Source organism: Gossypium hirsutum, chromosome D01, assembly GCF_007990345.1.
Source record: "Gossypium hirsutum isolate 1008001.06 chromosome D01, Gossypium_hirsutum_v2.1, whole genome shotgun sequence".
NCBI lineage: Eukaryota > Viridiplantae > Streptophyta > Magnoliopsida > Malvales > Malvaceae > Gossypium > Gossypium hirsutum.
The window spans coordinates 62,913,355-62,983,335 of record NC_053437.1 but is presented as its reverse complement, the minus strand read 5'-3'; the positions used below and the strand labels follow the sequence as shown (position 1 = coordinate 62,983,335).

General features: G+C 30.9%; 10 protein-coding genes across 19 annotated transcripts; 4 read left to right on the top strand and 6 right to left on the bottom strand.

The window, feature by feature from the left end:
• Positions 1–57: 57 nt before the first annotated feature.
• Positions 58–3,563, bottom strand: LOC107905351 (protein PSK SIMULATOR 1). Of its 4 annotated transcripts, none has more exons than XR_001686505.2 (3): positions 3,269–3,557; positions 795–2,649; positions 58–659 (listed from the first exon to the last, which is right to left on the bottom strand). XR_001686505.2 is itself a non-coding variant. In XM_016831997.2 (2 exons), exon 2 carries the CDS (start codon positions 2,586–2,588, stop codon positions 882–884), a length of 1,707 nt encoding a protein of 568 aa, XP_016687486.1. In that variant the 5' UTR covers positions 2,589–2,649; positions 3,269–3,563; the 3' UTR covers positions 58–881. The 4 variants fall into 4 exon arrangements, 1 of the variants encoding a protein (XP_016687486.1); XR_001686506.2 differs by having other exon boundaries at positions 58–646; XR_001686507.2 differs by having other exon boundaries at positions 58–491.
• Positions 3,564–21,937: 18,374 nt separating this feature from the next.
• Positions 21,938–27,472, top strand: LOC107905352 (glucomannan 4-beta-mannosyltransferase 9). Its single transcript, XM_016831998.2, has 9 exons — positions 21,938–22,653; positions 22,758–22,856; positions 23,307–23,559; positions 25,754–25,864; positions 25,942–26,078; positions 26,160–26,273; positions 26,355–26,554; positions 26,636–26,830; positions 26,924–27,472. The coding sequence occupies exons 1-9, from the start codon at positions 22,336–22,338 to the stop codon at positions 27,084–27,086; spliced, it is 1,590 nt and encodes a 529-aa protein (XP_016687487.2). The 5' UTR covers positions 21,938–22,335; the 3' UTR covers positions 27,087–27,472.
• A 2,482-nt stretch (positions 27,473–29,954) lies between these two features.
• On the top strand, positions 29,955–32,552 carry LOC121214029 (pentatricopeptide repeat-containing protein At5g12100, mitochondrial). Its single transcript, XM_041087635.1, has one exon. The coding sequence runs from the start codon at positions 29,967–29,969 to the stop codon at positions 32,418–32,420; it is 2,454 nt and encodes an 817-aa protein (XP_040943569.1). The 5' UTR covers positions 29,955–29,966; the 3' UTR covers positions 32,421–32,552.
• A 60-nt stretch (positions 32,553–32,612) lies between these two features.
• On the bottom strand, positions 32,613–33,420 carry LOC121214030 (peroxiredoxin-2E, chloroplastic). Its single transcript, XM_041087636.1, has one exon. It carries the CDS (start codon positions 33,418–33,420, stop codon positions 32,737–32,739), a length of 684 nt encoding a protein of 227 aa, XP_040943570.1. The 3' UTR covers positions 32,613–32,736.
• A 4,498-nt stretch (positions 33,421–37,918) lies between these two features.
• Positions 37,919–41,760, top strand: LOC107905355 (enolase). Its single transcript, XM_016832001.2, has 16 exons — positions 37,919–38,373; positions 38,716–38,779; positions 38,862–38,926; positions 39,006–39,053; positions 39,297–39,383; positions 39,484–39,564; positions 39,634–39,735; positions 40,038–40,193; positions 40,299–40,361; positions 40,452–40,529; positions 40,632–40,826; positions 40,902–40,952; positions 41,051–41,139; positions 41,223–41,274; positions 41,362–41,418; positions 41,530–41,760. The coding sequence occupies exons 1-16, from the start codon at positions 38,305–38,307 to the stop codon at positions 41,608–41,610; spliced, it is 1,338 nt and encodes a 445-aa protein (XP_016687490.1). The 5' UTR covers positions 37,919–38,304; the 3' UTR covers positions 41,611–41,760.
• Positions 41,761–44,688: 2,928 nt separating this feature from the next.
• Positions 44,689–47,865, bottom strand: LOC107905356 (histone deacetylase HDT3). 6 transcript variants are annotated; one of them, XM_016832004.2, is made up of 8 exons: positions 47,627–47,865; positions 46,661–46,737; positions 46,348–46,573; positions 46,073–46,254; positions 45,572–45,679; positions 45,379–45,469; positions 45,092–45,254; positions 44,689–45,002 (listed from the first exon to the last, which is right to left on the bottom strand). In XM_016832004.2, the coding sequence occupies exons 1-8, from the start codon at positions 47,637–47,639 to the stop codon at positions 44,939–44,941; spliced, it is 924 nt and encodes a 307-aa protein (XP_016687493.1). In that variant the 5' UTR covers positions 47,640–47,865; the 3' UTR covers positions 44,689–44,938. The 6 variants fall into 6 exon arrangements, with proteins under 6 accessions (XP_016687493.1, XP_016687491.1, XP_040943567.1 ...); XM_016832002.2 differs by having other exon boundaries at positions 46,342–46,573; positions 47,627–47,834; XM_041087633.1 differs by having other exon boundaries at positions 45,092–45,239; positions 46,345–46,573; positions 47,627–47,810.
• Positions 47,866–48,670: 805 nt separating this feature from the next.
• On the top strand, positions 48,671–54,384 carry LOC107905357 (delta(14)-sterol reductase). Its single transcript, XM_016832006.2, is given in 14 exon segments — positions 48,671–48,796; positions 48,876–48,993; positions 49,086–49,141; positions 49,143–49,157; positions 49,670–49,726; positions 50,152–50,243; positions 50,782–50,829; positions 50,958–51,078; positions 51,172–51,218; positions 52,141–52,222; positions 53,190–53,266; positions 53,352–53,471; positions 53,893–53,967; positions 54,061–54,384. Coding segments are annotated over 14 exon segments (1,110 nt in total). The 5' UTR covers positions 48,671–48,748; the 3' UTR covers positions 54,215–54,384.
• A 448-nt stretch (positions 54,385–54,832) lies between these two features.
• Positions 54,833–57,322, bottom strand: LOC107905359 (ribosome production factor 2 homolog). Its single transcript, XM_016832007.2, has 7 exons — positions 57,082–57,322; positions 56,912–56,986; positions 56,617–56,820; positions 55,858–56,103; positions 55,538–55,780; positions 55,386–55,451; positions 54,833–55,306 (listed from the first exon to the last, which is right to left on the bottom strand). The coding sequence occupies exons 2-7, from the start codon at positions 56,978–56,980 to the stop codon at positions 55,190–55,192; spliced, it is 945 nt and encodes a 314-aa protein (XP_016687496.1). The 5' UTR covers positions 56,981–56,986; positions 57,082–57,322; the 3' UTR covers positions 54,833–55,189.
• A 1,065-nt stretch (positions 57,323–58,387) lies between these two features.
• Positions 58,388–59,321, bottom strand: LOC107905360 (putative phytosulfokines 6). Of its 2 annotated transcripts, none has more exons than XM_016832009.2 (3): positions 59,146–59,321; positions 58,959–59,023; positions 58,388–58,855 (listed from the first exon to the last, which is right to left on the bottom strand). In XM_016832009.2, the coding sequence occupies exons 1-3, from the start codon at positions 59,246–59,248 to the stop codon at positions 58,748–58,750; spliced, it is 276 nt and encodes a 91-aa protein (XP_016687498.1). In that variant the 5' UTR covers positions 59,249–59,321; the 3' UTR covers positions 58,388–58,747. The 2 variants fall into 2 exon arrangements, with proteins under 2 accessions (XP_016687498.1, XP_016687497.1); XM_016832008.2 differs by having other exon boundaries at positions 58,959–59,029; positions 59,146–59,320.
• A 3,782-nt stretch (positions 59,322–63,103) lies between these two features.
• On the bottom strand, positions 63,104–63,836 carry LOC107905361 (putative phytosulfokines 6). The gene is made up of 3 exons (XM_016832010.2): positions 63,643–63,836; positions 63,462–63,529; positions 63,104–63,378 (listed from the first exon to the last, which is right to left on the bottom strand). The coding sequence occupies exons 1-3, from the start codon at positions 63,746–63,748 to the stop codon at positions 63,271–63,273; spliced, it is 282 nt and encodes a 93-aa protein (XP_016687499.1). The 5' UTR covers positions 63,749–63,836; the 3' UTR covers positions 63,104–63,270.
• Positions 63,837–69,981: the final 6,145 nt, after the last annotated feature.

Below are 69,981 nucleotides of genomic sequence, written 5' to 3'. Positions count from 1 at the left end.
ACCAATGCACCATGTTCAAATCAATGCAACCGTTACAAACCAAAATTTTAACCGATATGAAAAAGGAAATTTGTTGCGTTGGTTTATTATTGGAACAGTACACACCGATCCGAACTGATACGGAACCGATTACATTGCCAAGATCGCAAAGGACAGAATTTTGAGTTGATGCTCCTTTGAAAGTTGAAAATGGATTTGTTTAGGCATCGGATTAACTCACACAAGGTGGTTCATCTTGGTCTAGCCACTAGGAGCTAGGGTGCAACATCACTCCAAAGGCTATAGACTCGAACTTTTGTGTCATGTACCGAGACTACAACTTCACGATCATGCAGCCTTTAAGTTCGGACCTTACATCACTCCCTTCATGAGCCAAGGACCGTTCCCAGGTCTCATAGGAGTGTTCCATGACACCGCCTCATACCTTTATAAGCTTGGGAGCAACATCACTCCACTTGATCGGGACCTTGCTCAAACCATCGGAAGCAAGACTGAAAAACCGTATGCAAGAGTAAAAGTTGTTTGAAGAACCAAAAACAGAACTAATTCTGATGGCTAGGGAAAACAAAGCCAACTTATCAACCCTACAACATCAATGTCACCGTAGCTCTTTTTGATTTCAAAACAACGACTAACAGCAGTGAAACTGCAAAAACATACTGAACATGTAGTGCTTACATAAACTATATTAACTGATAAAAGAATCTATCATCTTCAAATGAGTATATATATATTAACAAAGGCTTGCTCCGAAATAAGATACGATGAGTTTCACATAAAACTCGATATAGTACCTTAATGATGGGATTGACTTCTTCCTCGTTGTGGATGTTGGAACAAGTCTCGGGGTGGCATTCATAAATACTTCACGAAGTTGAGTGTCATCTCTTGTCATCCCTTTTGAGCAAATATTGGGCACAGCCATTGCCAGCAGATTCTGGCAAAGATTTTTCATTGTGTGCACCGCCAATCCTATAAACGTAATTAAGGCCAACAAGAAGCTCCGTGATAGCTGCCTCGGTTTTTGCTTGATCCGCAAAGTGTAGCGTCTGTACCAAAAGTATATTTGACCCAGAAATTATATGCTGCTCTTCAAGGTTATGCTCGGATTGCCACCTAATCGTATTGTGAGCAAGAGGAGCCAACCATTCCAAAATCCGCACTAGTGCCAAGCTCCACTCCGCTGCAAGGGAAGCATCGTATATTGATGAAGCTAAAGACTTTGCAAACGGCTTCAGTTTAACACGAAGAGCATTTCTCATAGTGGTAGGTAACATAGTGTATAGGTCGTCTCTTGCATCGACACTGATCAAGTGAGGCGATGAAACTAGTTTCTCTATCAAAATAATCAAGTTTGCATAACGGAGAGACAACGCAGCACCACCAAGTGTCGATATAGGAGCATTCAACAACCGTTTGGTATTGAAAATGGATAGTTTAGAGTATATATTATAGCTACGGGACAATGGCTCCATCTTCAAATTGTCGATATTTTTGGGGTAAGCACCGCTGAACCTTGTAGATGCAGTGCCAATTGGTTTGTAGCTATCTAAAACGGGAGAAATACTTCCTGCCAACATGCATCCTTTAAAAGGACCAAACGCAGCATGACCTGCTCGTTTTGTTCTCGAATGTGGCTGCTTGCCATGTAAAGCAGTGGAGTGATAATGAGAATGTAGATGCTTGATGTTGGTTCGATGCTTTCCAGTGATCGACATGGACTTCGAGAATGACCTGCCAAGAGGTCCAGACGAGAACCCACATAGATTATGATCGGAAGGGTATACTGAAGACGGTATTACAGTAGAAAAGGAATGACTGCGTGAAAGATAATCACTATTAACAGATTCGAAATCATCATTCCTGTCTACCGGGACCATTTGGTTGGTCCCGAACACATTTTTTATCCTCTCGAGTACCGTTAATAGTGATCTCAACAGAAACCGGACAATGTAATCATAAGTTCTAACCCATGGAGACATCTCGCGTAGATTTTTTACTTCTTGACGCTGCAATATAACCTTCTGTTGAAACTCGAGTAACTTCACCCGATCTAACTCGGGATTTCTCTGCATCCTCCTAAGAGTTTGCTCAAGTTCCGCCAACACTTCCAACTCTTGTGTCAACTGCATCGTAACCGCAACAAATCTCTCCATTTTCTTCATTTTTTTCTCCATCTTTTTCCATCGATATTCCCACCCGAACCACTCCAGATTGTTCAATAACGGATCGTTTATGAAGGCTTCAAAACGATGATATACAGGGTCAGTGCATTTCTTCCCAAGCCTAGCCACGTACGTCGCCAGATGTCCAAAATTCTCGATTACCTCGTTCAATGCAAGATCCATAACGTAACTTTCATCATCGGATACAAGCCTTTGAATTCCTATCGAGTTTGCAATCTCTTCTCTCAACCTAAAGATCTCCCTATCATCCAAAGAATGCCATAAATTCACCACCTTGGACATCAAACCGGCAACTTCAAAAGCCAAGATTCCAAGCACCACTTTGTCGGTACTCTCTGAAGCACTCTTCCTCGGATTCCACCACGAACCACCAAACCACGATTCAACGATCTCGCGTCCCATAATCCGAAAACTCTACACACTAAGCACTAATCAAACATTCTCAAAATGATCTTACAAGCCCCTGAATTGAACCATAAAATGCCACAAGATCAGACCAGCAAAATACAAAATCCGAAATTCGAAATTTCATCCGATTGTTACTTGTTAAGAACATTTCAAGCCACAAGAACATAAACAGAAAACAAATTAATGAGCTCCATCAAGCAATTATCCCATCAACAAATATTGAAAAAAATATAAAAATATTTAAATTTTTTCTATTTTTCTCCAATATCTCCTCATTTAGTCATTTATATACTCCAAAACAACCCAATCCAGCCAAGTTGACAGAAAAAGGTAACTAACACATTCACTAACAGATTCCAAAGAAACCCAGAAAGTACAAGACCATTTTAGAAAAAAAAAACCCAAAATTGTAAATTGTATCAGGTAAGGCAATTTCATGCACCAAGAACATAAATCTCCAAATTTATATACTACTAAACAACCCAATTCAAGCAATTTTGACACAACATGGAAAGTTTTCAAATTTAGATGCTTTATGGGAAGTAAATGAATTAACTAATCCATTCACTGAAAAGAAGAAACAAATCCCAAATACACAAAAAAAAACCCAGAATTTGAAAGTGCAGAGAGAGAACAATGCAACAATTAATTCAAAAATTTAAACTTGAACTTACAAAGGGTCACATCCTAGCGGAAGAAACAAAAAAGAAGACTTGGTTTTAGCTTCCAAAAGGGAAAAAAGGCCGCCACAAAAAACTAGGAGAAGAAAGGGGGTTATAAGGGGTGAAGAAGATAAGGAAAGAGACAAAAGGAAACACAGAAAAACTGGGAAATCGGTCAAAACGAGGTTAAAAATGGAAACCCAATGTTGGGTTTTAATCAAGGAAAAAAGAAGCTGTAAATAAATGGTGGTTGATGCTATGTTTAACGCTGTTGTTTGGAAGGTTGCTTTTGGGGTTTTGTTGAAATGCTTTCGTTAATCTCACATTTAGAGGATCATGGAATCTAATATAGATTGGTAGACATATGGTGTAATTTTGAATGTTATTACTATAATTTACATTGTTAAATTTAATAGTTAATTTCTTAAAATATTAAATTATATATATAAAAAAAAGAGCTTCAAAGATTCCTAGTTTGTTTGCCTTTTCTAGGCATAAATTATAAATTTTGAAACATTAAAGTATAAATTTATTATTATATTAACCATATATGATGACCTAATAGTTAAGAGTGTTCACTGTCTTAGGTGTGGCCTGAGTTTAAATTGCGCTAGTTGCGTTTATTGTTTTGACTTTGTTTTGTTATTGTAATTCACCAAAAATATATATCATGAATAAGTTATTAAGTAATGCTACTAATTTCGGGGAACAAGACAATTTATGTATATCGATTCTTGAGTTAACTGATTTAATATCCTTCCCCAACCCAATACCCAATCAAATTAAATTAAGTCAATTTACTAATTGAATCAAGTAAAAGCTTTAACATAGAAAACATTGAAAAAGAGGTGTTGTGTTTTTTTTTTCCCCAAATTTGACCAACTTTTATTTTATTGTGAGAGTCTTAAATTAGGGTAAAAAATAAATTGATTAATATAAGAGTAGTTAGGGTAGGGAAAAAAATAAAGTTGTTAAGATCTTAAATGGATTTTTTATTGTGATTTGTGAAAATAATCTCTTTAATTTTCAAATGCCTTTTTTTTTGTAACTAAAATTTTCAACTTTTCTAGGTGTTATTATTTTATTGAGACTTGAGAATTGCTTTATTTATTTAAATTTGACAAAAAAAACATAGAGATATTCAAAAAGAAAAAGGCAAAAAAATAAAGCCATTTAAATCTTTATAATTTTTTAATATTTTTTTAACTCATTTCCTTTAAGAATGGGCCAACTTATCTTTTTCTTTATTTCCCATCACATTATCTAAGGTTCCTTTCTAATTATTTAATGATATTTCAACAATATTTTACCTTGAATCTTGAATCCCAAGCCATGACCCATAAACCTCAAACCTAATCTCGATTCCTAAACCCTAAGTCTCAAACCTTGAGCTGGGGGTTTGAGTTTAGGGTTCATGTTCGATATTTGAGAATCGAGGTTCAAGGCTTGGGTTTGAAGTACAGAGTAAAAATGATCAAAATCATATGTTGATGATAGAGAAAAGAATTGTTAAAACGTCATTAAATAATTAAAAGGGAACCATGGATGATGTGGTGGGAAGGGTCTATAAAATAAATTTTCTTTTTTAGAGGGTTAAATTGTACTTTTTTTTCTAATACTTATATATATATGATATGCTATTTATTGATTCTTCTAATAATGTAATTTATTGATTGAGTAACATACTTGAGTTGAAATAAAGGCTAACATGTGAAGTCTATTGGGGTTGCTTTGACTTTGTTATTTTATTTTATATTATCACTTGTTTATTGATATCTAATCTAGTATTAGTATCATTAAAATCTAAAATATAATTCACCATCAATCATTAACCATATTTCTTATAGTTTTAAAAATAAATGTCAATCATTTTCTTTTCTTTTTTTAGAGATTTTATTAAGATTTTATTAAATTATTATTTTAAATGATAACATTCGAAAATTTTAATCCATCGTATTCGAATTCATTATTTAACAATAAAAATATTATTTTCTAAAATCTCGGCCCATAGTATGCCAAGCCAACCAAACCGGACCGATAACTCAACTCGTGAACATGCTAGTTGATAGTGATAAAGGGAGGTGTTGGCTTCATGATTTTATTGGAGTTAACGATGGTCGTACCATGGATTGACTAGTTTAGATGTTGTTTGAATCAGATTATTTGTCCAATTGAATTAAACCTAAACTTGAATAATGTAAAATTGATTTTGGCGTAACTCGCCTAGCCAGAGTTACTATTTAATAAAAAAATATTTATTTAATTTGATTATAAAATTTATTAATATTAATAAAAATGTATTTTATTTATAATATTAAATGGATAATGAATTTAAAAATAAGAAGAAGCAGGATGGGCGACCCATTTTCAATAAAATGTTTACGGGCTTCGGCCTAACTGGCTAAGATTTTGGGCTTAAAAATAGCTCACGTGCCCCTACGATGAAGAGGAAAAAATTTCAGTTTATGATTACCAATTAATTATTTTTTAATTTAAAGTTAAATAAAATAAAATATTTAAGAATTAAAATGTATTATTTTAGATAAATTTAAAATATTATTCCAAAAAAAAAATCATTTGAAAAGTTTTGAATTCTTAAATTTACTTACTATTAATACATTTATATAACTATAATTAAAATCGATTAGTATAATGCATAAATTTAATTACAATTAAAATTAAAACATTTATACATCAATTATCAAAGTTAATCTCTGATGTTTCCCTTTAAAATCCTAAAGTTCAAGTTAGAGGTGATCATGGGCCGGGTCAAACCTCAATTGAAATTTAGGTTAGTTTTATAGGTACAGGCTCAACTCAGCTTAAAAAATAGGCCTAAATTTTGTCAAATTCCTGCTTGTTTGTATTAATTTTTTATATTATTATTTTTATATAAAAATAAATTTTAAAAATATAATACATTAAATAAATTAAAAACATTAAAATAAATATTTTTCAACAAATTACAAATAAATTTAAAAAATATATACACTTAAATAACACTAAGTTAAGTGCAATTCAACAAGCAAATACCTCTAAAATAGTAGCAAAATTAACAATAAAATAAGAGTTATACAATATCCAAACAATAACAACAAAATAGTAGTAATATAATAGCGATGACAACGAAACAGTGACAAAACAACATTATATTTTTTTTTGCAAAAAAAGCTTACCCGAGGCTCGACCCGTTTAGAAAATGACCTCATTCTTTGCCTAAACCCTCCCACAATTCAGGTGACCCGACCTATGATCAAGTCTAGTTCAAGCCTCAATGTGGGAACAATTGTCTAGTTCAAACCCTTATGTAGAAACAATTGCTAAATTGAAGGCCTAGACTAAAAAAATAATTGTCAAATTTAGACCACAGATAATGATATAATACATCCAAATATGATTTATAAATAAAATTCAAATTTAAAATCTCAAAATTTCCGAGCAACTATCCTATGAAGAACAAAAATTCCTTTTTTTTTAACATATCATTATAGGTTCTAATTATATCTATTCTTTTTGACATAATACTTAGAACAACCCATAGCCCGTCCCCAACTCATAAATAAGAAGATAATGCAATTCAGCACACTCAAACCCACATTCTCTACCATTGACAATAATACACATTCCAATCGAATTAAAATTTAATCCGAAAAACTTAAATTCCTTAATAAACAGAAAAAACAAAATCAAGGGGTAAGGCTAGCGACATAGAATTGGCCAATTTCGAGGTTGTCGAATGAAAGCTTGTTACGAAATCAAATATTAGTTTCAAACATTTGCATCACATTTTCATGTTTTCATAAACCCAACTAATTTGATTGATTTGACAAAATCTATTATTTCCCAAAATTGGTGTAATATTAGTTCCACAATCCACAAACTAAACTCAAATCAATCGAAATTTCCCACCATCCGTTTGGTTACTAGGAAAATCATACGAAAAAAAAAATAAAGAACAACCATGAAAACACAATCTCACACTACAAGGTCCCATCGATGAATTTGATTAATATTCAAACTCAAATTTTATTAATCGAATTAATAAAACTTATAAAGATGTTAATCGAATCAAGGTTTATTATGAATGAATATTCGCAATAAAACTTAGTTTTCGTTGATTTAGAGTTTACAGTTAAATGTTGAACTGTTTTATAATATCACAAAATATTTGTAAGTTTACTTGTTAGTCACTTAGCTTTAAAAAGTTATAAAATGATTACTGAACTATTTGAAAGTTTTTATTTAAGCGGCTAAACTATTCGAAAGTTTTTATTTAAGTCATTGGGTTGTTAAGTTTTCTTTTCTTTAAAAAGTTTAGCTAGCAAGATCTAAGCGACGATTTGACAATCGGTATGATGGACCAGTACCCATCGATAGATAGAAAAACATACCTTAGATCTAAGTCAATCTGATGGTCAGTGTCGGAGCTCAGAGAAGGAATTTGTTTGAATTTTGGTTCGTAGATTCATGACGTTCGAAGCTGTTTAATTAAAAAAGTTGAATTGTAGAAGAGAAGTGGAAGAAGAGTTTTCGATTGGTGTAACCCTAGTGACTTAAATAAAAACTTTCGAATAATTTATCGACCGTTTTATAACTTTTTAAAAATCGAGTGACTTAAACATAAACTTACTAATAATTTAATGATCTTGACCAATTTTGTTTAATTGGCATAAATTAGTTAATTCCACTTAACCGAACCAAATTAACCCATAATCAAAATTCTTTTAAAATACTTTAAAATTTAATCAAATCGAATTAAAAATTTACCAATTTATTCGATTAAAACCGAAGAACCAACATCCCTATCCTAAACTACCATCAAACAATGCAGCATTTCATCTGAAACTAAGACACATGACTGACCAAAAACAAAAACCCTAGTTTGTTTCAATCGAAACTACTCAAAATCTAGCTTGACGTATCAATTAAGCCATTGTTAAGCAATTTGTCTGACCAAATTCTAAACTGTTATCAAACACCAGATTGGAGGAGAGATTTAGATTTAGACAGACAGACATACTACGTGAATTGCAAGGACTGGTTGTCTGTCATGTCGACCAAAACACGTGTTCCAATCGTCATTTGATGTTTTCATAGCATCTACAAAGTATAATGATACACTAAGTTACTTACAACATATTGTTACTTTTTATTGCAGTTTTCTTTCACCACCTAAACAACGATGTCTCAACTATGCCGTATTTGCATTTTCCTTCCTTTGTTTAAAACCTTTTTTTTTCTATTATTTTAAAGTCGAGTCGAGTTAAATCCTAAACGGTAGGAAAGTTTATATATATAGTTTCTTCATTCTCTATTTGTTTTAAGATAGTTCATTTTATATTAAATTTATGACATGATTATTGTGTGAGTAAAAAATTGAACGATACTTTGATTGAAAAGACGAAGATATTAAAATTTGATGTTATACACATGGCTTAAGTTTTAATCCCGTAATAATATTATTTTATTAAAAACAGAAAAAGACAAAATATAATCTTATAAAATATAATTTATTCTCTACGTAAAACGATATTTTAGTAATTTCATAACTATATTGATGCTCGGGATATAAATTTCAATATTTTTGGATTTGGGTTTATAAAGTCAACCTAATTAAGTCGTGTGGATTTGGGCTTCACTTAATGGCAGACGATGAAAATTTAAGGGTACGCAAGGTGTTAATTTCTTGAAATTGGTAAAATTATAATTTAGTCCTTTTAAAAATTAAAAAGTAATGTAATGATAAAATTTCATTTTAATTTTTTAAAAATTATAATTTAACTTTAATCTTTTCAAAAAAAATTCTGCCTTCACCTTATATTATTAGTCTATTTCGCTCTTCTTTATAAAAGTGAATGACTTTAGATTCTTGTTATCGATATTGACCCTACTTCGTTTAGTGCCAAATGAATTTAAGCAAATTGATAGTATAATGTACAAACGAAATTACGTTTACAATCAATGCATTAGTATAATTATGATTAGAATTAAACTATAATTGATATTAGAATATATTGAAACTATTTGGACAAGATCCACACGTGGTAAGACTTGAATCCATAATAAGATCTAGAATGAGAACACCACAAATACACAAATACGTATTAAAAGTGGTAAAATTGTAATTTAGCCTCTTTAAAAATTATAAAACTATAAATTAATACAATGGTAAAATTACATTCGAATTTCCCAAAAATTCATAATTTAATTTTGATCTCCCAAAAAAAAATTATAGCTTTACCCTGTATTGTTAGTCTGTTTCGCTCTTCTTTACGAAAGAGAGCAATTTTCGATTCCTATCAGTCTAGATGGATTTCTGCAAATTAACAGTGCAATGCATAAATGGAATTGCAATTGTAATCCATGCATTCGTATAATTACGACCAGATCAATATCCATACGTAGTAAAATTTAAATCCAAAATAAGATCTCTACACACGTACTAGAACTCAAACTTCGACACTTAAAATCTTAAAACGTCTCTTACCAACACACTAAAATGATTCGAATTCAAACCCATGCTAGTTTTTGCACGTTGAAGAAGCATGATTATATGTTAAAAAATGGACCCAACTTCCTTTTAACTCTTTATTTCTCACCCACACACTATTATCGTATGATTAGAGGAATGATTAGTTGTAAAAAGTAGCTTATGTAAAGTCACATAATTTAACTTTTTTTTATGGAGGTGAAACAGGGGACTAAAATGAAAATTTTTAATTTTGGCCTTTTGAATTTATAGTGTATGATAAAATTGCACTTTGATCACTTTAAAAGGATGAAATTTTAATTTAATTATTTAAAATTTTAAAAAATATAAACTATTAAAATGATGAAATTGTATTTTAACTCCCGTAATAATTTTTTTTTTTCATTTGAAAAACTTAAATGTTGTTATTGATAGCAGCTTTGCATGTAAATTATTTGCAGGGAAAATAAAAAATAAAATAAAAACACATCATATGATAATATGTCCATTTCCAAACATAGAGATCCTTAACTTAGGCAAGGCCAAAATTTTTCCTCACTATAATTTAATTTCAACATCCTAAAACAAAAAAGAAAATTTTAAATATTCACTATAATATCCAATAATATTTTTTATTTTTTTTTTGGGTAAACTACACTCGAAGTTATTAAATATTAGTAAGTTTACGTTTTGGTCACTCAACTTTAAAAAGTTACAGAATGGTTATTGAACTATTCGAAAGTTTTTATTTAAATTACTAGGTTGTTAAGTTTTTTTTTTTTAATTTCAGCTAACGAGCTCCAAGCGGTGATTCAATGAGTGATACAATCAGTGTTGATTTTAGTTCTCGGATTCATGACGTTTAATGTAGTTTCATGAAAAAAAATTGTACAAGAAAAGGGGAAGGAGAGCTTTCGATTGGTGCAAGTGGTGGAAATTAGGAACAGAGAAGGCCATACAGCAAAGACTTAACAATCCAATAATTTAAATGAAAACTTTCGAATAATTTAATAACCATAACATAAATTTACAAATAATTTAATGATTTTGAGTGTAATTTATTCCCAATTTTTTTAACTTTATACTTTCATATAATGTAGACAAAAAAAGAAAAAAAGAAAAAAGAGGTGTGGTGTCTGGCTCAACAAGGCATAATATTTTCCACAAAGCTTACTTACATGGAATTCAAACTTTTTAATTTTGGCCAATTTTAGGGACAAGGTAGATGGTGCATCATATCCATGTGCAATATGCAACTTGGAGCCCACCATTCAACTTTCCCTTGTAATTTTTATTTTTATATTTTTTTTCACACTTTATTTTATTTTAATGTTTTTAATATGTATTATAAACATGTGTTTATATTGAAAGAGAAAATACATTAAAAGTTATTATAGGTGCTAATATTTGGTTTTAGATTTATTAATTAACATTGACCACTAAAAATGTGGAGAATATGTGCCATCAAAAAGAGAGAGAACCCACTTTCAAAATTATGTACTCAAAGCAATGCAATTCACTCCTTTATTTTGCTTTGTTGAATTAAGTACAAATTAAAGAAAATAATTGAATTTAAATTCATGGAATCCTATTGAAAATCATGTTTAGTAAATTTAAAGTCGAAAGTTTTTGCGCTCTTTGCGCATTTGAAATTTAGTCTATTTGTTCTTCGGATTTCAAAATTCAGGTCCAATTGTTAAGATTATTTTTTAAATTCAATTTCGTTATAACGTCACTTTTTTAATTACATTGCTATCAAGTGAGTATTTTTTTAAAAAAATTCAAAAGAAAATAATAGCGTTAACAATTGGACTTAAAATTTATAATCTAGAAAGTAGACGGTCTAAATTCCTGAAAAATAAAAGTGCAATGATTGAGTCTTAACTCGACTAGTATGGGTATTATTGCTCATTATCCTCTTATTTATGGGTTGGGGAGGGGCTATGGGTAATTTTAGATGTCAAAAAGAGCAGATATGATCAGAACTTATAATGAAACTCTTAAAAAAATTAGCATAAACTAATCACTATTTTTATGATGTAATTGAAGCATTAAAGAAAGGTTATTGTCTAAATCACTTTTAGGAAATGCATAACTGTTTTCTAAATAACATAATGGATATTTGAAAGGCAAAATAATAATTATAATAGCAGTAATAATGTAAGCATGTAGTTACAATATTATATGGGTAATGATTCAAAATTCGAAACTATTAAAAGAAATGGGACATAAATAATTGTGCCATTGAATAGTATTTACTTCCTAACTTGAGAGTAGGTGATGATTAAGATAAGGTTAAACACAAAATGGACTAATTGGTTCTTAATTACCTTACTTAATTTCTACCATCAACTTAATTATGATACCGAATTGTGGGGTATAGCGGAAAATTACTAAAGAGAATGGGTTTTGGGGTTTCATGGATTTTTGAGAAATTACTCTATTTTCGATACATTGTGAGGCATCTTAGATAGTTTGACTCTTCTATGTGATCGTGGTATTGATAGTGTTTTAATTGAAATTGATAATCTTGAGGCAGTTAAAGCTATTTAGGAGAGGACAGTAAATGGATCTAATTCTGCCTTATAACTAAGGATAATTCTCCAGTTGTTGATATGTTTTGAACAATGGAACATTCGTCATGTCCCCAGAGAAGATAATAAGGATGCAGATAGACTGGATAAACTAACGCATCATCTTTTTGTTCATTTAATCGTGATTATATAAATATATTGATTATGATGTATTGATTGATTCTGATCAACAAGGTTAAAATTATATTAATGGGAGGAACTGAATTATTATTTGTATCTGATAAGATTGACATCTTGCAAGCTCCTTAGGCATATGGCCATGTGGGGGTTCCATGAGAGACCATGTGCCTTACCTTGAAATCATTGGATTTCTTCCCATATTTTTCTTTAATAATTAAAACAAATTGCCAATGACTAGTTTTTTTATAAAATCTAAAATTTTATTTATGTAATATTTTTAAAAAAATTATAAAATTTATTAAATTTCTTTCAACGTGATAGTGAGTGTGATAAATTACGGTAATAAATAATGGACAATCTTTTTCTTTGGAATTGTATTGATATAATATTAATTCAGGTATAAAGCTTAGGCTTTTATCGAGAGATGGCAACAGGGTCGTTGACTGCTTGGCTAAGGAAATTTTGGGAAACTTAAACCAATTGATCATCCTTGATGAACTTCCGATCTATGTGTGACGTCTATTGAAAACTGATATTTATCACGCAATGTCTGATGTAATTGACGAAAATTAGACTAGTTTTGTTTTAGTCTAATATTTTTCTTGTACCAAAAAAAAAAAGCTCTTAATGTTTATATATTTTATTAATTTATTTTAATTTTTTTGGAGATAAATTTAGCCATTAATCTTTTAAAAAATTCAAATTATTTTTTAATAAAAATATTGACTAAAATGTTAATTTTTCGACGATTTTGGCGTGACAGTCCATGTGTACTTTATGCTAACACAACACTATTTGTCTTATATGTAATGCCAATAAATAATTAAAAAATTAAAAAATATTAAAAAATCATAAATTCAAACAAAAAAGCACAAAGTACTTATAGATTGTCATGCGGGTTACCATGTTTATAAATTTAACGTTTTAGCTAATATTTATGTTTTAAAAAAAATAATTTGACTTTTTTAAAAAAGTTGATGATCAAATTCGACTTATTTTAAAAGAAAAGTCAAATTGACAAAATAATATAAACGTCGAGGGCTAAATTCGATATTATTCCATTATTAATACCAAATTGACTAAGAAATTACATAATAATTTTCTTTTGACAAATAAAAATTCATATTTATAATATTTAATTGCACCATGAATGTATCGTATCTAATAAAGGCACAAAAAATATATGCAAAGTGGTATATGATGATTAAATTATATGGCTTTTTGCTGTCCTTTGGAATCTTCAAAGTGTCACTTTTTCCTCCATATGGTAAACAAGCCAATCAAATTAACCTAATACTTAGTTTAAAGTAAGTTATAAGTTAAGACAAGGCAATTATTAACTACTTATACTTTTTTATATTAATTAAAAAATTCTCAAAATCAAAGTAAAGTTGTTTTTCAACATATTTAAAAATGTCGATTGAGTCTTAGCTCGATCAGTATTGGCATTGTTGTCAGTGTAGGAGGACGTGGGTTCGAATGCGATGAAGCGTATTATCCTCCTATTTAAGGGTTGGGGAGGGACTATGGGTAGTTCTAGGCATGAGCATTGTTGTCAATGCAAGAGGACGTGGGTTCAAGTGCGTTGAAGCACATTATCCTCCTATTTAAGAGTTGAAGAGGGACTATGAGTAGTTCTGGGCATGAGCTTTGTTGCCAATGCAGGAGGACATGGGTTCGAGTGCGTTGAAGCATATGATCCTCCTATTTAAGGACTATGAATAGTTCTAAACATTGTATCATAGAACAAATTTAATAATAACCTATAATAAAATTATTGTTAAAAAATATTCTAAAAAATAAAATCAAAGATAAATTTGACTTTGAATATGTGGGGCAAAGGGAATAAAACAAATTTAAAAAAAATTAACGATTTAAAATTTCACTTTATTGCTATCACAAATTTGAAAAAGGAAAGGGGGGCCTTTTGAAATTAACTTTTTATTTCTTCAATTATGGAAAATGTTTTTGGGGTCACTTTATAATTTTTTAAAAATTTAGATTTGCACATGCAAAATAGAAAAAGGGAAAAGACCCTGCCGACTGAAAATATAAATAGCCAGTGACTAATAGGGACGTATCCACACATATAAATATAACATCATGGATTTTCTTTAATAAAGAAATTAAGTGCCAATCTGTGGGGGTTTTCTTTTCTATATTTTTTTGGGGGGCTAATATAATAAATGAAATCTATAAATCAATGTCACCCTCACATTTTCAATCATCTTGTAAGGGCATGTAGCCCCAAATTCCAAGGAATAATCCTTACCCTTAAGTCCATATATGCCACCCAAAATTTGGCCTATTCCTTAATTTTTATATACAACCCTTGAATTCATTTAGTATCACGAGTTAATTAAAATTTAATTTAGTTGAATAATGATAAAAGTATCATTATTTTACAAAGCGAAATCATTTTATATAGAAATATATATATATAATAATTTACCATTCAATTAGAGCCTAGTTTGTTATTTATATCAAGGATAAACTATCAGAATAGTCACTTTTGTTTGCCTCTGATTACATTTTAGTCACGTACGTTATCGTTTTGTTACGAAATAGTCACTATGCGTTTAAGATTTGTTACATCCCAAACGACAGTCTGACATGGCAGTTAAAATAGGTTTAAAATGCCAATGTGGATGTCCAGTTAGGATGAGAAAAGTTTTTTTTTTAATGGAAATAGAATACAAAATTTGCCTTAAAACCCAATTATGTTGGACATCCCAAAATTTTGTATTCTATTTTTCGTAAAAAAAAAAAATTAACTTTTCACTACCACATCGGACTGTCATTTGGGAGGTAACATATCTTAACGAAAAAGTTAACATTTCGTAATAAAACGATAACGTAAGTGACTAAAACGTAACATTTCAAACATAAGTGACTAAAATATAACCTAAGGCAAACAAAAGTGACTATTTTGGTAGATTACCCTTATATCAATTTTCTATTGTAAATATATATTTTTTATATAATTTTGTTTTTCATCCACACTAAGAGTGTGTCATTATATAGTTTAGAAGATATATTATTACCGATTAAGCATTAACTCAGTTGATGACGCTATTGTTGTAATAACTGACCGCTGACTCATTCGTGTACATATATAAACTATTAATATTAATTTTAGTTTTACAAATTTACATAAAAAAATTCAAAATTTTAATTTACTTAAAATTAAAAATTAAAAATATGAATATATAGATGTGTAAGACTGATTTATTTTTACATTAAAGTTTATGATTTCATAATACATGCAGTCAGATTATAATGTTAAACTTTTAATGTTGTTATAATTAATAATGAACCACCATACAGTAATTATGGTAGTCGTTGGGCAGTCCATAAATTATCCAGCTGTATTATTTGTGTCTCACTCTCTTAGAGTGCATTCCTTTATTTAAAGGTTATACTTTTGGTTCAAATTTGTTTTTAGTCCTTGTGCTCTTCATACATTTGAAATTTAGTTTTCTATTTTTTAAATTTCAAACTTTAGGGTTGCTATTAATTTCTTTTATTAAATTCACTAGTGTGAAACTTAGAAATAAAAAAGGTAAAAGTACCATAGAAGCCCTTGTGTAAAGAGTTAGATTGCATTTTGCCCCATTTACTCAAAAAATGAGCAAATTAGTCCCATATATGTTAGATCAAAGAACAAGCTAGTCCTTTCTACTAAAAAATTATCCATTTCTACCGTTAAAAACTGGCTTGGCTAATGGAATAACCCTATAGTTACATGTGACGTGCCACATGTACCTAATACTGACATACATGGAGTAAGGTACCAATTTTTAATAGTTGAAATGGATGAAATTTTTAACAAAAGGATCAATTTACTCTTTGATCTAACATATAGGGACTAATCTGCTTTTTTTTAGTAGACAGGACAAACTGCAATCCAACTCCCTAGTATAAAGACCTCTTTGATACTTTTACAAAAAAATCACTTGTTAATTCAGCCTAACTTATTTCGTCAATAAAATGTTTCCATGTTTTAATATACTAGTTTCTAATATTATATTCGTTGCGCATAATTTTACACATATAAATTTTAATTAAAATTTAAACAATTATAATAATAGTTCATGATAAATATGAAAGACATTTAAATTAAATTAATAAATACAATTAATAATAGTGATTAAAAAATAATTGTTGAAATTGGACTTTCTTTTCCGAAACAAACCTGCAAAACATTTTTCACATGCACCAAATAAATAACAAATAGATAATAAAATTTGCTCCACGCAATATGAACTTATAGAAAAAATTTAAAAAATAATATCATAATATATATTATTTTATTATCTATTAAAAATAATCTTCGATCACTCTTCGGTGTCATTGTTGTTTGAATATGATTCAACATTGCTTTTCGAAGAACTATTACTTTAATTCTCCATTTTTTTATATAATTCTAACTTATTAATGATAAAAATATTCTTCTTCTTTTTATCGATACAGGTCTAACAATTAAATGTTATTTATAAACTAAGATGATTAGAATCTATTAAAATGATATCTCTATTTTATATTAATAAAATTAACTAATAATTGTAAATTAAATTATAATTAACACAATTTTTAACTAATAATTTTAAATTAAATTATAATTATTTTAAAAGTTAATTTAGTAATATGATAGAAAATAAATGATATTATCATTAGTTTAAAAGTTTTTTCAAACTCGTGCTGTTATATATACTAATTTCTAATGACACATGCATTGCATGTAATTTTACATGTTCAATTTTTTCGTTATTGTAATTTTCGTTATTGAAAAGTAAATTAAAATAAAAAAGGCAAAACAACATACGTTAATTATAATAACGAAAAATACTTTCATTGAATTAATAAACACATTTAATAATAGTGATTAAAAATAATTATTGAAAATCAATAAACCTTTTTTTTTAAATCTCTCACATTCGTTTACAACATGTATGGTAGATAATTAATTGATGAAGTCACACGTTACGTGGATCGAACCACCAACCAAAGCATAACTAACCTTTCAAGAAGACATGGTACCATTTAGCTAGACCCCTTAATAGTAGTAAGGTAAAAAATATTAATAAAAAAGTACTTGCTTCGCACAGAATAAACAACTTATAAAAAATTAATTAAAATGATTTTACATATCTATCCGATGCTCTCCAGTTCCTATCATTCAAATATTTCTTTTTGAGATACTGATGCTACTAATAAATACTATTTATTCGAATATTTTATCTAAATTGAGGCTAGATTAAAAGGCAAGGTTTGACTTGGCTTAATTAAATGGTCTAATTACATTTACAGTCCCTTTTAAAATATAAATTTTAATTTTTTTCTGTTTTAACCACTTAATTAAAATAAAAAAAATGGTTCCTTTTAAAAATTAATAATACAAATTTAACCATTTTAACATCAAATTTTTAGCTTTACCCCTTCAAATTTTAATTTTATCTTAAGCACCCAATGCCAAAACTCCCTTAACTAGTCTTTCAATAAACCAATAACATATAATGAAATTCTTATTAATAAATCACTTCCTATTCTCTTTTAGTACATTAAAAAAAAGTTTTCTTAAATTATTTTGCTGAAAAAAAATGGTGAAAAATAATGACAATAATAAAATTTAAAACCAAATCTAATATTTAAGCGAGTTTGCTAGAATTTTTTTTAATAATCTTATTATAACTTCTGATCATATCTAGTTATTTTTAACAAAATATTTAAAACTGCCCATAGTCCCTCCTCAACCCTTAAATAGGAGGATAATGCGCTTCAGTGCACTCAAACCCGTGTCCATCTACATTAACAACAATACTCATATCAATTAAGCTAAAACTGAATCGACCCAACTTACTAAAAAATTATACACAAACTCAAAATCACTTATTTGATTAGTTCCCATGTCATATTCTAAATACATATTAAAAACCCATCATTCTTTTTTCTCTTTTGTTGACTGAATGTAGAATATTCTTTTAAATTAACAAATTCAAGTTTTGATGTTATTTTTTTTATATTTTTTTTATAAAGAATGACTTCCCACCCCTTAATTAATTCTTACTTTTGACTTGACTCAACTATAAGTAGTTGCTAGTTCATGTCATGGAACCTTAAAATATTACATGTTGGGAACAAATTCATGAATGAGTATATGTTACAAATTAGCCATTAAGTGTTGGGTTCATACTTGATTAGTTATAGACATTCAAATAAAGCATATATGAATTGATATATATATATATATATGATTTTCAACTTTATTATATATAAGTCATTTTCAATTATTGTTGATCAAGGGATGTTTACCAAAACTCATGCTAGTGACCTTCACTCTTATTATTAAATTTTAATTATAAAAATATGCATAAATATTAAAATAAGAGAGAATATTCGATGCACCGTCAGTGTATAAATCTCATACATAATCGGTGAATAATAATATGACATCTTATCATTAAATAAAACAAAAAAAAATTAATCAAGGACTTATGAATAAATATTGATAACTTTATTAAATAACAATTAATTATAAATAAATGCTAAAACTCGAAATATTTTTTATTTAATTTAATGATGACGTGTCATGTTATTATTTATTAATAGCGTATGAGGCTTATACACCAATCATGCATTAAATATTATTTATTAAAATAAAATATTATAATTAATTTTTTTTTTGTAGCGAAACAAGATCATGGGCCAATCTTATTCGAACACTGTTAATCAATATAGAAAAAATCGGTTCAACTCATGAACATCTTTATTATCACCTTTTTTTTGAACATTAATCTTATTATAGGTTATTGTCATATATGCTCTTTTTGATATAATGCCTAAAACTACCTATAGCCCCTCAATAATGCCTTTCAGCACACTCGAACTCACATCTTCATATATTGACAACAATGCTCATATCAATCAAATTCAGACTCAATCAGCTAAACAAAACCTTTAATTCAAGTAAAGCTTGTTTTGCATTTAAAACATCTTCCTTCTAATAAGGTTAGTGTTACAACATTGTCTTAAGACATAATTGTACCTCCCAAAATAGTTTGTCTATGACACACTTATTTTGTGATTGAATTGAAACTCATTCCTCTCACTAATTGTTTTGTATAATTATTTCAAACTTCTTTCATGTTTTTAAGTGAATAATTTTTTCTATAAGAAGTATTCATGCTCTCAATCATCAACTCATTACTAGGATTAAACATATCCTAATCTAAATTTTTAGAAAAAGTATTTTCGTAAAATAAATCGAATTTTATACTGTTAGAGAATATCGTGCTGGTATTACGAATGTATTATCATTTTAGGATGTTGTTGAAAAATCAACACATCTTCAAAGTTAATTCAAGTGGTACCATCCTTACACCCATAACCTTTATATTCGTAAAAGGGATAAGATAATGTTCAGTCTCTAAGCTTGATAAAATTTTCCATCTTGATCTTTAATTTTTTTTTGTTCACATAAGTCCTAAAAAAAACATAATTTTTAAGCGATGAAGTGACAGAATATCAAAGTGCCATGCCATCACAATAATCAAAACTAGGAAAAGTTCCAAGAGTAGAGACTAAACTAAAAGAATTATAAAGTTTAGGGACTAAACGTCGCTTCATCCCTATATTTTGATTAATAATTATAAATTACAATTGAGTCAAAACTCTCAAATCAAACCCTTGATTGAACCTAGGCATATGCCATAAAATAATAATAATATAATAATAATAAAAGAACACTGAAAAGAGACAACCAAACACTGCAAAACACTAAGGGTGAGTCTGGATGGGCGGTGCGTTTACCCGCGATTAGTGTAAAAACAGGGGTGGCGGTGAGATTAGATACTGTAGCGATATTGTAACGTGAGACAAAAAGTAAACTAAACGCACCGCACCAAATCGCCCATCAAAACCCACCTTAAATATAGACATTACCTCAAGCAAAAAGTATAAAAGCATATAATAATTAGAATCTATTTATTAATTAATTCCACCCAATAAATAAATAAATAAATAAATAATTAATTAATTAAGTTTTTCTCCTCCACTAGTTAAGCTTCCAAGTTCCAACAATTGTACCTTCCCTTGTACACAAGCATGACACATACCTTCTGATTTTATTAAAAAAATAAGCAAAAATTTTATATTTATAATGTGAAGTCATTAATAAAAATAAAAAATAATTTACCTACCAAAAATAAAAATAAAAATAAAAATTATAGAGGCATTGCAAACGAGAAGCATCTAACTTGTCTGTCTGTCATGTTTGATTAAGACAAATCAAAGGGGCATTCCCATCAATATTGAAAAGTTTGGACCAAACCCACTCAAGTACTCCCCTATCTCTTACTTTAAAAGAAGTTTTTTAAATAATATTTGTAATATTTTCTCTCTAATGAAAATATTGTCAATTTAGTCATTTTTTTAAAGTTCAATTTTATTATTAAATTCTCAAAAAAGAGTTAAATTATTTTTCTTTAATAAAAGTGTCTATTACAATATTATTTTTTAAGTTTTAACTCAATTAATATAAAAATTATTGTCAGTATAGGAAAACGTGAATTTAAGTGTGCTGAAACGTATTATCCTACTATTTAAAAGTTAAAAAAGAGTTACGAATAATTTTAAATATTATATAAAAAACAGATATTATCAGAACTTATAATAAAATTATTAAAAAAAATTCAAATGTTGAAATTAGAAAACAGTACTTGATAGTAGATATGGCTTTTTCAAGCTCATAATTACAACTCATTAGGTGACAAAAATAGATAATGAATCATGAAGTATATAACTCAAATTCGTCGGTGAATGGTATCGTCGGGAAATGACATCATAAATCACTGACGGAAATTTTGTAGTCGGCGGATTAAAAAGTCTACCGTTTCTTTTAGGTCTAATGCCGCTCTTAGTCCTTGTATTATTTTCACATTTAAAATTCAATCCGTCAACTTTTAATCCTCGAAATTTAATCTCTTTACTCTTTTGTAGTTTAATAATTTAAATCCAATTAGTAAAACTATAAAAAAAACTTCTGTAAAATGAAAATAATTTAGTCACGTGGTTAATATGATACGCCTGAAAAGTCAAACAAGCAAATAAAAATATTGAATTTAGAGTTGTAAAGTTTCTAATTCTAAATACGAGATTTTAATTATGTTGATCAAACGAGTATTTTTCTTTTAACAATGTTAGATTTAGTTGAGGAAGAAAATTCCAAAAACTAAAAATAGATTCGAACCCAAGTATTTAAATGGTTTCTGGAATATAAATTCGAAAATCGTGATTACCCGAAACCAAACCCGAATTTAAAATATAATGCATTATAAGATTGAGACCTCTTTTACTCAATTATACCAGCCCCCACATTTGTAGTTGGAAAAAGTAAACCATAGTTGTAAATTCACAATAAAATAAAAACAAAACAAAATAAATTATAATAAAAAGAAAAAGGAAATAAAAATCAACAACCAGAGAAGACAGAGCTTATATAAGCCATTGTTCTCTCTCTCATTTTCTCAAAAGCTTTTTAATAGTTTTTTTTTTTGAGCACTCATTTTTCAACTTGTTCATTGTCCTCCCACTCTGCCTCTGTTTTTCTTCCAAATAACAGAGGGTCTAGTTGGAATAAGAAAATTATATGCTATGTACATTTCTGCAAATTAGTGTGGGTTTTTGAACCACTTAAGCTCTGCTTTCATTGCTTCTGGTTCAAGCAAAAAACCAACAAAGATTCCATCTCTTTTTCCAATGGATGTACTTTAAATCTAAACAGATCTAGTGGGTTGTTTTCAAAATCTGTTTTTGTTAGTTGTTCTTTGTTCTTTCCTTCTTTTTCCTGTTTTTGTTTCTTTTACAATTTAGTCCTCCCCTGTTTTTTTTTTCCCAAAATGGATCAGTTTCCTTCAACAACTATCTTCCCCGACACAACCGATGATTTGTCGATGCAAATGGCAGTGATTTGGGGCCAAATCAAAGCACCATTGATCGTGCCATTGTTGAAACTCGCCGTCGTGGTTTGTTTGATAATGTCTGTAATACTTTTTATTGAAAGAGTTTATATGGGGATAGTCATTGCTTTGGTCAAACTGTTTGGTCGGAAACCAGACAAAAGGTTTAAATGGGAAGCCATTAAAGATGATGTCGAGTTGGGGAACTCAGCTTATCCTATGGTTCTGGTTCAAATCCCAATGTATAATGAAAGAGAGGTCCTTTTCTTTCCTTTTTTTCATTACAACGCTCAATTTAGTGATTTACATATATGTGTATCTATGTGTGTATATATATATATTGAAATTCGGTAATAATTTAGGTTTATCAACTGTCCATTGGAGCTGCATGTGGCCTCTCATGGCCTTCTGATCGGATCGTTATTCAAGTCCTTGATGACTCAACTGACCCAACAATTAAGGTAAAGATATAAAAACGGGTTTAATTACGGTTTTAGTCCCTCTATTATGCTTGAAATTTGTAATTTAATCCATCTATTTTAAGGTATAGTTTGGTTTTTGACTCCTTTTAGATCAAAGATCAAACTTGTCATTTTTGTTTAAAATTTGATTCATTTTCACTATTAAAAGCTGGTCATTATATGTAAATTAGGTCAGTTTTTAATAGTAGAAATGGATGAAGCTTTTTTATCCAACATTGGATGACTAATTTACCTAATTTTTTTTAGTAAAGAGTGCAAAATGCAATATGAGTTCAATTACAAGGGCTTTCATGGTACTTTTACCGTTGGTGTCTGTAAATCTCAAATTTGAACATAATAGAGGGATTAGAACTACAATTAGACCTTGAAAACACAAAATTTTGTTGTATTGGTGCATTGATTTATGTTAATTGGTATGAAAACTTGAAGGATATGGTGGAATTAGAGTGTCAAAGATGGGCAAGCAAAGGGATCAACATCAAGTATGAAATAAGGGACAATAGGAATGGATACAAAGCAGGGGCTTTAAAAGAAGGCATGAAACACAGTTATGTGAAACACTGTGACTATGTTGTCATTTTCGATGCTGATTTCCAGCCCGAACCTGATTTCCTTTGGCGAACCATTCCTTTCCTCGTTCACAACCCTGAATTAGCTTTGGTTCAAGCTCGTTGGAAATTCGGTAAATTTCTTTCACAAGTGTCTTAACATTTTAATCTTTTGTAGTTTACTCCTTTTTAAAAATAAAAAAGGGGTAAACTATGGTAGATGTCACTCAATTATGATGTTTTTTTTTGTTATTCAACTATAAAAAGTTACAAAATGGTCTTTTAATTATTCAATTTTATTTTTTTGGTCACCAATTGTTAACATAAAAATAGAAATGCCAAAAAATTCAAAATAATTAGGTGACAAAAAAAAGATGAAATTGAATAGTTTAGTGATCATTTTATAGTTTTTCATAGCTAGGTGGCCAAAAAGGAAAAAAAAATCATAGTTTGAGTGACTATACCTAACTAAAAAATGAAAAAGCCATTAGGTTAATATATGCCAGAAGTCCCTGTAGTCTTCCCAAATTTTGAATTTTAATCCCTTTAGTTTTATTTATAGGAATTCAGTCTCTTTCCTATTTTTGTGAGTAATTATTATTATTCCAAAATGTCACACTAATAAATTTTATGAAAAAATTTAACGGTGTTAACAAATATACTTGATTTTTAAAATTTAAAAAGTAGAAGGATTAAATTTTAAATTTAGGAAGATTACATATACGAATGACATATTTTAACCAAAATATTATTATATTTCGAAGCATTGTCGGTGGGTCTATTAGAGTATATGAGGGAAGAAGGTTGGTCCCTAAGCACGTGGATCCATCAACAGTCCTGCCTTTGCTGGCGGAGCAAAGTTTTGGACACGTGCGTTGTTTATATCGGCCAGAAAATGAATTTATATTTAAAAAAAGCTGAAAAAGTAGGTTAAATGTCGGCCTTTCTTCCATGTTATTAATTTAATATTCGATAGTTACATTAAAATCATATATTTAAAATCGAGTTGAATTAAAAAGTGATTAAATCTATTTTATATTATGATTATCAATATCATATCCGTTAAGTCGCTTGATACATACTTTTTGTCATTATCGCTTGATATTTATTTAAAGACAAAAAGTACGATTGAAATTAACAATTTTGTTAATTTTGATCGTATTTTTTATTTTTTGTTTAAATTTTGTCTTGATTAAAATTTTACCGTGCTTCGATTGTTTTAGTGCATTTTGACCTGTCTTAGTTGATAAAATATTTTGATATTTTAAACTAATTTTTAATTTTTTTCTATAAATATATTAGAATATATCTAATTAAAATCTATTTGCATTATTAAATTAATATTAAACTATAATTATATGTAAAATCCCCCCATCCCATATAAAAAAGGGTAAATATTTTAAAAAAGTTTTGTAATTTTCAAAAATTAGAAATTTAGTCTTTCTATTTTTATTTTTAGGAATTTAATCTCTTTGCTTTTCAGATTTTAAAATTCAGGTCTAACTGTTAATACTATTCAATTTTTTTTGTTAAATTCAAGTTAATTACAAAAAAAATTTAATTACATGGCTATCAAGTGAGTAGTTTTTTAAAAATTATAATGTTAATGATTGTACCTGAATTTTAAAACCTAAAAAATAGAGGAACTAAATTCCTAGAAATACAATTACAGGGACTATAGGCACATTTTAACCTTTAAAAAAATTGATAAACAATACCCTGTTTGGAAGCAAGGAAAAAGCACCTAGAAATTATTTTTTTTGGGTGATTTTTCTAGTTATTACCAAATTGATCTATTTGTTAGGTAAATAATTTCATGGGATAATTAGTGTTTTTCTCCTTTTTATATATATATATTTATATATATGTATGTATGTTTGGTGCTAAGGATTGTTGTATACATACCAACAATGGGGACACTCTAGTGGGTTAATCTGACAAGTTTTATCTCTACAAAAAGAGTCCTAAAATTCAATAAAAAATGGACCCAAAATTTGTTTCCTAATTAAGATCTGGGTTTCCTTTTTAGTTGGAAAAGGGTCACTTGTAGATTTTGGATGGTTGATGATGATCTACCCCAGTACCCTTAACACCCATTAAATGTTTGATAAAATGCCCCTTTGAAGGGCATGTTTACACTTTATATTATATGTTTGTTATTTTTGTCTTCTCTCTCATATATATATATATACCCAGCATTTGCATGTGCAAAGCTTTTTTTTGTAAAGTGGTGGACCTTCACCTAGTCATTATCCATGGTGGACTAACCGACATTTTGCCTTTTTATTAATGACAGCTAACAAGGGTAATGTTTTTCTTTATTTACAGTGAATGCAGATGAATGTTTGATGACAAGGATGCAAGAAATGTCATTAGATTACCATTTTACTGTTGAACAAGAAGTGGGGTCTTCCACCTATTCGTTCTTTGGCTTCAATGGTAATGAAGACAAAAAAGAAAAAACCTTTGAATGTGGTTAAAAATGGGGTTAAAATGGTTGAATTTTACTTGTGTAGGAACTGCTGGTGTATGGAGGATTAGTGCTTTGAACGAAGCCGGTGGATGGAAAGATCGAACCACGGTCGAGGACATGGATTTAGCTGTTCGAGCTAGTCTCAAAGGATGGAAATTCCTTTACCTTGGTAGCCTAAAGGTATTGTATTGTCACCCGACAATTCATACCATGTTCGTGTATTTGTGTAGTATGTTAATCGTTTTTTCTTTTTTCCAATAGGTGAAAAATGAATTGCCGAGTACATTGAAAGCGTATCGGTACCAACAGCATCGATGGTCTTGTGGTCCGGCTAACCTTTTCAGGAAAATGGTCATGGAGATCATTAAAAACAAGGTAAAATTGATTCGTGAAACAAGTTATAAGCGCTAGGAATTTGTTGAATCGGTCATTGATTGTTTCGTAATATCGTTGCAGAAAGTTTCGACATGGAAGAAAGTACATGTAATTTACAGCTTCTTTGTGGTCAGAAAGCTTGTTGCCCACATTGTTACATTCATTTTTTACTGTGTTATTTTACCTGCAACTGTACTTGTGCCTGAAGTTGAGGTTCCAAAGTGGGGAGCTGTTTATATTCCTTCTATCATTACCATTCTCAATGCTGTAGGAACTCCGAGGTACGGGTTTTTATCAGTCTACGGGAACTCAAAATCGAATTTCGAGCTCATTTTATAAAAGGGTTCTTGTTAAACTTGCAGGTCATTTCACTTACTGGTTTTTTGGATCCTTTTTGAAAACGTCATGTCGTTGCATCGAACTAAGGCTACCTTCATCGGCTTATTAGAGGCTGGTAGAGTAAACGAATGGATCGTCACTGAGAAACTCGGGGATGCTCACAAGTCTAAAGCAGCTGCAAAAGCACCCCGAAAACCCCGTTTCCGGTTCGGAGAAAGGTATAAAGTCTATCAAATTGAATCTGCTATTACAAGTTTGCAACCTTAACTTGTTATTCAATGCCTTCTCATCTAACAATCGAATGTTGGCAGACTCCATGTGTTAGAGCTAAGCGTCGGAGCTTATCTATTCTTCTGCGGCTGCTACGACGTCGTGTTCGGTAAAAACCATTACTTCATATACCTTTTTGCACAAGCAATCGCCTTCTTCATCATGGGATTCGGATATGTTGGCACCATCGTCCCCAACTCGTAATGCAACTCCTTAAATTAGTCCATAGTGGCCATTATCATCATCGCCGGTGTAATTCTTTTGGCTACTAATGCCATCAACAGGTGATTATGTGGTGATTATAACAACATTTCCTTGCAATTTTTAGCTTTATGTAAAAAAAAAACAAAAATCTAAAAAGGGTTATTCTTTTAAGGTTGAGCATAAGATTTTTTTTTTCGAGTTCGATAACTCGAAAAAAAAAAGTTAGTTATCTTTGTGAATATCCAAGAAAATTAAGGGAAATACAGAAACATATGTTGTAATGGTAATGCATATGCATCATACAGAGAATTATAAGGAGCTAATGGAAGGTTGTTTCTGGGTTTTGACCCCCAAAATAGACAATATAGAGAAGATTTTGGAGTGAATTGTTTGCATTTTTTTTCTATTTGTAGCTTTTTTTCTTCTTTTTTTTTTGTAATTTTCCCATTTATGTTGTGGTTGGGAATTTGTTTGAGAAATGAAATAAAAATAATGAGAAAAGCTTTCATTTTCATATTTGATTCTCTGTTGATCTCTTTGTCTGTTTGTTTTACCTATCAATCTTTGATTTGAGATTGGCTTAGGCTTGCAAGTTGCTTAAATCAAATATCAAGATATTCAAATTTGGTTTGTTTTATAGTTCGAGTTTAGCTCAATAGTGACTAAATTGAATTTGAGTTTTCTTCATATCAAAGTTGAATAATTTACAAGTTTGGGGATTAAGTTAAGAAGATTTTCAATAAAAAATTTCGAGGTGGAATTAAGATCAAGTTTAGTTCTATAACATGTATAGGTTCTGGTCATATCTGTTTTTTTGATACAATATCTAGCCCCTATTCTACTCATAAATGGGAGAATAATGTGCTTTAATGCACTCGAACCCATATTCTCTTGTATTGGCAACAATACGCATGCCAAACAAGTTAAGACTCAATCAACTACTTAAAATGGAAATCTAATAAATGTCGAGTAAGAATATAGGATGAATATGGATAAAAATCTTGGTGTAATTAAATGGGTGTTTATATGAAAGTTGGCAACCACTCACATTTATAAGGGTATCATTAATGATTTGATGAGTGTTAGAAATAAAGTGAAGTGACAAATGAATTTATAATCTCAACAATAAAATCTAGTAATCAATCTCTGGGTTGGTACAATCCCAGCTTTTTCTTTGGTGTTCTACATCATGAAACTAATCACAAACCTTCATTTTTTTTTCTTTTCATGGATGCCCTGCAAATTAAGGAAATTAGGGTCCTTAAACTTTAAAGAAACAGCAACTAAGAGGTATACCGGTGGCATTAGTAAGTTTACATTTTAATTATTTAACTTTAAAAAATTATAAAATGATAAAAAATTAATTAAAAAATTCATTTTAATCAATAGTTGTTAAGTTTTTTTTTTTAATTTGGTCGGTGAGTTTCAAGCGATAGTTCAATTATTGGTGCGGTGAAATAGTACCCACCGACGAGTAAAACAACATACTTCAGATTTAAGCCGATTTGGTGATCAATGTTGGAGATTGAGGAAGAAGAAATCCGTTCGAAATTTAATTTATAAATTCATGACATTCAAAATTAGTTCATGAAAAAAATTAAATTGTAAAAGAGAAGAGACAAGGTCGGAGAAGGGGGAGGCATTGGCCTTGCCCCCTCTCCCCCCCCCCCCCACAAAAAAATTATTTATTAGTCCCTTTAATTTTTAGGAAGTTACAAGTTCATATAATAGTAAAATTGTACTTTGAGCTCCCAAAATTATTTAATTCATTTTTGACCCCCTAAAATATTTTTTTAACTTTGCCCCTGAAAAAAGAGGAGAAAGAACCTATGATTAGTGCTAGTGGTGTGAATAAAAAAGATTATACGAGTGCAATCGGTGGCAGTAAGGAGAAGCTAAGGTTTAAAACAAAGTGGCTATCACTACTTGGCCAATAACTTCCTAAAAAACCTAAAACAAAGTATTAGGTTAACTTAATTCATTAAAGGCACAAAAAAAACCGTTTTTCAAGTGACTTAAATGAAATTTTTTGAATAGTTCAGTGGTCATTTTGTAACTTTTTAAAATTAAGTAATTAAAGTATAAATTTACCAATAGTTCAGTGACCTTAAATGTTTTACTTTTTTTTCCAAAGCTATGGATTCGATTTAGGGTAAAGTACACCCAAGGTCACTAAACTATTAGTAAATTTATATTTTGATCATTGAATTTCAAAAGGTTACAAAATGGTCACTAAACTATTCAAAAGTTTTAATTTAAGTCGATGGGTTGTTAAAATTACTATTGTATAGCCTTCTCTGTTCACACCACCTACACCAATCAAAAGATTTTTTTCCCCTTCTTTTTTACAATTTAGATTTTTCATGAAATAGCTTTAAACGTCATGAATCTGCACATCAAAATCCAAACAACTTTCTTCTTCGATCTTCGACAATGATTGTCAAATCGACTTGGATCTAAGATATGTACTATACCGATCGTCGAATTGTTTCTTAAAGTTTGCTAGCCAAGCTTTAAAAAGAAAAGAACTTAATAGCTCAATGAATTAAATAAAAACTTTCGAACAGTTCAATCACTTAAAAAAAATTCAAATAATCTTATGATCATTTCGTAACTTTTTGAAATTAAGTAGTTAATAATATAAATTTACTAATAAATATAAGTAGTTATCCTTCTATTTACCATTTAGTGAGACCTGGGCTACTACTTATAAGTTATAACAGCCACTATAAAGTGGGGATAAAGGGCTTTCTTTGAAGAACCAAAGGGGATACCTTTACAGGACTCTCATGGGCCTTTCATGGTGAAACCATTGGGGCTTCATCATCTTTAACTAAAGCACTGAAATTGAACCCTACAAAAAGGATTTTTTTTTCTTTAATGGTGTATCAGTGCCAAAAGTCTAACATGGCAGCAAAGCGTGTAACTCTCCTCTCCCAATTATCTTTCACTTCCCAGAAGAAACCCAAACCTCTCTCCACACTGTCCACACAGTCTTCTTCCCAAGCAGCCAACACCAACGAGAAACATGAAACCTTTGTTCTTCATCACCATGAATGCCACCACCATATTCAAGAGCTCACAACTTTACTCCAACAAGGCCAAACTGAAGCTGCTCAAACCCTCACAAAATCACTCCTTTCCTCGAAATCACCATCTGATCTCTTCAATCTCTTCTCTTTCACTTCATATTCTTTGAAACTCAGTTTCTCAAATATTCTCTTTTCTTTATTAGCTCAATCCAAAATGCATAGTGAAGCCATGGAATTATATAAAGCTATAAGGAAAGAAGGTATGCAGCCTTCTATAACTTCACTTAACCTGTTGCTTGATTCTTTGGTATCTTTGAATAAGTTTGATGGAACCCTTAATTTGTTTGAAGAAATTATAGGGTCTGGTTTTAGACCTAATAAATTCATGTATGGTAAAGCTATCCAAGCTGCTGTTAAATTAGGGGACTTGAAAAGGGCTTATGAGTTTTTGGATGATATGAAACAAAAAGGGGTTAATCCAAGTTTGTTTATTTATAATGTGTTGATTAGTGGCCTTTGTAAAGAGAGGAGAATTAGGGAAGCTGAGAAAGGGTTTAGTGAGATTCTTGAGAGGAAATTAGCGCCTAGTTTGGTTACTTATAATACTCTTATTGATGGGTATTGTAAAGTTGGGGATCTAGAGAAGGCTTTTGGTTTGAAAGAGAGGATGGTGAAGGAGAATGTGGAGCCTAACATTGTTACTTTCAATACATTGATTAGTGGTCTTTGTCATGCTCAAAGAATGGAAGAGGCAAAATGGGTTTTAAAGGAAATGGAAGCTCGTGGATTTGTTGGTGATGGGTATACTTTTAGTATTCTTTTTGATGGGTTTTTGAAGAGTGGGAATGGTGAAAGTGCAATGGCTTTGTATGAAGAAATGAAGGGGAAAGGAGTTGGGATCAATAGGTATGCATTGAGTAATTGGTTGAATCATTTGTGTAAGGAAGGGGATTTCGAAAAAGCAGAAGAGGTTTTACAAAACGAGATCGAGAAAGGGTTTGTGCCGAATGAGGTAGTGTTTAATACCATTGTGAAGGGATATTGTCAAATTGGGGATATGAATCGAGCTATTTCAACGGTTGAGCATATGGAGAAATTGGGGTTGAGGCCGGATTATGTTACATTCAATACTTTGATTGGCAAGTTTTTTGAAATGAAAGAGGTGGAGAATGCTGAAGAATGGGTGAAAAAGATGAGAGAGAAGGGTGTTTCGCCTAAAGTCGAGACGTACAATGTTTTTATTAATGGTTACGGGAAAATGAATGTACTCGATAGGTGTTTTGCGGTTTTAGAAGAAATGGAAAGGGATGGGATTAAACCGAATGTTGTAACATATGGTTCACTTGTAAATTGTTTATGCAAGAATGGAATGCTTCTCGAAGCTGAGATAACTTTCAAGGATATGATAAGTAGAGGGGTGTTGCCTAACGTGCTGGTATATAACACGCTTATTGCTGGAAATTGTGCAGCCGGAAACTTGACTGATGCTTTCAAGTACTTTGATGAAATGGTGAAGGGTGAAACAAGACCGACAATCGTAACATACAACACACTTATTAGTGGACTATGCAAGAAGGGAAGGATAACTGAAGCCGAAGCTTTGCTTCCCAAAATCACAAGTAATGGGTGTAGTCCCGATGTCATCACCTACAACACCTTATTATCAGGGTATTCTAATGAAGGAAATGCCGAGAAATGTCTGGATTTGTATGAAAACATGAAGAGTTTGGGCATTAAGCCGACTTTGAATACCTATCATCCTCTCATTAGTGGTTGCAGCAAGAAAGGAATTGAACTTGCTGAGAGACTGTTTCGCGAAATGGAAGAGATGCATTTGACTCCCGATCTACTCACATATAACGTGCTGATTCACTTGTATGCAGAGCACGGAGATGTTCAAAATGCAGTTTCTTTGCATCGAGAGATGATAGACCGTGGAATTTGCCCTGACAAAATGACCTACAATAGCTTGATTTTGGGACAGTTTAAAAACGGAAAGTTGTTAGAAATAAAGGATGTTGTTGATGATATGAAGGCCAAGGGATTGGTTCCTAAAGCTGATACATATACCCTTCTGATTAAGGGATATTGTGAACACAAGGATTTCATCGGTGCATACGTTTGGTATCGGGAAATGTTTGAAAACCATTTCCTTCCACGTTTCACGACTTGTAAGGAACTCGTGATTGGCCTTAAAGAGCAAGGAAAGTCGCAAGAGGCGCAGATTATCTGCTTGGAGATGAAGGCTAAAGGAATGGACAACTGGAACTCCGATGAGGATGTCTCGGAACTTGCCGTGTAAGTAACCGGGAAAAGGAAGGTTCATTTCTATTGAAGGAACACTGCAGAAGCTTATTCAACCCTGACAATTTGATATTCAAAGAAAGATGTAGTTGTTTCATATATATATATGTATAGTTAAACTTTCTTCTAATCTATGTTCATATATATGCGAATCATCATTGCAGCACGTAAAACCCAAATAAGACACAGATTCAAAGGAAAAATATCATTCATTCATCAGAAAGTTCTCAGATTTTGGTCAATTTTATTACAAAAGTAAACTAAAAACTAGCCAAACAAAAGAAGTAGCCGATGTTTATTAATCTCTCGAAAAATCACAGCACTTTGAGAATATCTTCAGCTCCACTGAAAGTAAAAGCACCACCTTCTTCTAAATTAAGAAGCTTAACGACACCATCTTCAGCCAAGAGAGCATACCTTCTAGAACGAACACCAAGTCCAACAGGCTTATCGGTCAAATCCAATTCACACCCAATTTTCTTAGTGAATTCCCCATTACCATCCGATAACAGAAGGACTTCATCTTTGATACCCAGATTTTCCTTCCAAGCTCGCATCACAAACGCATCGTTCACCGAAACACAGGCGATGGTGTTAACCCCTTTGGCTTTGAGTTCCCCAGATTTCTCAACGAACCCAGGGAGGTGTTTTTGGGAACAAGTGGGGGTAAAAGCACCGGGGACAGCGAAGATGACGGTTTTTTTGCCGGCGGTGAGGGAAGAGATCGTCGTGGTTTGGAGTTCACCATCGGAATCGAAGTAGGAGAGTGTTGCGTCAGGAAGCTTATCTCCGACGGAGATAGCAGCGGAGATTTGGGTTGTTTTGGTGGAAAAGGAAATGGGTTTTGAAACGCGGCGGCGGTGGAGGTTGAAGGGAAGGGGAGAAACGGAGGAGAGCTTTAAAGGAAGGGATTTAGAGGAAAGCTTGGTGGTGCTGGATAATGAAATGGCAGCGGCCGGTGAGAGGAATCTTGAGAGGGTTAAGGAAGTTGCTGCCATTGTTAAAAAATCAATGGAAATGGTGAAAGAAATGAAGGGCAGAGATTAATAAAAGAGAGTGAGGCGTGGGGTTTGGCCTTAGAGAGCTTTGTTAGGTTATGGTTTTGAAGGGCGTAAAGAACAATGTCAGGTGAGAGTGAAAACAGATTATCTCTTTTTGGAGTTTTTATATGTTGGGAGGCTTGCTTTTCATTCAACCATATATAATTTGGTCCCTAAACGTTTGATGATAATGTTTTTGTTTTCCTTTTGGTTAAAATATGTTTGCTACTCTCTCTATTTTTATAGAATTTGAGATTTAGTCCTTGTATTCTAAAATTTCAATTGTTTTGACTTAAAAAATCTTAGTCCAATAAATCTCGTATGTTGGTCTGATGATCAGGGTATTTGTCATTCCAAGTGTGACTTAGTTTTGAGTCGCATTGTTGTTAGGGCTTTACCCTCCTCTTGTAATTCACTAAAAAAAAAAAGTCTTAGTTCAATTTGACGTATTGATTAAGTTGTCTTCATGTGATGTATGATAAAAGGAAAATAAACATGTTGAGTTAACAATTTTTAATAGAAACTACTAATGGCGATAAATATTGGATTAAGAATTTTAAATTGAAAGAGTAAGATGATTGAATTTTTAGCTTCTAAAGAAAAATGACTAAATCTCAAGTTATATAAAAGTATAATGACTACACATGTTCATGGGTCGGGCTACCTGTCCAAAAATTTAGGAGAGTTCGGGAGAAAAAATTAGACATGTTTTAAATTATGGGTTAAGCTGAAGCTTGAACATTCAATGCTTGAGCCCAACTTAACCCATTTTTTTAAAGTTTGCAATCTTTTATATTATGTTATTTTTATATACTGTGTAATTTATAACACATAAAAAATAAATCTATAATATAAACATTAAAAAATGTTAAGATGGCTATATATAAAATTTTTATAAATAAAAAATATTAAATTAAAAATAATATAAAAATATGGACAACCCTAAATTCATAATAAATATAAATTAAAAATAATATAAATATAAGCTTGTATTTTAAGCTGTGTCAACCCTAAAATGAACTTGAATTAGTTTTTTTTTTTAAAAAAAGCAAGCTTGAGCGAAAATTTAAGCTTGTATTTTAAGATGGACTGAGATTGAATAAACATAAAGTGTTTTAATATAATACTTAAGCTCGGTCCAACCCATAAACGCCTAACACAGACAAATAACATATTTTAATGTATTATTTTCTTTGGGATGAATTGTGTTAGTGTAAAATAAATGTTGTATAATATTTACATAAACACAATAAATTATTAATTGATATAAATACTAGATTATGACAAACTATCATTTTTTTGAATAATATATTTATTTTATAAATTTTTTCATGAAAAAACAAAATCAAACTTTGTTTGGAATGGTGAATTTAAAAATATTTATATATTTATTTATATATAATGTATTGGGTTGAAATATAAAAATATAAGAAGACAAACTAGGGCGAATAAATGGGGCAGGCACTAGGCATGACCCATTAAAATGGAAAATTGTTGTGTTAGTCTCTTAAATTTTATAAAATCCTAGGTTAATATACAACAAAATTATAGTTTGGCCTCCCAAAATGCTACAATTTCAAATTAGTAAAACTATAAATATATGAGCCAATAAAAGGTAAAATTAGCTCTTACAAAAAGAAAATAATCACTTGGCACGTAGTACAAATGATAAATAAATAATTACAAACTAATACACAAATGTCATGTTTACAGAATTATCTCAAAAAAGAGAAAAATAAACTGACAATAACTACAACATTGAAATAATTCAGATATAAACTAGAGATACATTGACTTGATCAAACTACTGAAGTTTGCATCTTAACCTGACCACCATCAAATCAAGTTGAGCTGTTGGGGTTTTTCTATAAAAAATAATAAGAAAAAGACTTGGGCTATGATTTATAAGTTAAAAAAAAATTAAGTGTTGAAAAAACAAGTATTGAAAAATTAAGTGTTGAATTTAAGTTATAAAATTTATTTAGTGTATTACTTAAAATTAAATACTAATTACAATTAGACTGTTAGATAAAGGTAATATAATCTTAAGTGAAATAGAATAAAATAAAAAAATAATTAAGAAAATTCTTTATTGAGTGATAAGTAGGTATCTATCTAATTATCATTTTCCATATTTTTTTTTTGAAAAAAATAATCTATCTAATAAATTTAGCTATAGGTTATCAAACGTGTTGAACATATTAATTTTCAGTTAATTGAATTTTTTCAACATTTTGTCAAACATAATCTTAGTTAGAGTTTTAATATGTAACTAGATTATTATAAACCTATAACATGGGTGAAATCCTTTTATGTAATAATCATAAAAAAAATCAACATAAAAATCAAATGTAGTTTTGGTTGAAATGGTAAAATCGAAACAATGAATATTACGATGTTTTAGGTTCAAATCTTATCATGTGTATGTAATTTTTTAGATTATTATATAAAAATAAGAAAAGACAAAAGTATCCTCAAAAAAATTATTGCTCGATAAAAATGATGACTTTTTAATAATTACATAACTGAGTTGAAACACGGTTAATTATTAATACAAACTCAATCAAACTCTTAACTAATAGCAGTGGCAAAGCCGTGGGGTAAAAAATTTCATTTAGGCTATTTTATAATTTATAAAATTTTATATTAATAAAATTGTACTTTACCTCCCAAAAATGATAAAATTTTAATTCACTCCTTTAAAAATTATAAATATATAAATTATTAAAACCGTGAAATTACATTTTTACTAAATATATAATTTAATTTCGGCCCTATAAATTTTTGTAAACATAGATGAAACACTTTAATATGAATGGTCAATTTATGTTTCTAACCTCTCTATTATTTTTAAATTTGATATTTTATCCTTTTACTTTAATCTAGTATTATTTATAATGTTATTAATTTGTTAACACAAATATTTATTCTCGTTAATATGCTTCCGTGGAATATTTTAGGATTTTCTTTTATTTTTCACTTTAAATTTTGGATTTATTTTTAAAAAAATTTCAAGACTTGAAAGGACAAAAAGAAGAAGTGAAATTCCATTTTAACAACTTTAACGAGAATAATTAATCGTGTCAACAACTTGAATTAATTAATCATGAAATGAAAGTAGAGACTTGTTTTTAGGAAAAAGAGCAATTGAGTTGGAATCTTTCAAAAGGAATATGCTTTCAAGGTGCCAACAAACTATTAGTATTAGTCAATCCGATGGTGTCATGTGATTGTTTCTCAAGTTATCAGTTGGTAAACATAAATTTAAAAAATTCAAAATGTATAAATTAAAAATTTTATATTTATATTTTTCATATGGTGTTTTGATAGGCTGTCACGTGGTACCACCGACGAATTAATGATATTAATATGGTGGCATCAAAGTGGTTGACGAAATACAAGTTTAGGGACCAACTTAATTACAAATAGGTAAGTTCAAGGGCGAAATTTTATATTATCCCGATTTCAAAATATGTGGAAATAATTTTTTTCCTTTCTCTCTGATAATTATAAAGTTTTGGGTAATTTTCAGATTTCATCATTTATGTATGGTTTGGGTTATGTTTTGATCATCGAATCTTAAAATGTTATGATATACTGCTAATTTTATCTATTTGTCAACAATTAACTATCGTTAACAACATAACAATAAACTAATGCTGCACGTTATATCATTATTTAATATGAAAATTTTAGTTTAAATTACACAATTAGTTCCTTTTTACTTTTTCTTGTCGAGCAATTTAACTCGTCTCCTTGGCCCATAGTTTGTCTTTGTCATTAACATTGTCATAACCAATATATTTACCTATAATAAGAATTATCTATTGGGAAGAAAACTCACATTTGAACCGATAAAATTATTGAGAAGTGTAGTCATGAATTTTAAAAAGATTAATTTTTATAAATTTTAGAACAAAATATGAATAAAATTGATGTAAATTAAAGAGTTAAACGTAACTTTATTTTAATTTATAATACTTGTTTCGATATAAAAAATAGATATGTTTCTAAACTCAAATTCAAATTTAAATTTAGGTATAAAAGAGTAAATATACAAATTGGTACCTAAATTTAATTTTGAGGTTCAAATTGATACTTAAAAGATTTTTTTTAGGTTTAATTAGGTATCTAAATTTGATCTCAAGGTTCAATTTGATACTTTTTTTGTTCAATTAAGTACTTAAACTTCGCTTTTTGATACCTAATTAAACCAAAAAAACTTTAAATATCAAATTAAACCTTAAAATCACATTCAAAAATGCATATTTACCAATCATAAAACTAAAGGCTCTTTTGGATGAACATTTACCTCCAGTACAATGCATTTAGTTTTCTTTTTATCTCACATTACAGTATCATTATAATATCTAGTTTCATTACTATAGCTGTTTTTACACTAACTATAGATAAAAATATCACCCATCCAAAGGGCCTAAATTCTCGAATCAACCTCAAATCGCAACTAATAATGATGTCTAGTCTCCATTCTCCCCCTAATGGTATACTAATTACTAAAACCATCAAAGGTACTTTAGACCACCGAATACCATGGGCATGCATCCACCGGAACGACCACCCCATGAAAAAAAGTACTTAAAAAGTCGTGCTCCTCGCCTTTGTTTTCCGCTTTTTTTTCCTCATCCTTCTAGACACACCAATAAAATAAAATCAAACGGCACCTTCCTTTTCCTTTAATATCAACGGTTCTCATTCACTTATTCTCCTCTTTATAAACCACATTTCACTTCCACCTGCTTGCTTACCTATTTGTTGCGATAATCTCGAAGCTTCCCTTTCCGTTTTAGATCTCAAAATTCAAAAGGCTCTCTTTTTCATCTCATGGCTGCTACTATTGTCTCCGTCAAAGCTAGGCAGATCTTCGACAGCCGTGGAAATCCTACGGTTGAGGTTCGTTTCTCAGCTCCTCATCTTGCTCTATTCGTTTGTTCTTGTTTATTCTGTTTTCTATGCTTTGTTGTGTTATCGATCTGTGATGTATAGTATTATAGCATCACCGTTACTCATTTACGGATTGATTATTTCTCGATCTGTTTTGCTTATTGATATTTACGACTCGGTGAGTCGAATCGGTCGAGTAGCTGTGTTTTTGTCTTCTTCTTTTTTTTTTGCTATTTCTCCATCTGATTTCGTAGAGTAAACGCTGTTCCTGTAGTTATTCAGTTATTTTGAGTGTTCTAATTTTTGAAAAAAAATTAATTCGATCTTAATGGATTTGACTGAATGTGATAGGTTGATGTGGAAACATCGAACGGTATAAAGGCTAGGGCCGCAGTTCCTAGCGGTGCATCCACTGGTACGTTTAATTTATTTGTTAATTAATATCTAAACAATTGATTTCTACTTTTTTTTTAATTATTTGTTTTGTTTTGTTTTAGGAATTTACGAGGCTCTTGAGTTGAGAGATGGAGGTTCCGATTACCTCGGTAAAGGTGTATCGAAGGTCAGTTATCCTATTATCTATTGTTTTTGCTGGTATTAATTTATTTTTATTAACAATTTGTTGCTCTTGTAAAATGTAGGCTGTTGCTAATGTTAACACAATCATCGGCCCTGCATTGATTGGAAAGGTTTGTCCGTAACCTGGAATTTCTCTTATGTTCATGAACTGATGATATTATTTTAATGAACTTTCAGTATGTAGTTCTGTTTGGTTGTTATTTTTGCGACTATTTGATTTTTTTTGAGAGTACGACAATATGTCATGCATTAGTAATTAAATAAATTGGGCACTAGTAGTTATGGGGAACTTGAGGTAATTAGTCGTGCTATATTTCTAACTGAAATGTTTTCTTTTCAATTTATTTCTATAGGACCCAACCGAGCAGACTGCAATTGACAATTTCATGGTTCAACAACTGGATGGAACCCAAAATGAGTGGGGTTGGTGCAAACAAAAGGTAACCTTTTCGATTTCTTATTTATTGTCTTTCGAATGATTTTTGTTCCGAGGCTTCTTATCCTTGATGCTATGTCTGTTTTTCTACTGTTTTTATTCAGCTCGGTGCAAATGCCATTCTTGCCGTGTCCCTTGCTGTTTGCAAAGCTGGAGCTGAAGTCAAGAAACTTCCCCTTTACAAGGTAGATTTTGGCTTATTGGACTTGTGGTTTTTTTCGGTTCATGTCATCTAAACTGGCTTTTCAATGCAGCACATTGCTAACCTTGCTGGTAACAGCAAGTTGGTTCTTCCTGTCCCTGCTTTCAATGTCATCAACGGTGGTTCACATGCAGGAAACAAATTGGCTATGCAGGTATGGATCTTGATATTCCTTTGTGCTTTGTTTGGGATTTGGATTTCATTTATAATGTAAGTGGTAAGAATGAAATGCAGGCATCATGGGCTTTTCAAAACATGGATTTTCTTAGGCATTGAACAAATGTTTGGATTTGTGAAAAATCATGAATGTTACATTTTTAAATGTTTTACCTTAATATATATTATTTTTTACTTCCAAATCCAAATTCTAAAATCAAGTTCTCAAATGCTATCTTATGGTTTTCTTAACTTAGCTCATATCTTGGTATTGATGTTCTCATGCATTTGTGTCTGCAGGAGTTCATGATTCTTCCTGTAGGAGCATCATCCTTTAAGGAGGCCATGAAAATGGGTGTTGAAGTCTATCACCATTTGAAGTCTGTGATTAAGAAGAAGTATGGTCAAGATGCAACCAATGTCGGTGATGAAGGTGGCTTTGCTCCTAATATCCAGGTCAATCCTCAATCATGAGATCCCGTGATCACTTCGTTTATACACGTTAAATGTTGATTACCTTGAATGACTAGTTATTGATGTCTTTTCTTTGTGTAATTTCAGGAGAACAAGGAAGGACTTGAATTGTTGAATACAGCCATTGCTAAAGCTGGTTACACTGGCAAAGTTAGTGCCCCTTCGTAGTAACCTTCATAAATACTCCCTTTTCTGGACGCAAGGAAATGGCTAATTGAATTTGAATATTCATTATTCTAGGTTGTTATTGGAATGGATGTTGCCGCGTCTGAATTTTATGGAACAGATAAAACTTACGACCTGAACTTCAAAGAAGAGGTGACCTTTGTCACAACTCAAAATCATTATACCTATGATTACTCATCATATGTGTTATACTAACTTCTTTTGCTCTTATATATTTCCGTTTGGCTCGTAAAGAACAATGACGGTAAACAAAAGATCTCAGGAGATGCTTTGAAAGATTTATACAAGTCATTCGTAGCCGAGTATCCAATTGTGTCAATCGAAGATCCATTTGACCAAGATGATTGGGAGCACTACTCCAAACTAACCAAGGAAATCGGAGAAAAAGTTCAGATTGTAGGAGATGATCTTTTGGTCACCAACCCAAAGGTTAGAATTTCCTTTTTTTTTTTCAAGAAAGACTGTATCGCAAACTGACATTTGTATTCCATTTAATCTTTGCAGAGGGTTGCGAAGGCTATTGCCGAAAAAACTTGTAATGCCCTTCTTCTCAAGGTAACAATGGATTCTTCTTTTAGAAGGTCATTCTTTTATTTGTTATGGACGATGCCTTGGATATTAATCTGAGTTCTTTCTTGGTATGACTGAAACAGGTCAATCAAATTGGATCTGTTACCGAAAGTATCGAAGCTGTGAAAATGTCCAAGCAAGCTGGATGGGGTGTGATGGCCAGCCACCGCAGGTTCGAAAGCTAAAACTATTGATTTGATTTGCAAAATGGAAGTTTCAATTTACTCACGGAATATTTTGATTCTGTTCTTGCAGTGGTGAAACGGAGGATACTTTTATTGCTGATCTTTCAGTCGGTTTGGCCACGGTAAATAATATTACTATCTTAAATCTGAATCGAAAATCTTCATTGTTGCAAATGTTTTGACGTGTTCATGTTTTTCTTTTTAACCAGGGCCAAATTAAGACCGGAGCTCCATGCAGGTCTGAGCGTTTAGCCAAGTACAATCAGGTTCATATCCCAACCTTTAAACATAGTTTCTAGTTGCCATTAGCCATCAACATCCTTTCGAAAGAAGAGAATTATACCTGTTTTTGTCTGATCATGTTCTCTGTATTCCAGCTTCTGCGAATTGAGGAGGAGCTTGGTGCGGAAGCTGTCTATGCTGGAGCCAGCTTCCGTGCTCCAGTTGCACCCTATTAAGATGCTTGTTTAGATGATAATTTGCTGAGACTGGATGCGTGCGGCAGAGCTTCAGTGGTTTATTGTGACCCTAAAACATGTTTCAATAATTTTGATAGCAATTTTGTACTTGTTCAGAATTATATCAATCTCCGTGTTATTTTTGTTGGACTTTGCCTGCATATATGCTCGCTATTTTCATAAATATTTGATGCTTGAAATCAAGACCTTTTACCTAGTAATTCTAGGGAGACGTCGGAGACTGGAATGTAGTTCATTAGTGAAAATTAACATGAAAATTTAGAGATACCAGAAATAAAGGATTAAAACACAAACGAGTTGCGGATAGAAAAATTAGAAAATATTTTCCACTTGAGAAAACTAGGTATAAAATTTTCAAAAGAAAAAAACAGGAGACCGCCTCGAATAATCTATCTGTATGGGATTGTTTAATTATTTTGATTTAAAGTTCAAGAGAACTCAAATACGATAAAAAAAAAGTTAAAATGAACTGAAACATAATTAAAAACGAAAATCAAAATTTCTTTTTTCCTTTCGTTGGTTCTTTGGTTTTTTTTTCAATTTTCGGGGTTTTAGAGATTTGAATTGGTTTTCTAGTTTTCAAATTCAAGCTATATGATTGAATGGTGGAACCATTCAATTCAGTCAAACTTTTACAAAGCTAGAAAATGGTTATTTCAATTTTGAATCTAAAAGGTAATGAGACACACAAATACTGAAAAATAGCGTAACAAGGAACAAATAAAACCTTAAAATTTAAACAAACCAAATCCCTCGCATCTTGAGAGGCAATTTCTCTCCACCCTTTTTGGTAATCCTATTTTGGCTGCCCTAATCTCATTTAAGACATTAATGTGAGATCTTGTCGGTAATAATATACTTGTTGTCATTCATTTTAAAAAATATCTTGAAGCTTTTTGTATTATTAATTCTTTTAAAAAATATAAAATTACAAAAAAAAATGTACGTTGAAAATGAATTGTGAAAAAAATCGAAGTCTTTTTATATTATTATTTTGAAATTATAATAAAATATAAAATTATTAAAAAATGAACCTCCAGATTGAATTTAGACAAATAATATTCGACTTCATCTACGTTTGGACATTGCTTGTCCAAATTCATCATGCAAGTGAAATAAAAAAGAAAACATATTTTTATATTTTTATTTTTAAAATTCTACAAATTATATAAAAAATATTTTTTTAATTTTTTTAAGACACATGTTGATATTTTATTGGCTCTCAGTAAAAAAAGTTAACGGCATCAACCAAGTATCTAAAAAAATTATTCATTTGGTTCAAATTCAGATATCAATTAATATTTACAAAAAAATTTAAATACCAACTAAGTACAAGATGCCAAGTTTAATGACTAAAATGTACAATAACCTTATAGTAAAGTGTGGTTATGTTCTCATGTATATGACAAAAAAATTTAAAAAATTAAAAACAATAATAACAATAATTCTTCTCTTTAGAATTTTATGATTTTTTCTTGAACTTTTTATTTAGTTATAATATCAAAAAAAATTCTATAATTTGAGGTAAAAAATTATGAATTTTAAGGTTTTTTTTAATTAAGATATTTTTACACTTATAAATTCTTTAAATTATTGTTAAGAAACATTCTAAAAGTATCACAATGATATTTTTAATCCATTTGACTTAACATGCCATGTTATCATAAAATATAACAATCCAATAATGTTAATAACTATTACATAATTTTTAAAAATTGAGTGACTAAAATGTAATTTTAGTTAAAGTTTAATAACAATTGATGGAATTTACCCTAACAGAATGCATTAATTACATCAGATCACATGCAGGCAAAACAATACTAAACTTCATCCAACATCAACATATATGTCAAAATCTATATAGATACGTTGAACACATTATTAAAAAAAAAAAAAATTAAGGTTAAACTCTACTATTAGTTCTCATACTTTGTAAAAATTATGGAATTAGTTTATGTAATCTAATTTGATCAATTTTTTATTTTGTACCTTTCAAGTTAGCCACATTTAGTATGTGGCTTAAATCGAGAACTATCAAAAAATACAAGATTAATAACAAATTTTATTCAAAAGTTGAGAAAAAAAAAAAACAAAAAGTGCAGGCTAAGGGGTTCGAACCGACGCGTACGTGAGAGCAGAAGATCTTAAGTCTTCACCCTTAACTCGGGCAAACCTTCTGTTGCTTCACCTGTGCCGTAAGTTGAGATATTACTTAAAGTAGTACTTCATCAGCGACTTTAGATCCAAATCTAGTGGCTTGCATATATTTTAATTGAGTAATATATATATATTACAAGTTGAAATTAGAATTTTAATCTAAATAGAAGCAATAAAAATTGTTATGCTACGTTTTTAAAAAAAAAATAAATTGTTATGCTATGTTTTGTTTTTTAGTATTATATTATTCATGAGTGATGAATTTTTGTCTTTATTTTCGATTCGATTGCTTTTGATTTTTATATTGTTTGGATTTTGAAATTTCAATTCTAATTCAAGTAGTAACCTTTAAATTTATTAATCAAAATAATTGCGAGTACTATATAATAAATTTACTATATAAAATTTAATCACCATTATCTTAGTCTATACTAATTTAGTCATTTTCGATATTTGAAAATTTTAGTACAAAAACTGATAACAAAATTTCAAATAGCTAAACAAAACAACATAAAAGAAAAACTAGTTCACTATATGTGAACAGAAAACCAGCCTTAATATCAATAATGGATTAAAGGTAAAAAAAAAAACTAATGACCTTCGAATTAGTATAAATTGATTGAATCAAATTTTATTTAATTTTTATAATTCTTTTAAATAATTTTAATTTTTTAGAAACCATTTATTTAATTTAAATTAAACGAACCAAAAAACTTTTTCCAAAAACTTCATTCTTACATTCTTTGGACAAAAATATAGTTTTCCTCCTTTCAAGCCAAGTCCACAAATGAAATGAATAAACGAGACCCATGAAATGTTCATCTACAGTCAGTGATATTGGAATAGAGCTTTAATCCGATCAGAGGTCACGTGCAGCTGCGTATCAACTTGGTTTCGATATCTTATAAACTATTCATACTTTTGATTCAAAGTTGTAAAAGAACCAAACAATCAAAACTGAACTGTAATGAATTCAGTTCTAGCTGGCAATTTCAAACAAGATCTTATAAACCTGTTAATTTGCAAAGGACCATCTTCAAACATAAGGCAATTATGTACTACTACATTAACTACATTCAACTAGTCACGTCCATTTGTCCATTCTAGAAACAAACAAAATTCAAACAACGACCCTAAACCGGTTCACTTTTTACGCTTGAGTGCCATGCTTTGCTTTGGAATGAGATTGTAAAGCATTTTCAGAGCCAAATGATCTGGAAAGTTTTCAAGACATATGTTAATATTATTCCAAATGTAATTACTAGTAATTGGTTTAAATACTGGATGGAAAAGAGGAACTGACCTGCCACAGGACTTGCAAGGGAATGAACCACCGGACTTTGGAGTCTGCTTCACCTGTGCAGCAGCAGCAGCAGCAGCAGCAGCTGATGTTTTCCCAGCCTTTTTGGAAGTGTGAGGGGTTGCAGTATGTCCACCCGCTTTCTTGCTATCTGCACCAGAATGAACTAGAATGGAGAAATTGGAAGTAAGGAACACATTTCACAATTGACGAAATGGGCATTATAATCCCTCATTAGTAAAATAGCAATCAAAATCTCTAGAAGGGCAAAGATGGGAGGGAAAATCTGCCTGTCTTTTGGGGAGTGACCAGCTTTGCCTTCTTTTCGGGAGCAGGGGTCTTCTTAGATGACTCAGCAGGTCTCTTCTTGCTTGGTCCAGCCTAAGGAAAATCGGTCACCAGTGATTATAAAAACTAAGTCAAAACCTAGGCTGAAGCCCCTCAAAGTCCTGAATGACAAACCTAGGGTGTATATATCCTTACCTTCTCAGGAGTCTTTTGATCCTCATCCGAACTGTCTTCTTCACTATCATCCTCATCACTGTCAGCATCATCACTATCATTCTCACCATTAACCAGCATGCGAGGTTCCTAAAATGATAGTCAGAATCAACACTAATTAGACATGGTATTTCATAGATTGGGTTACGAAGCAACAATGAAAACAGCAATATCCAAACAAACACTCCTATCAACACCAAGCTAGAGACAGAAAAGATTCGTTTCAGAAAATCATCAGGTGAAATAAAGAAATAGCAGTAAGGCAAAAAGCTGTGGAAAAAAAAAAAACAAGGGACAGCGTTCAAAGATTTGCTAGGTCAATTCCAAGGATAGTGCTTACAAGTACTTATCCTGATGTAGCAGATATTGGTAATCGTTCACTACCACCTCTTTCAACTATTCAGATTTATGATTAACCCATAAAATCAGGAAGAGCCTATCAGCTGCATATGATACTAAATTACTAATAGCTAGACATCTAACCTGCTCCTCACTGGACTCTTCATCCTCAGCAGAACTATCCTCTTCATCCTCATCACTACTATCGTCGTCTTTTTTAGGTTCAACAATCTTAACCTGCTTTGTTGTAGTAGGATCAGATGCTGGAGGCTCTGACTTTACAAGATTCATTGTAGGTTCAAGGAGATCCTCTTCAGACTCAGTATCTGTAAATAAAAAATGAACCATAATTTACGGATTTATACTATATTAACAAACATCAACAAATACAAAATACTAGCATAATAACTTACCACTACCTTGAGATGTATCAACATAATAGCCAGTGACATATACGCTGCCATTCTTCCCTGTATGGGACAGCTCAAATTTGTCATGCAATACCAAATCCAATGCTATCTGGGGGCATTTCTCTTGGGAAAGTGTTCCAACCACAAACTTCTCATTTTTGAATTTCAGATAGAGACAAATGGTTTCCTTTCCTTTTTCTTTCTTGTTATCACCAGTCCCCTCACCAAGGGCAACCTGAGAGTTATATAATGGGAAATTTTATAACAAGATATAAATAATATCAACAGAAAAATATGGAAATCAAAGTTCCTTAAGAATTACCTGTGAAAGATGCAAGATCCTATTGCCATCATCCTCTAGTTCAACCTCAAAGTTCTGTCCACTTTTAACTTCAGCACCTAAATATATATAGCCAAATTTGGAAAGGTCATAATTCATTACATTACAGACCCAAAAATGGAAGGATACAGTGATTGGAAAAAAACCATAAAAAAATTACAATATGTAACATTAAAAAAACAACAACATGCAGTCACTGTAAAGAATGGAACACTTCAAAAAGATAACATCATGAAATACAAGTGCACCATACCGACAATAGTAGCAAAGAGAACATATTCCAAACGGTTCCCTAATGGTACTACCATATCAATTAAAACCTCAAAATAGTCTCCATATCTTAGCATGAGCATGAAACAAAGTCATAAACAAGCAAATCAAAGGAGAAAGACAGATACAAATTCTTAATACAAATCTTAAGAAATAATAATTTAAAAACCCTATTTCAATCATTTGTTCCCCCTTCAACCATTCTAGGGTTTTACCAACTCAAGATGATAGCGATACACCGGGACGACGGAAGGGGAAAAAAAGCACAATGACAAAATATAAAACAACGAATGGAAAAAAGAAGTGATTTTCTTTAAATATTCATGAAATGAAACCCAAGAAAACAGTTCAAAAGGCAAAAATCAACTTAAATACGAAATGTAATGCATTTTATGATGTTAATCTGAAATTTTACATCAATCTTAATAACAGAACAAATGTCGCTTAACTCATATATTAATAAGATTTTCAACGCTAAAGGGTGTAATAAATAATCTGCAAAAAAGAAAAAGAAAAAGAAAAATCTTGATGGAAATCAATATATGAACACAATATATTAACAAATCAGAGATCAAAATAATAGAATGAAGAAACACAACCAATCATTAATTTCAGCCGATTTAGTAACTCAAAAGAAAAAAAAAGGACAACCAAAGCGAAAGGAGAAGAAAAGGTTACCCCAAAACTCCATGGAGAGCGTGAGAGAAGCAAAGTTAGGGTTTTTCCGAGTTTCTTTTTTGAGAAGAAATTTCCCAAAATAAAGTTGGATTTATGACTTCGCAATGGAGAGAAATAGAGAGAATCGGGGGATTGGCTGTGATCTGGTGTTGCGTATAGCACCGTAAAAAGATTCTATTGTGTGGCCTTTCTTTAGGTTGATTGTTTGGCCTCACATGGCAATTTTTCGGTAAAAGTGCACCTATCTATAATTTTGTTACAATTTTTTTTAATAGAAACTAAACTATTAGTAAATTTATGTTTTGATCATTTAATTTTAAAATATTTTACAACAGTCACTGAACTATTTAAAGGTTTTAATTTAAGTCATTAACTGTCAGATTGATTTGAATTAAAGTATGTTCACTGATCGTCAAATTATTACTTAGAGCTCGTCAGTAACTTAAATAAGTACTTTCGAATAGCTCAACATCTTAAATGAAAACTTTTAAATAATTCAATGACCATTTTGTAACTTTTTGAACTTGAGTGATCAAAACATAAACTTACTAATAGTTTAGTGACCTTAGGTGTAATGCTAAATTGATAGAATGTATAGATATTAATGGGCTAAATTTATTATTAGACCAATAAAAAAAGCCAGGTCAAACTTAGGCTATCAACTTAATGACATGGTGACTAAAAAATCTAATTTTAAAATTTTGGTGATTAAATTGAAAAAAATTATAATTGGGTGATCAAGGCAGAAATCCTCTCATAATTGTGTGACCATTTATGTAGCTTATAAAAGGATCTCATTAAGTCATTTCAAACTTAATGGCTCAACAACTAAAATAAAGATTTTGGATAGATTATTGATCAAATTAAAAATTTTCATAGTTTGGTGATCAAAATAAAAACACGAGAAAAGTTTAGTGACTAATTAGAGAGTTTAACCCAAACTTTAAGTTTAAACTCGAAATTGAGATATAGTTTAGGGGCCAAATGTGAAATAAACCCAAAAAGTTACAGCAAAGTGAAATTTTAGTAGTGGAAGGGCAGTCTACGCCAGTGTAGCTAGCGGAGTAAGCAGAGCTCAAAATTTCTTCAAATCCAGATTCAAACTTCATCATCAACAGAGAAATGGATCTGGGTTTTCTTCTACAGGCTTTAATTCCCTCTCGGAACTCTGTAATCAACTATTCCTCATTGTTTCAGTACATTTTAGCTTTTCTTTTGAAAATTATATATAAAAACTCTTTTCTTGTAGGTTGCTGTATTGTTGATATTCTTTGCTTACTTAGCTATTGCTGGATCTATATTACCTGGAAAACTTGTTCCTGGAGTCACATTACAAGACGGGTCTCGTCTCTATTACCGCTGCAATGGTCTCTTTCTATGTTGATAATCTTTGTAACAGCTAATTCTTTATGCAATATGATTTGTTTAATTGATTTTTTTTCCCCCAAATTTTGAACAGGATTGCGAGCACTCCTTTTGTTAGTTGGGCTCCTTGGGATTGGGTCTAAGATGAATTTTTGTATCACCAACTGTATGTATTTACTAGTTTGCTACTAACGGAATCTGGTTTTCAATGTATTTGTCTTTGGTTGAATTGAATGACATTTTGTTAAGCTTCTATTTGTGTATATTGTTAATATCAGTATGCAAAAAAGGTGCTTTAAGTATGCTTTTTTGACTTTTTACTTTTCTGTGAATTTTGGTTTGGTTTCTGTATAATGCAATTCATTTACCAATTGAGGCCAGAATTTAATTCACATCAGCTCAAATATTGAAGATACTGGCTTTTTGTTATTCATTTCCCCGATATTTTTCCGTATTTGATTCACCATTTTGAATATTTAGATTGATTCAGAGGGCATGCTTTGCAACTGAATGGCAAGGGATTTATCTTATATGTATGTGGTCATATTGTATCGTTTTCTGGTTATATGTTGTTGAATTGCTAGCCTGGACCTTTTAAACCCTGGAAACAAGGGATTTGAGATTTTGTATCTTTCAATGCAAAACTTTTCAGTGGCTGTTTTATGCAAATGTTTGCAGGTAATATCCAACAGAGGACTTGAGCTGTTATCGACAACTTTCATATTCAGTTTTCTTGTAAGTTGCTGTCAATTTTCTGATAGGTTGTTTTAGGCATACAGTAATCCTTTATTTGCATGAAGTACCGAAACTCCTTAAAGTCTAATTTGTATTGGTAGAACGTTGGGAGCATGCATATATATTCAAATATAACTTGGTTTATGCTGTATCAAATGTTTTTAAGTCTTGGAACTTCTTTTTAAAATTATTGGAGTGACAATATAAAAAATGCACAAATTGTCTGCAAATGTGAATAGGTCAGCTCATGACTTTGGCAGATTTGTTGCACAGGATGTATAGCAGCCTCCGTGGTGTAACTATAGGCTATTGTTTACACTTTAGTCTTCTTTTTATATCTTTTTCTTTCTTTGGTGTGGAGTTGCTATTTATTTAATTTTCTTTTTCTCTAATTTGTCTTTCCATTTGCCATCTCCCTTTTTCAGACAATGGTAGTACTCTATGCTGCTGGCTGCAGGTCATGCAGTAAAGGTTCTTCATTAAAGCCTCACATCACAGGGAACCTGATACATGACTGGTACTCTTGTTAGCAAGTTACTTTAATGTTTTGATGCTCATCCTTTTAGCAGCTTCTATGACCTGCATGAAAGGAATATTTCTATTTTGTGTTATTTAACTATATTGTTTTAAAAGGAACAGTTAGGATATAGAGGAATGCTAAATTTGTCATCCCCCAGAAATTCCTTCATATGTGTTCTTTATCTCCTATGAAAAATCAAGTGTTAGTCTTCTTGTAATCATGGGATTGTTTAAACCCATCTTATTTTGGTACTTGATAGGATAATTGACATTTATCACCTTCATTTTCTACTTAGTTACCATCATTAAATTACTATGGATACAATGATACCTTATCAATTCTCATCAGTTATCTTTATCTCCCTTTATATAGTAATTAATGATTATGTGACTTTGAAAATGATAGTTTCAGTTTTTCTGTTCTTTTCTCTATTTCAAGTCGATTTTTCTACTTTGTTTTTCTGTGCTACCTTCTAAAGTAACAAGAAAATAGCTATCGGGGTTATTGACATTTGTGCCATTGTATGATCTTATAGGTGGTACGGAATACAGCTTAATCCTCAGTTTATGGGTATTGATCTCAAGTATGTGATTCACTTTTACTGATTATTTGATATTATGTAGTCTTGGTTGTTTGGTCTCCTTATGATATCTGTCTGTCTATGCTATGATGAACATATTCCTTTTACTGATGATGGAATCATCTATGTAGGTTCTTCTTTGTTAGAGCTGGAATGATGGGATGGCTAATCATCAATCTATCAGTTCTTGCAAAAAGTGTTCAAGATGGCTCTTTAAGCCAATCAATGATCCTTTACCAGTTATTCTGTGCGGTAATCTGATTGTTCTAATGAAGTCGCTGAGAAATATCTTACATGTTTTATACCAAAGCTAAGTAGCTTTTGTTTCGTGCATCTTTGTTCCAGTTCTACATCCTGGACTATTTTGTGCATGAGGAGTACATGACCTCCACGTAAGTTCCATTGGTCCATTGCGTTTATGCTACAATTATCATAGAATAACTTCTAACTCTATCATGCCACTCATTAGCCCAATTAAATGTCAGAGATGGCTAGCTAATAATTGACTATGTCTCTCAGTAAGGTCATTGTTCTTCATATTAGTCAGCCAGATTTAGATCTTGCAGTCGTGTATTTGTATCATGTTTGTGTATTTTCATATGTAATAATCATGTTCAAGGTATTATATATTATAAAGTTTGATAAGTTAATAATTCGTGTTACATAGATTTTGCCATGTTTGTCTATCCATGCCATGTTCATGTTGTTTCTTTGTCATTTTGTGTTTTATCTTCTTTCTTTTTTATCCAATGTTCGTGATGTATAACCATATTGTGTCTGGAGTTGCGAGGTCTAGCTAGATTAGGAGAAGTCATGAGGATTAATTCCTAATAGTCGTCTTTCGGTACCAAGCTCCAGTATCTAATGATGACATTGCTCTTTATATTGTTGAGCTTTGCTGGAAGTAGTTATTAACATTAGTTTCTAATATTTACCAACTAGAAAGACTTGCATTGGACAAGGTATTCATGTAACTAAAGCATGTCGTCTAATGTAATTCATCCACAGTATTCTAAATAATACCGTTGAATAACTGAGATAAGTTGAGCTACATAAGTAAAACCATATTGAATATTAACAAATTGTTCTCAAAATCAAGCTTTAGTTTGTAAATGCTTTCTTGCCTTGTGCTTGATGTTCAATTTAGAAAGCGAATCATGAATCCTTGGCTGAAATATGGTTTTCTATATAGTTACTTCTCTCCTTGAGCATTCTTGTCTCCTGTTCCTTGACCCATGTTATGTAATGTTTTTATTTGGTCATTTCTATATGAGAAACTCACATGATTCACTAGTATTTGCTTTTGTTTTACAGTTGGGACATAATTGCCGAGAGGTTAGGCTTCATGTTGGTGTTTGGAGATCTAGTGTGGATTCCCTTCACATTTAGCATCCAGGCATGTAACTTGGATAGAAATCTTTATCTGCAAATTGCACATAGGGATGTAAATGAGACACCTGTACTCGCGAACTATTCAGTTCAACTCAAGAAAGCGTGAAATTTGATTTGGTCATTCTTCAGCTGAGCTTGAGCAGCTTGATCTATTGACCAAACAAAATTTGAGTATCTTAACACTCGACTTGAGCAGCTTGTAAACCTAATTGAGCTTTTTTATTTATAAACATATTTTAATATTTTGATATCAAATTTCTGCTTTAGCCAAAAAAAATTGTATATGGAACGAGCTCGAACTCCAACTTGAGTTTGAGTATATAAGCCATCTACACGAGCTTAATTGAGCTGAGGTCAAATAGTTCGATTTTATTTCGAGCTGAGCTTGACCTTAGATAGTAATATTGAATTGAGCTTGAGCTGAGTTTCGAGCAGTGAGTTTTGAATCAAGCCTGAGTTCGAGCTTGTCACTGTTCGAGTTCGACTCAGCTCGATTACAGCCCTAGTTGCACCACATCGTTCTTTATGAGTTCCATAATCTTGTGAAATCATAGAATGGTTCCATTGTTTGCATTGCTTGAAAGATGCTCTAAGTGATGGCATCATTATGTCTTTAGGCATATAGTTCGTATGCTCTGGGTGATGGCATCATTATGTGACTGCTTGCGATTTGAATCCATTGATGAATGTTTTCCATGCTTTATGGTATTCCGTTAACTTTTGGAAGGCATCTAACTTACATTTTATAGATCATGGAATCACCGTATTGCTGCACCTATTTAAAGCTGTTGCTCCTCTTTATAATGGATTCAACCGTCAAATAGATATTGGAATGATTTATACAAAAGAAATCAGTACTTTTAGTGAGAAATATGTTCTCAATGAAACTTGAGATGCACTTAGCACTTTGTATCAAGAAACGATATTGATTTTGACTTTTGTTTAATATCTCATCTTCACCTTTGCTATAGGGTTGGTGGCTTTTGAATAACAAAGTGGAGCTGACAACAGCCACTGCAATAGCAAATTGTTTTGTTTTTCTGATCGGGTAACTTTCTGCCAGCATGTAGGATATATTTTCCTGATTTGCGTGACTTTTTACTGGGTCTTAACCACTCTGTGTGAATTTGCAGGTATCTTGTGTTTAGAGGAGCCAATAAGCAAAAGCATATATTCAAACAGAACCCAAAAGCGCATATATGGGGTAAACCTCCAAAGGTTGTCGGCGGAAAGCTGCTTGCTTCCGGTTATTGGTAAGATTTCCATCTCACCATTATTCCCTCTGGTCATTTACGTTAATGCAACTATTAGTTTTGATTTGTCTGGTGCAGTTATTTTGACAAATAAGCCTTAAATGATTTTTACACAATCGTAGTCTTTAGACTGATCTCAGATAGTCAGAGGGAATGTTGGAGTTTATCAAATCAATTTTAAAAAAACCGTACATGTTTCGAATCATCCCTGAATGTGTTATATAACATACAGTGCTGCGACTCTTTCTTGGACACATATTCGGCACCTCAGATAAGTATATGTTACTTAGGGTATAAGCTTCACAAATATAACCATGTTTTTTTCAGTAAAATTGTGATGTACCAATCTGGCAAAAGCTTTCTCGAGTGATTTTTCCGATGCTCTTGATGCTTCTTATCTGATTGCAGTATTTATTTATAGGGGAATTGCAAGGCACTCAAATTACCTCGGGGATTTGTTGCTGGCTTTATCTTTCAGTTTACCTTGTGGATTAAGGTAACTTTCTGAATTATATGCTTGATAACACCGACATGGTCCTACCCCTTATCTGCTTATTTCATAAAACCACTTCCCCTGTTGTTTTTACAGTTCCCCAATTCCGTACTTCTACCCGATTTATCTGTTTATTCTATTGGTATGGAGGGAAAGACGCGACGAAGCACGGTGTGCAGAGAAGTACAAGGATATATGGGCAGAATATTGCAGGCTTGTACCGTGGAGAATATTTCCATATCTGTATTAGTCACAAAATGCTGGAAAAATCTATTCAAATTGCTCGAGTTTAACTTATAATAATGAATGTAGCTTGCATCTTGGTTAGTTTTTTGACTATTTTACTAGGACTTGACCGTGTTGGATATCAATAAGTTCAAATTTTTAATAAAGTTTTTCCAAGGTGGTCATATTCTCTTACTAATGTTCCAATATATCTCAAATATATGTAATTAAAAAGAAAGGTAATCTACAAAAAAAAAGTCACTTTTATTCGTCTCAAATTATATTTTAGTCACTTATATTTAAAATGTTACGTTTTGATCACTTATGTTATCGTTTTGTTACGAAGTGTGACAACAGTCTTACGTGGCAGTCTAAATTAAAATTATTTAATTAAAAACTTATTTTCATCCAGTAATTGGACATCCAAATTTGTATTTAAAATTTATTTGGACTGTTACGTATGACTAAAACATAATCTAAGAGAAACAAAAGTAATTATTTCTATAATTTACCCTAAAAAGAAATAAAAAGTCGAAATATTAATTTGTATTTTGATTTTGTTAAAAAAATAATAGTTGACGGACATTGCTCTTTGAATTTGTTCTAACATAGTTGATATTCAAAGATTAAGCTGATAGTAGTCTAATCAAATTTTGAATGTGTTTTATAACATGCCCTGAATTGGAACAAAAAGGGTTCTTAACCAATCACTAATTTTCAGATCAACCGGTTTCACACTTCTACTCGAACTCGTCCCCCCGCAGGTTGACAGTACAGACGACATTTTTTTTTAACTTGAGTACTTTTCACTGCTTCTCCTCTATTCCAAAATTGGATGGCAAAAACATCCAACAGTTTGTTACAGAATTCTTTTTTGCCTTTCTTTTTTCAATAAAATTTAAGGTTAAAATAAAAGCAACAATCCAACATAAAAACCGTAAAGCAAAAATTACTAGATTATATAGTTGAACGCCTTAGCACACATGCATGCAAAACGGCTTTACTCAGATTCTTCCTTCTGTTTTTTCGAGGCATGTTCGTTTGCGTCTTTATTCTTAGCTTCTCGGCGCTCTCTCTTCACACCTTTAGCTTTGTTCGGTAAAGCCATTTCTCCGACCTATAAGAAGCAAGTATTGTTCAAATAACAGGCATTACTCGAGTTCAAAAAATATACACAAAAATCAAAGTCGCCTTACCTTCTGGTCAGGAATGTAGATCTTGCCAATAGTTCCTTGTATTGCATCTGAGCTAACGTTTTTAACCTACGAAGTGAAAAATTTTGGTTTGTTAACTGAAACCCGAAGTTCGTTACAAAGTGTTAAAGAGTTGATGTGCATATTCATCGTACCTTCTTCTTAGGTTGATCTTTAGCAGTTTTCATTGCTTCTTTCCTCAAGCCTTCGTTTGGTAGACGGTGACGTCGAACCACCAAATCCATGGAAGGGCCTACTTCAACGAGTTCCATCCTCGGAACTACAGTGCCGGACTTTTTTAAGCGAAGGGCACAATGCGTAAGGTATACCTTATTCGAAGAAATTGCTGTACATACGTAAGCACGGTCCAATCCAGCAAGGTTTATATTCTCCACAACCTGAATTAATTACAGATATCTTCATCAAAATCCTTTTAAAATAGAAAACTCAAAGTGCTAAAAAGCTAAATACGAACCTTTCCTCGTAAAAGATCAAGCAAAACTTCCTTCAAATGTTTCAGCTCATCTACATTCTCGAATCCTTCTCCAACGAAAGCAATGAAAGGCTTAGATCCAACCCGAGGTGCTATCTTCTTGTCATAAGTGAATGATTCAATGGATTTAAAATTCTCAACCCCAACCTCTACGAGATCGTATACATGGTGATCGTACATTCGCCCTATAACTAGATTGTTAGGTCGCTTCTTCGAATGTGAACCATACTGTCAACACGAGCACATAATCAAAACGATGATCAAGAAAACTACTGCCTTACGGTTACAAGAGAATCCACTAAGCTAAACAGGTTTTTATAACTGATTAAGCATTGATTGAACTCAGCGCTATGCTAAAACAGTAAAACCAACAAAATCAAGGACAGCTGTAAAAATATATTCATCATTCATATACCTTCTTTACTAAGAACCAAACGCTACATAACATAAGTCTATAATAATGCTAAATTAAGGTTGTGATAGGTCCCTGTACTCTTCTCAAATTTGAAATTTAGTCCTTATACTCAATTGATAGCAATGTAACTAAAACAATAACCTTGTAATGAACCTAAATTTAACAAAATAATCCTAACAATGTTAAGAGTTAGACATAAATTCTGGAATCTGAAAAGTACAAAAGGACCAATGACATATTTTAACCCAAAATTAAAACAACAAACATAGTTGAAATCAATGGGAAAAAAAAGAATGAGGCTTTAGGGTTTTGATTCGATTACTTACAACAAAGATACTGCAATCAGTTTTGAGAGAAAAGAATTCTAAAGAAGTTTCACCCCCACTTTCAAATGGCCTTATATTATCATTCTTCCTTGTAAACCTCACAGCTCCACCTTTTTTTAAATGGTAAATTTCACTCAAAACACTATTCAATGTGCCACTAGTCTTTGTTCCTTGAAGTATCAGTGTTTTCTTTCCTGTTTCCACCTGCCGAACACAATTTCAATTAAACCCATTTTTTTCACAGCTTAAATCTTCATTAAAAATCAAAATTTTAAAGAAATTCGTAGTGACTTACGAGCTTTGGGGCTCGTTTATCTAATTCCCTTTTGACTCTTCCTTTCTTTGGGGTCTTAATTTTCATCATGGTTACCTGAAAAAATAAAAAAAGATGAAAACTTTATTGTTAAAAATATTGGATTAGAAATAAAATTGCAAATAAATAAGAGGGAAGAGCTCGCAACTTACAGAATATCAAAGGCGGACGCAAATTGCTGGTTATGGGAGACGCTAGGGTTTTTTCTTACAGTTTTGTTTTTGAAATTAGGGTTTTAGATTTTTAGAGTGGACAGTTATATGGGTTTTCGTTGTTGGACTTAGGCCCATTCTTCGAGTTAATTTATTTTGTATTTTGGATAAATTATATTCAAGGACATTAAATTATTAGTATGTTTACATTTTGGTCATTTAACTTCAAAAAGTTACAAAATGATCACCAAACTATTCGAAAGTTTTTATTTAAGTCACTGGGTGTAGTTGAGTAACCAAAACATAAGCTTATTAATAATTTAGTGACCTTGGGTGTAGTTTACCCTTGTATTTTCTATGGTAATTTCATCAGACACCCTTATACTATGTTTTAAATTCTAAATTAGTCTCTAACTTCAAAACATTCTAATTGAGTCCTCAAAATATAATTTAGCTCTTTTCATCAACTTACGTGTCAGCTTGGGTATTAGATGTTAACTTGGATATGAAATGGAAAATATTTAAAATAAGTTGATCAAAATTTAAACTTAGGTCTAACATTATTAGGATATTATTATGGGAATTTATCTTTTAGGAATATATTATTTATATTTCCATATATTTAAGAATATATTTAGGAATATAAAAAATAGCCTTTTAAAATATTAGTGACATAGTCTATTTTTTTTAACAAGCCATATCCAAGTTATCCATGTAGTAGATATACATATGTTCAAATTTTGACCCACCTATTTTAAATGTATTCCAGGTGAGATCCAAGCTATCATTTAACACCCAAGCTGACGTTAAGCTAATAGAAAATTTTGATTGCTACACATTGATACTTTGAAGATTCAAATCCAAATTGGGAGAGCGGTCGTTTGGGATCGAACCCAAATTCTCATGTCTACAACATAATGCTTTAATTACCTAAAGTTACATTATATGACCGTAACTTATATTAACAAGTAATCTATTTTTTTTTTATGTTAGAATGAACTTTGTTGGGAAGATTTGACTCATTCAAAAGAAATTTTCGAAACATTCAGTTGACAGTACCCCCAACAACTGAAGATTCATGGAGGGCATCATGGTAAACACTTGGGCTAGCGAAGTGTAACATTCTTGCAAGCATGTTGCTTTTAAGTTTTGGTTACTGATTCGAATCCCCGCGTGCAAATATTATATAATTAATATTATGCACAATATTGATACTTTTTTCGTGAGTTTTTATACATCATATCTCTACATCAACCAAATCAACATAATTATAATAAAGTTAATATATATTATATCAACTTTTAAATAATTTATATATGCATTTCGTTCTTATCATTTACTCGATAATAATAAGGATTTATCTATAGAGAGATAATACAAATTACAACATCTACAACTTCATAACTACACACAACTTTTCTATCAAACACATCATAACAAGACTACATGTAAAACTATATTATTATTCCTTTGTGTTTTATTAATTATGGCTAATTTTTATTATTATAATTTTAAGGTTTATTTTTTTTTATTTTCAATATATCTATTAAAGCGAGCTCAATATTTAATATTTCATATTCTGTAGGTCCATTAATAGAGTAAATGTTGATTACGAATTTTAAAACTGCTTTATACCCAGAACGAGGATCCGACCTCCGCCACTCATTCAAGGCTTATTACTTTGGCTGTATATGTAATCCAGACCAGCATCTGCAATCATCCTTCTTTCCAAACATTCTTCATCTTTCTCATAACACTTTTCTGCTCCAATCAACTGCACCACCAAATAACCCAAAGAAAATAGCCATATATATATGTATGTATGTATGTATAAGAACTTAGGGAAAAAGGGATATCATATATATATAATTCCTTACATTTGAGAAATCATCTTTAGCATCTGCTTGAATGATCATCTCGTTTGCTTTAACCTCCTTTTCACCTGTTTCTTTACAATTAGAAATGTCATTTAGACCCCCCCACAAAAAAACACCATGAAGGAGAAATTAAAGCTAAAACAGATTAAGAAACAAAGGGTGCAAAAGGGTTTTTATTGAAACGAACCATGGTTGATCTGCATGAGCAAACGAGCAGATGTTGAGGAGCAACAAAGAAGAAGAAAAGCTAACGACAAAAAGCTTATAAACCCTACAATCTTTTGCTTCATCGTTTGAAAGACAAAACTTAAGAGAGAGATGTATGAATACTGTGAAGAATGAGAGAGGCTCAAAGGCTATAAGTCTGTATATATAGCCGCATATCTATGCCCACAGCTTAAGAAAAAACATGGGTAAACTACACCCAAGTTAATTAAACTATTTATAAGTTGAAGTTTTAGTCACTCGACTTTAAAAAGTTACAAAACGGTTACTAAATTATTTGAAAATTTTCATTTAAATCACTAGGCTATTAAAATTGCTACTGTATGACCTTTTTTATTCACATCGCTTGCATCAATTAAAAGTTCTTCTTTTACTTTTCTTCTATAGTTTAATTTTATTTTCATGAAGCAATTTGAACGTTACAAATCTGTGAACTAAAATTCAAACAACTTTCTTTTTTGATCTTCGACACTAACTATCAAATTGACTTGGATCTAAGCTATGTCGTTCTACTCGTCGATAGGTACTAATCTGTTGTATCAAGCATCGAATCATTGCATGAAGCTTGCTACCCAAACTTAAAAAAAAAAAACTTAATAGCCCAGTAATTTAAATAAAAAATTTTAAATTATTTAATCTCAAATAAAAACTTTTGAATAGTTAAATGACTATTTTGTAAATTTTTAAAGTTGAGTGACCAAAACGTAAATAAACTAATAATTTAGTAACCTTAGTTATAGTTTATCCAAATAAAACCAATAAGTATTAGTGGACACACGGCACATACATGGATATATAATTCTAAATTTTAACATTGATTTATACTATATTAAAATGTAAAATTTTACTTTTTGGCCCCTTAATTTTTACAAAATTTTAATTTAGTTAATGATAAAATTACACTTTATCCAAAAATGATAAAATTTTGATTTAGCCTTTTAAAAATGGTAAATATATAAGTTATTAAAATTATGAAATTATATTTTAGCTCTCATAAAAATATATAACTTAATTCCGACTCCCCAAAAAATTTTCTAGCTTTGCCCTTGGAGCAAAATAATATTTCCGACAAAATTGTGTCGTTAAATACTTATTTTGGTGTTATATGTACAAATCATAATAACAAGTTCATCCCTCATTTTTTATAATTTTATTCAATTTAACCCCTACTCTTTTATTTGAGATAAATTAGCCTTCAAACCTTTTATTTTGAGCTACATTAGATTTCAGTACAATGCAACATTTCTATTAGAAATTGCATCAAACATTGAAGTTGTAGCTCCCATAGCAGTTCATGTGTATTTTATTGCTACCGTGGTATTACTTTATCTTATATGTCATGTTAGTAAATATTTTAAAAATTCAAAAACTCATAAAAAATAATTGTAAATTTTTAAAAAATAAAAAAAGTCTCCAATATTTAAAAAAATGATTTTTTTTAAATTTTTATTGAAAATTTAAAAAATATATAAGTTTTTTTTTCAATTTTTTTAATTTCTAAATGCATTTTTATATAATTTTTTGGAACTCTTAATAATTTTTATTTACACATTTTTTGTTATTTTAAATTATTTGTTAACATAGTATACATGACAACATAATATTATGTCAGTTAATTCGTTCCAAATAAAAGATTAAAGACTAAATTGAATAAAAATATAAAATATAAAAGTTAATTCTTTTTATAAAATATAACAAGATGTACATAAGAAATAGCAAAGAGTCAACGAGTCCAAGATGTGAACTATGACTGTACCCCCATTATTTATTTGGCCGACAGCTGTTTCTCATTTAGATCCTTGATATTATTATTATTTGACAAAAGATCCTTATATGTGTTAGCTTCATATCTTATTTTTGTACGTGGCATGTATCTATTTAATCATAATTAACAATTATAACATGCAAAGTTGGTTGAATTAGGTCTTACAAGCGAAGGTGATATTTTTGAAGAGTTCTACCATGATTCACTTGCTTTATTTGAATGGATTTACAATCAACAAAATTTTAATCGATGAAGATCTCATGTCATATCAAGTGCTTAATTGAGAGAAATTTTAGCGGTGTAATTTGGTCATATTAATTGTGATTTTCCAAGGTAGAGGTGCTTATGGACCGGGTTAGGCCTAAGTATAATATTAAAATACTTTATGCTTATCCAAGCCTGACCCGGCCTGAAAATATGAGCTTAAAATTTTGTTTAAGCCAGTCCATATTTGCAAAAGATTAACACAAACCCATTTTAGGCCTACTTATATTATTTTAATTTAATATTTAATAGTTTTATATATATCTTTATTTATAGAAAATTTTTATATAGTCATCTTAACATTATTTTAATGTTTACATTAGAGTAGTATTATATATTTAGTATAAGTTTATTTTTTTAATGTGTTATAAATACTTTACTTAAAAACGAACCAGGCTGGGTTTGAGCCTTGAATGTTTAATTCTAAGACCGACCCATATTTTAAATGGGCCTATTTTTTGTCCAATCTCATTTTTTAGGCCTAATATTTTTACCTAAATCCTTTCAAAATTCAAGCGGGCCTTCGGGCCAGGACGGGTAACCCGATCTATGAACAGTTCTATTCACAAGTCTACAACTATTTATACATGAAGGACTTTTTTTTTAGTTTATATATGGTTTTATGATGAAATTAAGTTGTTCAAAAATTATCTGGAACAACTCCTTATAATATCTGTTTTTTTATATGCAGTCGGATCGAATCAGTGCGAGTTTGCGTTTAGATTTTTTTCTTTAAAACTTAACTCATTAAAATTTAAGACATTGTTGCCCATTTATTAAGAAATCTGAAGAAAAAGGCATAACCCAACTCATTGTACCATGTTAGAAAAGTTTTAAAATTATGTTGTTTAGGATTTTATGAGTATTTTTTTTAGATTTACTATGAGTTTAAATTAATTTTTATAGATTTTATATAAAAAAATATAAAATGACAGAAACATTCTCATTCTAATAATTGCTACTTTATAAAACAACGGTTTTTTGATAATTTTTCAACTAAATTGATGTTTAATTAATCCGTGACACTAATTCAATCAAAAATTTATATATAGTAAAATGTTTGATGTTGAAAGCAAGTTAATTAAAAATCTCTCACATGATTCATTTTTTTAACTGTTTTTTTAAAGAAAAATTAATATATCTTAACGTTTATGTATTACATGACTAATTAATCCACTTATACATGGAATTTGAAATATGTAGTTAAGGTGGGTGAATAATTTTTTATATTGTTTGTATTCACTTAGTTGTAAATCTTCAAAGTCATATGTTACTTTTGAGAGCGTTTACCCAAACAATTAGTGGCTTTTTGTTCGTTTGTAGCTTCTTTTTTCTTTCAAGTTTGTTTCGACTTTGTTTTGGTGCTTTAGAGAATTTCTGTAAGAATTCTCATTCTTTGAAAGTAGGCTGACTTTGATCCCCAGAAATCGTCTAAGGTTGCGTAGTTTGCCAGGCTAAAGTACTAGTCTCGTGACACTAGATATAAGATGTGAAGTTGGAGAAAGTGGACAGTTCATATGATGTATTGATTGCCGAAAGTTGTTAGTAGTGATTTTAGAAGTCTCAATGCAATGGTAATGGAAACGACTTACATAGATAAGAAGTTTCGTGCACTAGATCTCTTACTACACGGCGTTAAGAGGTAGGGTCATGAAAAGTCTTATTAAGATGTGATACATCGTGATCCAATTATATTATCGAGAGTTGATAATAAAGTTATAGATGTTTTACTAGAATATGATAAAAGGAATTTTTGAATAAATTCTTATGTGACCTTACGATAATCCACATGTTCGGTCAATAGGTGCTTCTTATTAGTGTGCCTCTCCTTGGATCCTTGGTTTCATATAATACATCTAATATACATAGATATGTGTGTGTGTGTGTTTGATGCCTTAAAAAGCTTTATATTATTAAGAAACAGAGAAAGATACATTCAAACTTTGCTAAATGCTAGATACATACATACAACTTCATAACTACACAATTCTTTTTTCTATATATATATATATATATTAGCCCTTTGTATTGTATATTTATGGATCGTTAATCATAATTCTAAGGCTTATGATTTTGAGTATAAATATAATCCAAATGAGCATCTGCCATCATCCTCCTTTTCACACATTCTTCATCTTTCTCATAACACTCTTCTGCTCCCATCAACTACACCACACAGATAATTAAAATGATGGACAAATTTTAATCATCTGATTCATTGAAAATTTAACCTAAAAGAAGTTTCTTACCTCTGAGAAATCATCTTTTCTATCAGCTTGAATCATCATCATCTCGTTTGCTTTAAGCTCCTTTTCACCTTTTTTTTTTTACAGTTCAATACATAAATTAGACCCCAAAAAACACCCAAAATAAAAGAGAAAATAGATTAAAAGAAACAAAGAGCGGAAAAGGGTTTTGGTTGAAACTAACCATGGTTGTTGATTTGCAGCAGCAAACGAGCAGATACTGAGGAAGAACAAAGAAGAAGAAAAGCTAAGAACAAAAAGGTTATAAACCCAGAAAATTTTGCCTTCATTGTTTTAAAAAGAAAAAGAAGAAGAGAATATGTTGTAATGAATGTGAAGCAGAGTAGACGAAGGCAAAGTGTGTATAAATAGCAGTAAATGGTGGGAGAAAGAAAAGTGGCGTTGAAGTCACATGCAGCAGAACCTTAACACGACAGTTACAACTCTCAACAGAGATAGTGGGCCTCCTTTTTATTTCCTCTTTTTGATTCCCCGTTTCTAAACGAGTAAAAATGAAAATTTAAGGTAAAATATCATTGAGGCCCCTAAATTAGGAGATAGATTGTTTCATGGAGGCCCCTAAATTTCTGTTAAAAATTTCTGTTGAAAATTTTATTCATTTGTAATATTATAAACAAATAAAATTGACAGAATAACCATATAGTGACACGTATTGTTCTATATGCATGTCATGTTAACATATAGGGACCATTTTTTAACTATAAAAATAGATGAATTTTTTTTACAAAAGAACCAGTTTGCTATTTAGTCTAAAGTACAATGACTAATTTACCCATTTTTAGTAGAACGAGTAAAATGTAATCTAACTTTTCGTATAGGGGCTTTTACTGAGAATTTAATGCATTTCTAAGTATTTTAATCAAGGAATGTGAGATTACTTTTCCTAATAAGATTACAATAATGTAAGGTTATGAACGGTATGTTATATTATTTTGTTTGCTCGGAATCTAAAATTCAAGTGTTTGATTAAATGAATATAAAATTAACTAGAAGCGCATTTTACTAAATAATCATAGTTACAGAATTTGTTCTTTTAACAACTTTAATTCCTTTAATATTTTTGTCTCTGTTTCTATAAAATTATGGTAAATTATTACGATTCATACTTTTTTATTATTATGATTTATATATTAATAAGTAAATATATGAAGTTACATAATGAAATATCTTTTGAAACATATTTAACATAATAAATTGGACTACGATGTATATAAAAAAGATATAAAATTTAGTTTTTATTTTTATTTTTATTTACAATTAAAATATTTTTCATGTCCATTTTAAGATTTATTAAGATTAACCTTTTTGGGAATTACGAATGCTCATTTTATCAATATCATCTTTAAAATTTAAACCCATATTTCCGTCTTTAAAACTACAATATATATTACCATCATTTCCTATATTTAATTTTTTATTATTTTTAATGTGTATGAACAATTATTAAAGTAGAGGGAATAATATAATAAGACTTAAAGAAGTGTCAACAAGTCAAAATTTGAAGTATACGACTGTGCTCCCCATTATTTGGCCGACAGCTGTTTCTCTTTTGTATCATGTTTCACACCTTCAATAGGCTTAATTTTTTTAGATTTAAATTTAATTCTTACGTATAAAATAAACAATTTCATTTTTAAAAAAATAAAAATAATAATTATTGAGTCTTAGCTCAATTGATATGAATATTATTATCAATACAGGATGACATATGTCTAAGTGCGTTGAAGTACATCATCCTTCTATTTATGAATTGAAGATGAACTATGAATAATTTTCAGTATTGTGTGAAAAAGAACAGATATGATAATCCTATCGCTATGTGTAGAGTTAAATTAGACTTATAATTTACCCTTTGCTAAAACCTATGACTACCAAATAACAAATAGGTCAAAACTCTATAGTCTTAGCTTCATCAAACTATCTATATATACTATGAATTTTAAGTATTAAATAGATAATGTTATAATATTTTAATTGATATGTGGTTCTTAAAGTTAAGAAAAATATATATTTAATTAACTATATTAGTATTGTTTTTCAAATGTTTGCTTTATTTTTTCTTAATTATTTTTATTAGCGGACCAATTTGTGGAAATGAAATAGAATAAAGTCCAAGTCTTCTCTTCAACCTAATTTTTAAAGTAGAATTTTAGCTCGATTGACATAAGTATTATTATCAATACAGGAGGAAGTGGGTTCAAGTGTGCTGAAGCGCTTTATCCTCCTATTCATGAATTGGGGAGAGGCTATGGATAGTTCTAAGTTTTGTGTCAAAAAGAGCAGATATGATCATAACTTACAATGAGATTATTAAAAAAATGTTTAAAAACTTGAGATTTTTTGTAAATGTATCATGAAGGCCCATGTAAGAGTAAATTAATTTTTTTGTAAAAAAATTCATCCAGTACTATTGTTAAAAATTGGTCATCGTACATCAACATAAGATGGAAATGAATGAAATTTTTAACAAAAAAGAACCAATTTACCTTTTGATTTAATATCTGTTAGAATTAAGTGCCCGAATCTTTATTTAAATAAAATATAGTGATAAAATAAAATAAAAGTAAAATCCATATAGAACTACACTTCTTTTATTTTATTTTAGAATGAGGTTTTTTAAACATTATTAAACTTCATCTATTTGATATTGATTAGAATAAGGTGTTTTAATCTTACTACACTCCTATTAGAATATGATTTTACAAGTCTATAAATAGACATAGTCTATTCTTCTTGTAATTATTCGAATTCGACATAGTGAATTTTCTTCTCCTTTCCCCGTGGTTTTTTCCCGAAAGGGTTTTCACGTAAAAATTTGTGTGTTCTTTAATTTTTCTTTCTCTTTTCTTTGCGATATATATTATTATTACCGACATTCTATTTTTTACAAATTGGTATCAGAGCTTCTGGGTTGTTCATCTCAATCACGGTAATGACGTTTTTGAAGTATGAAATTTCGCTATTGGATTGCAACACCAGATTCGCGTTGTGGCAGATAAAGATGCAGACAGTTCTTGCACAAATGGACTTAGAGGAAGCCTTGCTAGGGGTAGATAAGATGCCTTCGACATTGAAGGAGGAAGAGAAGAAGCGCAAGGATTGAAAGGCGTTAACACAGTTACATCTGTATTTGTCTAATGAAATTTTGCAGGATATGATGAAGGAGAAGATCCTCGCTGGATTATGGAAGAGGCTGGAATAAATATGTATGTCAAAAATTCTAACCAGCAAGCTGCATATGAAACAACATCTTTATGTTTATCGTTTGAAGGAAGGTGTGTCTGTGCACGAACACTTAACAGCGTTTAAAGAAATTCTCTCAATCTTGGAGGCCATAGAGGTTTAGTATGATAAGGAAGATCTAGGGTTGATTCTACTTTGTTCGTTGCCCTCGTCTTATTCAACCTTTAGAGACATGATTTTATATAGCCGCGAGTCTCTCACAGTTGATGAGGTTTATGATTTTCTAACCTCATATGATAAGATGAATCATCTTGTAGTTAAAACCAGCTCTCAGGGAGAGGGTCTCATTGTTCGTGGGAGACAATATCAGAATGCTGATGATGATCGTGAAAGGACACAAGAACGGAATCCTCACGGTAAATATAAGGGTAGATCGAAGTCTTCAAACAAAGGTCAAACTTTTAACTTTTGTAAGAAGAAATGACGCATTAAATTTGAGTGCTATAAGCTACAGAACAAGATCAAAAGGGAGACTGCGAATCAAAAGGGAAAGCAACCAAAAAATTTCGGTGAAGCTGATTTTGTAGAAGACTACAGCGATGGTGAACTTCTAGTCGCTTCTGTCAACAATTTTAAAGTGAGCGGGGAGTGGATCCTTGATTCGGGCTGCACCTTCCACATGAGTCCCAATTAAAATTGGTTTACAACTTACGAAACAGTGTCTGAAGGTGTTGTTTTGATGAGAAATAATGCTTCGTGTAAAATCATAGGCGTTGGAACAATTAAAGTTAAGATGTTTGATAGAGTTGTCAGAATATTTAGTGACGTATGACATGTTCTAGAATTGAAGAGAAATTTAATTTTGTTGAGTACTTTTGATTCAAAAGGGTACAAATACACAGCTGAAAGTGGGATTTTAAAGATTTCCAAAGGTTCCCTCGTCGTGATGAAAGGGTAGAGAAAGACTGCCAAGTTATATGTTCTGCAGGGTTCTACTATTACTGGTGATGTAGCTGTCGCTTCCTCTTCCTTGTCAGATGATGATATTACTAAACTTTGGCATATGAGCCTAGGGTATATAAGTGAGAATGACATGGCAGAATTGAGCAAAAGACGACTTCTTGATAGGCAAGAAACTTACAAACTGAAATTCTGTGAGCACTACGTTTTTGGGAAGAAAAATTTAGTTCGATTCACCAGAGGAATCCATAACACGAAGGGAATGTTGGAGTATATTCATTCTGATTTATGGGGGCCATCAAGAGTGCCTTCGAGAGATGGAGCTAATTATATGTTGACTTTTATTGATGATTTTTCCAAAAAAGTTTGGACGTTCTTCCTGAAGCAGAAAAGTGATATGTTTTCTGCATTTAAGTCTTGAAAAACTATGATTGAAAAATAGACGGAAAAACAAATAAAATACCTCTGCACAGACAATAGCTTAGAGTTCTATTCTGATGAGTTTAATAAACTGTGCAAGTCAGAATGAATCGTGAGACACTTGACAGTTCGTCACACTCCACAGTAAAACAACGTTGTAGAACGAATGAACAGAACGATCATGGAGAAGGTTCGATGTATGTTGTTAAATGCCAACTTACCAAAGTCGTTTTGGGCCGAAGCAACCTCTACTGCATGTTTTTTGATCAACCGATCTCCATCCGTTGCCATTGAGAAAAAGACTCTACAAGATGTATGGTCTGTTAATCCTGTTGACTATTTTGATTTAAAGATCTTTGGGTGTCTTGCATATGCTCGTGTTGATAATGGAAAATTAGAACCGATATCCATTAAATATGTTTTTCTTGGTTATAAAGCTGGTGTAAAAGGGTATAAGTTATGGTGTCTTGAAAGTAGAAAAGTTGTGATTAGTAGAGATGTTTTTGATGAAACTGCTATGCTACCTAACTTACCTCTTAAAGACTCTTCCAATAAAAAAAAGCAAAAGTAGGATGAAGCATCAGATTAATCCAGAATCTACAACAGATTCGACTCCTCAAGCTAGTACAAAAATTCAAAATAGAGTTGCTTCTTCACCACAATACTCTATTGCCAAAAACATAAATAGAAGAGAAATTAAACCTCCAAAGAAGTATGCCGAGGCTAATCTAGTTACTTATGCTTTAAATGTGGCTGAAGATATAGATGCAAACCAAGAGCCATCTAATTATTCTGAGGCGGTTAGTTGTGAAGACTTAGAAAAGTGGATGTTTGTTATGCAAGAGGAGATGAAATCACTCCACAAAAAATAGAACATGGGATCTTGTGAAACTTCCTAAAGGTAAAAAAAATATTCGTTGTTAATGGGTGTTTTAAAGAAAGAATAGACTCTAGGAGTTAAAGAACCCAGATATAAAATAATGCTTGTCGCAAAGGGTTACAGTCAAATTCCAGGAGTGGACTTCACAAATGTGTTCTCCCCAATTGTGAAGCATAGTTCGATTTGAGTTTTGCTTGGTACTATGGCCATGCATGATTTTGAGCTTGAGCAGTTAGATGTAAAAACTACATTTTTGCATGGAGAACTTGAGGAGAATATTTACATGCAACAACCAGAGGGTTTTACAGTCTCAAAAAGAAGACTATGTTTGCTTGCTAAAAAGTCCCTTTACGGTTTGCAACAGTTACCAAGACAGTGGTACAAGAGGTTTGATTCCTTTATGACTTCTCATAATTTCAAAAGAAATAGCTTTGACAGTTGTGTTTACTTTAAGAAAAACAATGATGGTTCTTTTGTGTATCTACTCCTTTATGTTGATGACATGTTGATAGCAGCAAAAGATAAATGAGAGATAAGAAAGGCTAAAACTCAACTAAGTGAAGAATTTGGGATGAAAGATTTGAGACCAGCAAATAAGATACTTGGTATAAAGATTCTTAGAGATAGAAAAACAAGTAATTTATACCTAAGTCAGAAGGGGTACATTGTAAAAGTTCTTTGCAGGTTCAATATGCAGAGTGCTAAGCCTGTTAGTACTCCTTTAGCAACCTATTTCAGACTTTCATTGACTTTGTCTCCACAATCAGATGATGAGATTGAGTACATGTCATATGTTCCATACTCTAGTGTAGTGGGATCTCTCATGTATGCTATGGTTTGTTCACATCCAGATTTATCATATGCAGTTAGTGTAGTTAGTAGATACATGGCGAATCCCGGTAAAGAACATTGGAAAGTAGTTCAGTGGATTTTAAGATACTTACGAGGTATTACTGATGTTTACTTATAGTTTGGAAGAACTAGAGATGGAGTCATTGGGTATATTGATGTTGATTTTGCTGGAGACCTTGATAGAAGAAGATCTCTCACAGGTTATGT

Coding starts and splice junctions, on each gene's coding strand:
- LOC107905361 (XM_016832010.2), bottom strand. CDS start 63,748: ATGAAGGCAAAATTTTCTGGGTTTATAACCTTTTTGTTCTTAGCTTTT. Junction 63,530..63,642: donor GCTGCAAATCAACAACCATG/GTTAGTTTCAAC, acceptor AAAAAAAAAAAG/GTGAAAAGGAGCTTAAAGCA. Junction 63,379..63,461: donor GAAAAGATGATTTCTCAGAG/GTAAGAAACTTC, acceptor TGTGTGGTGTAG/TTGATGGGAGCAGAAGAGTG.
- LOC121214029 (XM_041087635.1), top strand. CDS start 29,967: ATGGTGTATCAGTGCCAAAAGTCTAACATGGCAGCAAAGCGTGTAACT.
- LOC107905356 (XM_016832002.2), bottom strand. Junction 45,255..45,378: donor GGTCACTCCCCAAAAGACAG/GCAGATTTTCCC, acceptor TCTCCATTCTAG/TTCATTCTGGTGCAGATAGC. Junction 45,003..45,091: donor CCTTGCAAGTCCTGTGGCAG/GTCAGTTCCTCT, acceptor AAAACTTTCCAG/ATCATTTGGCTCTGAAAATG.
- LOC121214030 (XM_041087636.1), bottom strand. CDS start 33,420: ATGGCAGCAACTTCCTTAACCCTCTCAAGATTCCTCTCACCGGCCGCT.
- LOC107905352 (XM_016831998.2), top strand. CDS start 22,336: ATGGATCAGTTTCCTTCAACAACTATCTTCCCCGACACAACCGATGAT. Junction 25,865..25,941: donor TTCGTTCTTTGGCTTCAATG/GTAATGAAGACA, acceptor TTACTTGTGTAG/GAACTGCTGGTGTATGGAGG. Junction 26,274..26,354: donor TGGAGATCATTAAAAACAAG/GTAAAATTGATT, acceptor ATATCGTTGCAG/AAAGTTTCGACATGGAAGAA.
- LOC107905360 (XM_016832008.2), bottom strand. CDS start 59,248: ATGAAGCAAAAGATTGTAGGGTTTATAAGCTTTTTGTCGTTAGCTTTT. Junction 59,030..59,145: donor GCTCATGCAGATCAACCATG/GTTCGTTTCAAT, acceptor CTAATTGTAAAG/AAACAGGTGAAAAGGAGGTT. Junction 58,856..58,958: donor CTAAAGATGATTTCTCAAAT/GTAAGGAATTAT, acceptor TTGGTGGTGCAG/TTGATTGGAGCAGAAAAGTG.
- LOC107905351 (XM_016831997.2), bottom strand. CDS start 2,588: ATGGGACGCGAGATCGTTGAATCGTGGTTTGGTGGTTCGTGGTGGAAT.
- LOC107905359 (XM_016832007.2), bottom strand. CDS start 56,980: ATGATGAAAATTAAGACCCCAAAGAAAGGAAGAGTCAAAAGGGAATTA. Junction 56,821..56,911: donor ATAAACGAGCCCCAAAGCTC/GTAAGTCACTAC, acceptor TGTGTTCGGCAG/GTGGAAACAGGAAAGAAAAC. Junction 55,307..55,385: donor TCTACATTCCTGACCAGAAG/GTAAGGCGACTT, acceptor TGCTTCTTATAG/GTCGGAGAAATGGCTTTACC.
- LOC107905355 (XM_016832001.2), top strand. CDS start 38,305: ATGGCTGCTACTATTGTCTCCGTCAAAGCTAGGCAGATCTTCGACAGC. Junction 41,275..41,361: donor TTTCAGTCGGTTTGGCCACG/GTAAATAATATT, acceptor CTTTTTAACCAG/GGCCAAATTAAGACCGGAGC. Junction 41,419..41,529: donor GTTTAGCCAAGTACAATCAG/GTTCATATCCCA, acceptor TCTGTATTCCAG/CTTCTGCGAATTGAGGAGGA.